The sequence below is a fragment of the Aphelocoma coerulescens genome, chromosome 3 (assembly GCF_041296385.1).
Source record: "Aphelocoma coerulescens isolate FSJ_1873_10779 chromosome 3, UR_Acoe_1.0, whole genome shotgun sequence".
NCBI classification, from domain to species: domain Eukaryota; kingdom Metazoa; phylum Chordata; class Aves; order Passeriformes; family Corvidae; genus Aphelocoma; species Aphelocoma coerulescens.
Window position 1 is genome coordinate 23,490,355 of NC_091016.1, and position 72,089 is coordinate 23,562,443.

Consider the following 72,089-nt stretch of genomic DNA (forward strand, 5'->3'; position numbering starts at 1 on the left):
TGGAGGTGCTCTGTTTGTGGAGTTAATTCATTCCTGCCTGTGGTATTGCCTGGGATGCATCCACACACACGAATTTGGCTCTAACGTGGCCTCTGATGAACCTTTTCTCTATCATTGCCATTCATCTGTTACACGCTATTATGTGTGTCTTGATGCTGCCTACATTTATCAGATAGTAAGTACTGTGAATCATCCTCCGCCTCCTGAAAGGAAAACTGCAGTATTAATGGAGGGCACCATCCCATGTGAAATCATGAGTGAGCTGGAAGGAATGACCATCCCATGGGTATCAGTCAAACAGCAGAATTAAAATTTACACAGGCTAAGTACACATCTCCAGGCTCTGCTGGGATTAACCTGCCAGCTCTTGTGCATTTTAAATTTAGTCTTTATTCTGGATACTACAAGATTTCTTCTTGGCTTGAATTCTGGAGAACAGTGTAACCAGAAAGATGAGCCAAGGTTTTGATACAAAACGGAGATGCTGTCTCCCTCTACTTATTTTATTTTCAGAAGTAGGACTTGATTTTTAATATCAATCCACCCTGTGGGTCTTGCTACAAGGGTTTAAAAAAAAGCAGTTATGCTCTGAATACATAATCAAAATTGGGAACAGTGTGAGTTTCATGCTGGGTAGGTTACCACCTTTCCTGGCTTGGGGTTTCCTTGTGCTGCCTTTCATTGTTTGTTACAAAACATGTCAACTCATTGCCTGGCACACACCAAGACATGAGCTATGTCACAGCACTAGCCTACACTGTCGGGAAGACTTCAATTAAAGGAGTTTATTTGCAGTGTACAAACATGCAAGAACCAATTTCTGAGTTGTGATAAATTAAAGGGACAATCAGTCACACCCAGAAATGGGTCTCAGGCCTGGGGAGTGCAGTAGCAGATAGGTTGGGTGTGGTGGTGGAGGTGTATCTGCAGGAGAGCTGTGTGTCACACCACCTGGGTCAGCGAGACCCAGACAGGACAGTCGTGACACCTGGTGGTCCTGCACATGCAGACAGTCACAGCTCAGAGCCAGCTCCTCTGCCTGTCATTTCCGTGGGGCAGATGTGTCCCACGGCATCCTTGCAGTATGTACAGCCTGCCTGCACCAGGCTGTAGGGTCAGTGAGCTCCACAGTGTGTCCTACTGTTGGGACAAGCTTCAACAACCCCAGCAGGGAACCTCTGGGAGCATCTCTCACCTCCCTCCCTGCCTGTGCATCTTCCAAAGGAACTGGGAAAATCCAAAACGTCACTCAGGCTGCAGCCAGCTCCTCAAGGCCCTTGTCACCAGTCCCACAGGTACCACCTGTGAGTGTCTCAGGGCGTCTCCTGTGTTTTCCACAGTGTTTCCTTGCTCACTGCACTTCTGCAGGGAATCCTTTGTGTCTGGCTGAAAAGCATGTGGAGGACGAGTCCTCTGGAGGTACAAAATAGGAGTTATCAGTTGATGCTGATAATCTCCTGGTTAGTGTCCCAGGGAGTAAAGGTCTGGGACGGGTACGCACTTGAAATCTCCTGCGCTCAGTTAAATTGCTCTGAGCTTTGGGGGCTGAGAAACTGGGTTGGCTGTCCCCTGGGAAGTGTTTCACATTAGTGTCCTGTAATCGCTCTGGAAGTAAAACTGGGTGTTTGCACAAGGTTAAGGCCGGGGGGGCACGAATGGGTTAACCCACAGCAGCTCAAGTTGTTCCAGTTTCCAAAAAGCTGTGAATACACAATTCAATTTCAGGGAGCCATTAAGCCCACCCAGCAACAACAGATTTACTCCTGGCTTCCTTGTGGGCCGCTCTCTCACAGGATGAAACACCTACCCTTTTGATACACAGCCTGCTCCTTTCTCACACCTCTCAGTGAAGGCTCTACTTATTGGGCTGCTCCTGCTGCCATGCACTTTGCTCCAAGGTTTTACCTCAAGCTCAGTGTCTCCCTGTGGGTGGCAAAAGCCTTTGCTGTGTATGGTGCATGTAAAGGTAAAAGCCACCCACCTGGCTGAAAGGCAAACGTCATCTGGTGTTACATGTTCACTGCACAAAATAAGACAGAGTCCTGATGCCTGGCGTTTCCCTCCGAAATAAATGAGTCTTTCATCTCTCTCCCTAAATTCAAGGAAGTTGTATGGTTTGCTCCTTGCCTGTGTATAGGGAGAGACAATAGAGGAAAGAGGGCTCTCATATCAGTGCTGGGTCACTCTTGGGCAAGGTTTTCCTTCTCCTTATGAACTGGGAGAACAGAGAAATGGAGCAACCGGATAGTCATTCACTTACTCTTGGCCCCCCTTCATGTTCTGTGGGCCAAATTTGTCCCTTCTTGTCCCATTTTCCCTACTCCTCATGGGCATTACAGCCAGCATAGGAAGAGAGGGCTAAGCCACCATGTGCTGCATGCTGGTGGCAATGTCTCCCACATCACCTGGCACATGCTCATACTGCTGTGTCTCCCAGCCCTGATTCTTTCTTGGAAGTATTTGCTAACAGCAGTGACAAAATTCCTGGTCCAACCCCAAGCACTATTTCCCAAACAATTATTCACCACCATATCAGCTCTTCACAGCCCTGATTTTCCTGACTGAGAAACAACTAATTAAAGCAACAGGCACAGCACAGATTTGTTGCCAAACAGGTAGAACTCAATAAACAGCAATGACATTGGTTCGTTAGTATTTCCCTCTGTTGTATTTCTCTTTTCTTCCCTGAAACTAGGTGGAATGGGCAAGAAAGCCTGAAGAGGAGGGAATTAGAGACAAGAAAGCCATTCAAAGCAGGTGGGATACTCGCCCTGTAGAGGTAGCAGCTCTGTTGAACCGAGGAGCTGCAGTATCATCCCATTCATGTGGCTTCTGATGATGCTCAGCTGTGGCCCAGAAGCAGCGGGAGCTGGCAGATGCAGACATTTCCTTCCCCACTTCTTTCTGCGTCCTCTGCCCACCCCTCCAAGGAAAGAGCTGCTGCATTTCCATCCATAGAGCCAGCCCTGAATGTAGATAGATGGAAATTGCCCGGACACACTGGCATGTGGGCTGCGAGCCCTTCCCACAGTGTGGGCTGGCTGGAGCCAGTGACCCGTTTGGCGGGCTCCGAGTGCGAGCTGGCTGTGGCACGCAGGGGAACGACCTTTTCCCACACAGGGTGCTGCCCTGAATTTTTTTCTCCTTCCCTCATCCCAGCTGTCATCACCTTCCTCTGCAAAAAGGAACATCTTGTTGTAAGCAGGATTTTCCCCCTCCCCCACTAGCAGGCAGGATTGCTGGGTCTTTTCCAAAGGCTCTTGTGCCACATCTGCTCCCTTTGGAGGATATTCATCGTTGGATCAGAGTCCTTCTCCTACCACATCATCCATGAAAGTCTAGGATTCCTGATCTCTTCATGAGGCTGAAGGTTCCTTTCTGAAGGGCCATAATCTCCATGTTTGGGTAGCCCAGAGTTGTTCCTGCCTGCCTACCCCCATCTGTCTGAATAATTATTTCTGTGGATGCATGAACAGTGTCAGGAGACTGATCTCCAGAACCAGAGGAGGAGTGTCTGGCTAGGTCAGAGAGCTCAAGATGAGCTCATAGACTCATTTGAATGGCAAATTTTTAGTGTGAGAAGGATAAAAGTTCATCTCTCTCCTTTTAATTGATGAACTCAAGTTAGGAAGAGAACAGGGGTAGTTGTGTTCAAGGGGGCATCTCAGAGACCTTTGACCAACCTTCACCCCAAGTGGTTCCCTAGCTCCACATGCCATGGGTACATGATTATCCTTGCCATGTCCTTCAGATCTAAGAGGTATTTAAGTGGTCTATTCAAGGCAGAGCTGCTCCTATGGGAGAAAACTCTTTTGAGCTGTTTCCTTGTTTCTGGCGATCACACCTTCCTTTTTGGGCAGAATACTGCTTTCAGGCTTTGTTGCCCATCCCATCATAAGGAAAATAACTCTTGTTTCAGGGAGGAAAAGAGAAACATATGGAGTCCTAACACCCCAGAGAAGAAAAGACTGCCAATACTGAGCAGAGGCATGGTGTAGTTTGTAAGGACAGGCAGTCTGTGTACAGAGAGAGACCACCCGACTCCTTTCACACAGGTGTTACAGCTTAACTGTTACATACACACAGTAGTGTGGGGAAAATGTGCTTTTTTCAAATACCTTTAGTGGGAGGGGAGTTAAGAGGTCATTTTGTTCCTAAGAAAGTCATCCAACACCTGCAGTGCTATCAGAGGGATGCCACGAGGACATGCTTCTCATGGAGAGGGAAGAGGACCCATTCCATAGGTACCATCAGGGAACAGCCCAAGGTAGAGGAGTACAGCTGTTTGGAGAGGGAAGCCAGCTGGATGTTATCATAGGGGTCCCAAGAGAGAGGTAGGTGTGTCCTAAACAAAACACCTGGGAGAAGATCAATGCTATAAGAGGATGGCTGGTGATTTCTGTTTCACTGCTATTCAGGAGATTTTTCAGGCTCCTGAAATTCAAAGAGTTGGTTTCTTGTGTCTTTCATTGGAGAAGGAGTACTGTTTATCAGGTTTGGCTTTTAATGGAGAAGTTGTACTTTAGGGTGGAGTACAATGTAATAATCTGCCTTATTTTATAGACTGTGATTAGGATATCATCTTGTTTTTTCTACTATTATAAAAGGAAATTATCCAAAAAAGTGTTAACTTGACCTTTATGCCAAAAAAGGTATTAGGTGGTGGCAGGAAGGAATGGTTACTACAAAATCAACCTGTTCAGGGTAACTTTGGGATCTGTGTGTATGGGCTAGAAGAGTATCCTTGTGGCCCTCTCTGGCTGGCTGACAGTAACCAGAGCTCAGTCAAAGTTTAAGGAAGGTTAAGAGCGGACACTTTTTAACTTGTATTATGCAGGAGATCAGGGAAGGCTGTGACAGTTCATACTAATGCTCCTTTCTAATCTTGAAATATGGTCTTGAAGTTGTTAATGACAAGAAGATCTTGTTAAAAATTAAAAAAGGCTGTGTTGTTTTCAATCTCCCCAAGAATGTGAGTAAAGGAACATAGAACTTATGAAAAATTAAACAAAACTCTTGAGATGACACCTCTAACATGCTTGTACTTTGCATTTATTGACGTGGACAAACATAAGAAAGTCTGAAAACATAGCAATGTGTACTAGCATTAGTCTTTGCTTGGATTTTTTTTTTCCAAGCATACCAGATTCCTATAAAGGAGGTAGAAAGCCTCCAAAGAAACTATTTTGACTGCCACTAATGATAGTAATAGTAAACAAAATCACTGAAATCCACAGTAATTGCTAAGATAGGTGAAAGATTTAAAACATAATATCAGCACTTGGTGTGCAAACCATGGCCAGTTTGGGGGTTCTGGACCACTAATACTCACCTCTTGGCCCTTTTCACTGGACCATAACCTGCCCATTGAGTTGTTCTCTCCAATGCAGTAATACTTTTCTGAGGTTTGTGACTTCCACCTCTTTAAAAATTGCAGGGAGGACCCATCCAGGAGAGAAGAAAGTGATCTTTCTCCGTGGGGGATCCTCAGCAGGTCGAGGAGTCTGTAACCCCTCTGAGACGAGGTAAGAACTCGTGTTTGGGCTGGTTCCTGGTTGTTTGGTGTTTCAGGTGTTGACTTGTGCTGGATAAAAACCTGCAAACCAGCAAATCCCGACCAGGATGCTGCTGCCACCACACTGAGCAGCACTACATGGCTGCATGAGCAATGTGCCTGCTCTAATTATAGTTTAGGGACCAGAAAGAGATGGTTCCATGTGTATTCACAGTGTGCTTGCTTGCTTGCTTGTCAAACACAACAGCTCTTCAGGGAAGATCGTTTCAGTTGTTGTTTTCTTTCCAGCTCAGAAGTTATTGAGTTATTAATTAGTAGATAATTTCAGTGAATAATGACACAAATAAGAGAAATCTAAAGACAAGAAAAGAAAAAAAGTGATTAATTTGTACCACCTGTCCCTGGAAATGGAGAATGGTAGGGACAGATACAAAACCATCTACAGAAATCCTTATTTACTCCAGGGAAAATTTTATATCTTTTGTGGTCTTAAGCATGTATGAAAAACAAGGCAAAAATGAGTTTTGCTTCAGTGCACAGCATTTTCTGCTTGGTTCAGAGACAGATTCTTCAAAAATAGAGCAGAAAACTAACCAGACAGACAGAATTATTTCTCAATACTTTTTTCTTTTAATAATGTACCTTTCAAATGTTCTTTTCAAATCAGCGCTGGGTCCTGCTCAGGTGCAAATAGCGGCTGCCCAGGGGCCGTAGTGACAAAATTTTAACAAACACTGTCACCTTCTGGGCATGCCGCAGCAGTGCAGCTTCCAACCGGCTGTCCCGGTGAGTAAGGATACTTCTCCCTGCCCGAGAGAGCCACTGGTTCTCCTGATTTGGAAACTTTTCTGATACTCTATCAAACCTAGATCCACTGTCTTGATCAGGCCTGAAAAACAGAGCTTTGTGTCTTCGGGTGAGCTTAGTACTGAGGGGCTTTGGTTTGTGTTTGTTTGCATTTTCATGCTTAAAAATCCTGCCTGTGTGGGATTTGCACAAAATTTTATTTTTTATCACTTCTTGGTACATTTTGCTACTTAAAAATATAAAGAATACTTGGTTCTCAGAGTGTTGAGCTCACAGCTAATCCTACAGCCTGCCTTGATCATGCTCCCTGAGCAGGAAGATGTGTTGTTTCAGCCCTGCTGGACCTACTGGAGCTGCGTGGGGTGCAGCAGGAGTGCAGTGACTTCTGCTATGGGATGACACCTCCCATCAGTTCAGCCATGGCCCCACATGGTTAAGCTTGGCCAGTGGTCAATGTTAGTTAAGAAAACCACTGAAATTCAGTTGTTTTCATTCTCCTTCCTCTCCTAGGCTAGAATTTGGAGGTTTAGCACCTAGGGCTGCAAGACTGGGATGCAGAGCTTGCATATTCATTTATAAGCCTCTTATAAATTTATAAAGCCTTTCAGTCCTCTTGTGGACATCTGGTTTCTCAGTGGCTGTTTGGTGAACAAGCAGGGTATCAGCACTCGGAGCATTCCCTCCATGGAGCAGAGCTCTTTGGTATCTGTTGCTCTGCAGCTATTACCAGTTTATAAATAATTCTTTATACTGTGGTTGACTTCCCCAGCTTCGTGTTGTCTAAAGCCAAGCCAAAAGGGTGGTGGGAGGAACAGCTGTCCTCCTCCTTGGGCTAGAGGGAATTGCTGAATGCTCTTTAGTTTAGTAATATTCACAATAATAGAGTTTGGTGCTCAAAAGATGGACTTTTAAGACCTGGCTGACCAAGAAAGGCTTTGCTGGGGCTACTCGGGTGAGTGAGTGCCAGGACACTCTCTGTGATATCTGTTTTGAGGCAATAGCAGCAGCAGCTAACAGCTAGGAGAGGATAAGGAGGGAAAATGGTGTGGCAATGTGTGTGGGTTTGTCTTGAATTCTTTTGATTCTTCATTTGTCAAACATCAGACCTTCATACTTGGATGCAACAGTGTCTTGCAAAGACACAGCATTTGCAAATCTAATTTTATACTCCTGATTGGAAGAGCCCTCCCAGTGTTTTGAGTTTAGGCTGACTGCTGACTCCAGCAGGGATAGGAGAGAGCAGCAATAAACTGGTCAGGGCTGGTCCAACAGCCTCTTGCCTCTATGCTGCTCCAGGTACTCAGTTTGTGCCTTTCCCCAGTGTGCTTTTCCTTGTGCAGGGATTTTTGGCCTGCGTTCCTGTGGCGGCTGGTGTTTATCACCAGCTATGCTGCAGTGGTACTGAGGGAAAGGTCTGGATCTTCTGCATGAGCACCTATTTTCATGGAACAGTGCCTCTGGAAAGAGTATTGAGCCTATTTCAGCAATATTAACCTTTTCCCTCTCTTCCCAACGTTTTATTTAAATCATGACTACTTTTGAAAGATATGTAGGAGACATTCCTGGTTTTATAAGGATTCTAGCTGAAAGCCAGTTTAGAGTACTTAAGAGCCTCGTTTTCCACAACTGTATGAAGCCTCACAGGACTACTCAAACTCATGGGCTCCTCCTATTTGGAAACACCAGAAACAGTTCCTGGCCCAAAGCAGCACTTCACAGAGCACTTGCATGTATTTTTTTCCTCCTTATCCTCACAAAGATTGTTTTACCTGATCTAAGAGCCCAGATCAAGCAGCCACCCCACCATGTGGGGCTACCTCCCTGTGTGACCACCCACCACCAGGGTGATTGTGTTTGGCAACTTAAATGGCTATAAACCCCCTCCAGGAGTAGAAGAGGAGTGATGGGCAGCAAAGCTGCCAAATTTGGGAGTTGACATCTGGGAGCCTTGAGGAGCTCTTTTATGGATGCAGTTTGGATCTGAGTAAGTGAATTTTGGCCATCCCCATTGTACTGGGGGCATTGTGGTGGAACCAGGTGGTGTGACCCCTGGTTCCTGCCTGTCCCTCCCAGGTCCTGCCCCTGGTGCCTGCCTGTCCCTCCCCTGCCCAGCAGTGGTCCTCCACCCTGTCCTTTGCCAGTCTGGAGCAATCCCTTCTGCTCTTGTGGCACAATCCTGTTCTCCAGTGCTCTCCTGTCCTACTCTGTCACCAAATTATAAGGTATTTTTCTGCCTCTAGAGGACACTGTGTCCTTCCATATGCTCACTTCTCTGCTGTGCTCTGGAGGAATCAGCCCTGCTCGGTGGCTTCCTGCCAGGGGTTGCACAAGTTTGTGGTGGGCTGGGACCATTGCACCCGGGTTGGGAAGGGTGGTAGGGAAGACTTGAGTGGCTCTGTCACCAGCTGCCATGTGTCAGGGTCACTTATCCCTCTTCACCTGCTCTGTCCACAGTTCTACAAACCCAGGAAGCCCTGCAGGCTTCTGGGCTCGGGCAGGGTGAGGCAGCAACTCAGAAGGGCTTTGTGGGAGAACATTTTCTTGATCTTAGCACACATCTGTCAAGAGGTCACCTGGATTTTGCCTTTTCAGTACACTGTGGGGACTTCCTTCCTTATGGGTCTGTGATTTTGATCCCACTGCTGTTCCCCACACCCATGGTAGCTACCAAATGGGGAGCTGTCAGACTGAACACAAGCCTGGGAAGGTCATCTCTCACTGGAAGACTGCACAGGTTTTCATCTGCTTTCTTGTCTGTTTGTAAGCCTTGATGACTTAGACTTGACTTTTTCTTTTTTTCCACTTGTAGTGGTTTGGGGAAATAGACAGTGAAGTGTGTGATAATACAGCTGCAGTGCTGCTGGGGGAGGTGCAATACAGCTCCATGTTTTTGATGCTGTAGGTGTCATGGAGTCACATTGCTCCTTCTTGCAAGTCCCTTCCAGATGGTTTGTTATGTCAACTCCTCTGAAGGGCTCATCAGCTGAGCCAGAGTGTGATGTTCTGGGCTGGGCCCCTGGGAGGTCCCTCTGCCATGACAATAACCCAAAGCAGCAGTTTTGGACATAACAGTGGGCCCCTCTCAGCAGGTGTATAAGCAACATTAAATGACCAGATGCAGGGTTCCTCTTCTTGAGTCTCGTGGTGCCTCTTGCAGCTGAAGACACGTCCTGGCTTTGAATCTGAAGACATGACATAGCTAACAGTAGAGCAAGGTTGTTTCACTTTAATTGAATCAGAAATGAGGCCATTTTGGAGAAGGAGGATTCCTCTTCCAGTCCAAAGTTTGGCCATGGTTTGTGCATCCATGGATAAAAAAGGGTTAGGTTCTTCCCACCAACTGTCCTTCCCATGAAGTGCATTTCCAGCTTTAAGTCAAATCTGAACCCTTTCAGGGCTTTGCCAGAAATCCATTGAAATCTACCTCTGAATACAAAATCAGACAAGATTTGAAGGTTGAATCCTGATAGGCCCCCAGGTTGCTACTGAATTTTGTGTTTGGCATGTTGCTGGTGATAATCTGTGGGTTGCAGAGCAGGAAAGTAGATGTGGGGGTGGGAGGTCATGCAAGGGGAATGATATTTTATATGCAAATGAGGGCGAAAATTTTCCTGGAGAGAAAGTTGGAAGAGGGGAATGTGGAAAGCAATGGATTGCTGTGCAAAACAGCTTTTTATAGTTACCAAAGTTAGGCAAATTTTTGTTTTCCAAGCATTCTATGAGGAGCAGGAGTGTAAAAACTGTGCAAGGGGTAAACCTGTACAAGACAGCAGTGGTACAAGCAGAAGCTGATAGTATTGCTCCAGCTCTGGGACCACAAAAGCCATCTGCAGAAGTCCTTATGGAGCAGGAAGAGATGGGGGTCACTGTTTCCCGCTAAATGCAGACACTCGGAGGTATTAGTGTGCTGTTGCAGGCATATCCCGTTTTCCAGTGCTACTTTGCTCTCCTGTGTCCCTGATCCATCTCCCTTTTGCCTCCCAGGGAGGTGGACGTGGTGTGGAGGCAGCAGCCTCGGTGTGTAATGCAGGCACTGACCTTTCCCACAAACGCTTTTCTCCGCAGCCCTCGGGACATCTGCTGGCCCTGGAGAGCCTTGAAACAATGCAGGTTTCCTGGCCCTCTGTGTGGTTTTTCCTCTTATAGGAAAATATATGCTAGAATATTTGTTTTCCAGTGTTTTTTTTTTTTTTTTTTTTCTCCCATGTTAGCATGTGTGCGTTGTCTGCAAGGGTGCCTGCAAGGCTGGAAAGTCATGGTGAAAACAAGACCATTCAGACAGAGATTTGTAGGGACAAGCTGTCTTGTTTCAAGGGCAATGCCCTGCATGGAGGGAGTCCCTGCACAGCAGGAGCTTGCCCAGCTGTGCTTCTCACATGAGTTGGGCAGGTTTCTCTCACCAGTGGGATTCCTCAGGGTGGTTTTTTTTCTTCTCTTTGTCATTCTCTGCCCTTGCACCACACCCCATCCAACACCACTTGTAGTCTGACTTGCTGCAGACCCGTTGCCTTCCATCCACATCTTTCCCTGAGCTCGATAACTTATTTGGTGAAACTGTATCTCTGAGACAGACATCTGTTTTGAAAATGATACTAGCAGAGCTATTGCTTTGCTTGTTAGCCTATGCCCATCACAGTATACTCTGAGTCAGCCCGACTTGAGTGTCATGGGTAATTTTTTACTGCTGTTCATCACATTTTTTAGACCACTTTCTTCCTGTGAAGACTTGCATATTCTGTGATCTTGTTGCTTCTTACTGAACTAAGCAAATAAAACGCTTTAAATTCCACTATAAGACAGATGCTGAATCACATTTGTGGGTTGTGGGTTTTTTTACACCCTCTCCATTTTTTTCAATAGCTTTTTTTTTACAAGTGTAAACCAGGACTTGACAAAATGTTTCAGTATTTGGACTTGCCAAAACTGTGTACAGAGTTAAACTAATGATAGGATGCTTTTTAATAGTTTTTAACACTCATGGCTTATGAATGGTAACACTTGGCATTCTTTTTCTTTTAGTATGGTTCCTTCTTCTAACTCAAGTATACTGACTAAATCCTTTCCCCTAAAATATTGTTGTCTAAGGTTTGATTAAAGCTGTAAGGAATGTGTGTGAAAGTGTTTCTGGTAAGTCATTGTTCATGGGAGCTGGGAATCATCACTGTTTACATTTTTTTTTTTAAGTTTTCCTGAAAGATCTGAGGTGCAGTATTGAGAGCTTTAGTTTCTACAGGAACCAGCTGAGTCAAGCAGCTGTGGGGAGGAGCAACAGCATGGAGTTTTGGGGAAGTTTTCTCTAAAACTGCAAGAGGGAATATTTTTCAATGCAGACACTTATCCATGCCCTGATGCTCCCCGATACAAGTAATGGAGGCTAAGACTGTTTCTTTGTGGCTGCTGTCTCACGGGGCATCCTCTGGCTGGCATTTGATTGACTGGGAGGAAGCAGGATTTCATGTTCACTACTACAAGCCCATTCATTTGGTAACACTATCTGTGATCCTCTTTGAAATCCCCCAAGCAACTGTTAATAGCTGGGTCCCAGGAAAAGCGATCCGGCAGGACTGGCCCGCGGGGAGGCCAGTTGCCTAGCACTGGGCTCGGTGTTGTGAAACAGTTGGCCGAGCCATCAGACTGGCTCAGCTAAATGAATTAAGTAATTGCACAGCCCTGCAGAGAATATTAGTGAGGAATTTCCATATTGCAGCTCTTGATATTCCTGCCTCACAGCCCTGTTACCACAAATACAAGGCCTTGGCTGAGCAGGCAGTAATTTGATATTAAGTGAGGTTCTTATTAAGCAGATGCAATGAAATAGGGCAGAGTTTTATGTTGCGTTAGTCATCTAAGTGTTTTTTATTAGCATTCATTAGGATGAGGCATAACTGAGTGCAGGGTATTCTTTAGCCAAAGCCTGACCCTTCGGAAGGAGGGTAATTAAGGAGCTAAGAGCTTGGAAATGGGAGTCAGGCCACACACGGCAAGTGTACATCAGCTCACTCTCTCCCTCTTCTGGGAACTGCCTCTGCAAAAGAGGTTGTGAGGAAACTTGGGGGATGGCCCACTCTGCCTGGGGATGAAACTCCTCCTTGTCTCATTCTCCAGGTGTTAATTTGACAAATCACAAAGGCCTCTTGGAAAGCAAACCATCTGCACAGGCACATGTTACTCTTTCCTTTGGACTGACTGTATCAGGCCATGGGAATAATGTTGGGGGTTCTGTTGGTTTATTTTTAGGGGATCATGGAGCTTCATACGAACAGTGGTATAAAAGAAGGTAAAAGCTCTGACTCTTAATTCTGACCAGTGTACAAATGTATGTGATTGTCAAAGCTGGCTCCACCAAGGTGGCAATAGCTATGCTGGTGGCTTCCAAACAGGGATGCCCCTGCTCCATCAGGGAGATGGATTCTAGAACAGCTGGAAAAGCCATCCAGAAGTCAGTGGTGCCTCTCTGCCAGCCCAGGCTCATTTTATAACAGTAAGCTGTGGATGGTGTTATCCAGCTTGCTTTTGCCCTGTTTAGGTTTCTCTATTTTAAGCTTTGTCTCCATAGCTCCTGAGCATGTGCACTGTGATCACTGAATTGTTCTGCCTCCTCCCCACACAATTTTGTCCTCTCTCAGTGTTAAATGCCCTAGGCCCTTTACACATGAGATGCTCCTTCAAGCTGCGTTTTTTCTCTTGGTTTTCTATAATCTGGCAGGATTCAGCAAAAAGTAGAGCGATAATTTTATTAGAATTCCCAATGCTTGGTGTGCATGTGAGTTTGTGGTGGGTGGCTTGTGTCTTGTTTGCAGTGAACTGAGAATTTGTGCCCTCTGTCCTAAACATGCTCTGGTCCTCTTGGGTTTGAAAACATCCCCAAAGCCTAATTGGTTTGGATGGGATTGAATTTGGCCAGTGCTGAGGCCTTGGCAAAGCTCCCCTCCTAAATAAATGTGGTGATAAGTGACCACTGCAAGCTCTTGTGAGTCATGCTGAAGACTCAGGGGTACTCTCTTGTCTAGACCACTCCCTAACTCTGTGAAGCCAGCCCTTTGGGGTCCTTTCTTTCTCCAAAAACTGAAGTGTGGGTTCCACCTGTGAAGTGACACTAGGAATCTGGGTATATTCCCCTTTTAAAAAAGGAGGAAGGATGGTTTCGAGCTGAGCAAACTGCACTAACAAGCTGTCAGGTCTGCCTGTAACATTGATTCTTGCAACAGCATCCACAAGGCAGCTGTCATTTTGGGGGAGGAAAGGAATGAGAGGGAAGGAATCATTCAGTGGGAGGTCCCATTTTGGTTGGAGTAGAAACAGCCTATTCTTTTCCTGAACTATGGGAAAGGAAATGTCTTGATTTTTGAAGATGAAAAAAGGCTGCACCTGCAGTGGAGATGTGACAAGAGTTGTGTGGGGTCCAAACAAAACAATCCCCTCAGCAACCCTGGCATATTAAAGTGTTCCTGGGCTTTATTTTGCACTTCTGCTGCTCATATACCACTTGCAGTTGCTGGGACCTGGCAGTGGTGGCTGTCTGCATCCTGACAGCCAGTGTGTGAGAATCTGGAGGGAGGCCTGGCTCTCTCACAACCCTAGTGCTGCTCAGCCTTCCAGCAGTGTGTGTAGGACTGGCTGTGTCTGTCTGGCACTGAATGTACAGACACTGATCTGGGAACACAGATATTTGAAGACTATTTCCTTGATGGAAAGGGTTTCTTTATTTTTTCTGCTCTAATACACTAATGAAAATCAAACATGACTGTACTTACGGGGGCAGCTTGGAGTATGCACAAATATCTGCAGGTAGGTGTGAATGGGGCAATGAATCAAATCCAAGCATGGAAAACTAAATCTTCAGGGGTAAATTACTAAAACCATACAGTATGGGGGCTGCAAGTGTTTTCTTGGATTATTGTAGTCTTAGTTCTGGCAAATGCATGGAGCAGTTCAAGCATTTCCTTTTGATTCCTCCTCAGCAATTGTTCTTTAAGCCCTGACTTGATAAAATCTCCTAGCACCACAGTTGTCTTTGGATAAAATAAACAAGTTTTATCCAATGCAAGGTGCTTGCTATTAGATACTCTTTCTTGAGCTGTGTTGTTTGACTCCTTGTTGGTGACAGGTGGTCAGTCGTCTTCATTTTGGACCATATAACCCATAATCCATGCAACTCCTGTAGTCAAGAGGTACATGAAGCCACTGGGTCTTTCTAAAGGGAAAGTAGCACAAAAGTAGAAGATGAACCTGGGAGGATAATCTTGGAAAACAAATAGGGAAAAGTATTTCTTAAGCCATGGAGCTTTTGTAGGTGTACTAATTTGAAAACAAACCAGTGGGAGGCACCAAGTCAGAATAACAATTTAATGGGGAAATTAAAGAAAAGGAAAAAAGTAAAAGAAAACACTGGTTCAAACTGACAGAGTCAAGATACAACCTGAGTCCCTGTTAGGCAGGGTGGTGGTAGCAGTCTGGTAGAATGGTGGCTGCAGTCCTCTGAAGCAGTGATCCTGTAGAAAAAAAAGGTCTGCTCTTCCTCAGAAGGTCCAGTGGTGGCTGTGTAGCTCCTGTCCTCTGGAAATCCAGTGGAAGGGGTGTCTGTGGTGTTCGGAATCTCAGATTATATCCACGATGGGATGCTTGGCTCCTCCCTCTGGGTGGAGCATCTCACAATGGGGTAATGAGTCATGAGGCCAAGTGTTGATTAGGCTCATTAACAGAAGATAGTCCGGAGGGAGTTATCTCTGAGTCATGCAGCAGGACAATGATGGGCCATTAACAGAAATATAGTCTGGGGGGAGGAGGCAAGGAAACACTGCCCCACCTGATTTCAACAGCTCCTGAGGATGGTAATAGAATACACTGCAACCCAGGACAGCAGGTGATGAGCATTCCTAGGAAATTGGGGCATATAGTTGCTATCTTATAGTTAAATGAAGAACCTTTCCATTTAATGTTCAGTTGTGTGCAACTCTGTGAAGCTTTAGACAGATTTCTTGATTGTACCTGTCTGAGGCCTCTGATTCCCCATCATTCTCATGTTCACTGCTTGAAAAATGTATTGATCTCAAAGCAGCCATGGATAGTTTCAAGTATTGTCACAGCAAATAGCACAAAGCAGAAACATATTTGGGAAACCCCATGGGTATGGTTCCCACTACAAACTTGTCTGATATGCTTAATTTGGTCCAGAGCTGAAAGACTCCTTATCAAACTATAAAATAAATAAATTTTTAAAATACCATCTTTCTGGCATCAATACTCCAGAGTGGGGGGGTGGGGGGTTTAAAGTTTATTTTCCGCAGTTACGTGTGCCAACGAATATTTAACTTCTGAAAGTTCATGGAGAGTGAAAACCAAAGGGTCAGGAGCACGTCTGAACTGAATTCTGTCTTAAAGGTGGATGGTTATCCATGGAAATAAGTTTGTGGTATTTTCCTAGCTCCTAGAATAATAATAAAAAAATCAAACATCTTAAATTCATCATTGGTTTGCTTTTTAATATTTCTCTTTCTGTGTGTGATTTCTCTACTGCTTTTCTCCTTGGTACCACTCCTAAAGGTTTATCTTCATCTGTGACAGTGGTGCTAAAATACTGAGGTGACAAAACTGGAGAGCCCTTGGTTTTCCACTTCCAAGTGCTCTCTGTGGGTAATGCAGCCTGTGGCATTCACTGTTTGGATAGCTGTTAGATCATGTTACCTGTCTATCCCCTGGCATTGTAGCAGTAACCTGGCACAGCAGCTATTTCAGTGCTATTTCCCTTTGCTACCTGGCACCAGCCATACAACGTTTTTATATACTGAATTATTTATGGACTCATAATTATTTAGCATCAATATGTCAATGTTACAATGCCCCTGTCGGCCATAAAGGAGCCAAATCTTTCTTTAATTAAAATTACATGGTCTGTGTCAACTTTCCTTGGACCTAACCTTTTAAAACTGAGTTGGGAGTTTGAATTCCATCCTACCAAATACCTGTGTTTTAAGCAAAGACTAAATACAGAGCTTTCTTTCAGTGAGACTGGTCTTGGGAGCCAATAATTTTATGTGTTTTAGGGAGGTTTATGTTATACTGGGGAGTTTACAATGGACTTCATTGAACTGTAGACCACAGTGGCAGTATTTTTTTTATAAGTAACTTCTAATAAGGAGGAAGCAGAGTATAATTCAGACTGTCAGTGGTCCTGTCTAAAGACAAAAGCTTAAGATGCCTCAGTGACGGTTTGAAAATCTGCTGAATATTGAGGGCAAACTGGTAATGAAGGTAGTCAATTAGTTTGTTTTAAATAATGCACAGCTGTCCTTTTTGAAAAAATATTGCATCATTTGGCATTGTAGAAATACACAGAACCACCATGTAATTTAATTACACGACCACCCTGCAAGTTCCACGAGCCATACTCAGTCCTGGCATAAGCGGGTGCAAATCCCTCTGGGAATTGCACCCGCTTATGCCAAAGCTAAATTTGATCCAGTGTTGTTTTCCCTTCTCCCTGAGACCTGGAAGGTATGGAGATCTGCCTCATACTGTACTGTTCTTGAAGGTATTAGCTTTTCTCCACATGCAGAGCAACTCTACGCTTGATGTTGAACTGACTTTTGCTTTAAATTTCAGGAGAAAAACAAAAAAAGGCTCTTGAATGCAGTATACAAAGGCAGTTGTTAAGTATTTAAAGTTATCATAACCTGAAAGCAAACTCCATCCTTTTCTAAGTCATATCTGCCATGGAAACAGCATTGGCCCTTTGTAGGGAGGGACCAAATAGAGCAACCATGTTTATCAAAGCTGCTCCCTTGATGACACGCCTGTGATACACAGCTTTCTTCTGCTGCCTAAAGAAGTAATTAATTCTGCATTTGTTTAGGTTCTTTGCTTTATTCAAGGTGTGAGGCTGCCACTCCCACTTCAAACTGGCTTTCATTTTTTGAGTGGTCTTCTCTGATGGGGGGGGAAATTTTCTAAGAAACTTTCCATGTGCTCCATGCTTGGGCCATACAGCTCCCCCAGTGACTTTTTTTCTTCCTACCTTATAATATCTGCAGGTTAATTAACACTTTTAGATTTATCTTGAAATCCAGAGGCCTTCTTTCCAGAGGGGGAAAAAGACATCTCAGAATGGATAATAATCTTTGGGAGATGGTTCTTCTGAAGGTGAATGCTTTTATGGGCTTTATTTTAAAATAAAACCCTCTACCTGCTCCAGGTGAACTGCTTGCTGTACACACGTGATGTGTGCAGCCCCATGGAGCCCAGAGATGGCACAGAACAGTGTAGAAGGTGCAGGGAAGATGATTCAAAGTTTTCAGTCTTGCAGGACATCTTGAATAGTTTTGGCTCACTCCAGTGAGACAACATGTGCGTCATGTGCGTGCCAGCTCATTTCTAGAACTTGCTTTTAAACATTTGACTGAGATGGAAATCAAGCAAGACTTACATATGATGTATTCTGTGAGGAACAGCTAGTGTCAGGAGAAGCCTTGTTCTTTCCAAACATTGAGAAACAAGAATCTCTATTGAGTACAGAGACAATGAAAGACAAAAAACACATCAAACAAGTACCCAAAGTTTATAAAATAGGCACGTAGTCATGACCTTCCTCCAGTTACACAGACTTGTGCACGCACACATCAGCCTTTAACTTCAACAGGAGTTGCTCACATGTGTCTTTGGACAGATCTTGTCCCTAAACTGATTTATGTCCAAAGGAAACTTGGGCTCTGATTCAGGTTCAAATCAGGTTCAGCATGGAAAATCTTGAACTCAGAGTCAGACCCTAAAGCAGCCCTTTAAAGAGGCAAACAAATAGACCAGACCAGCATTTCTCCCTAGCTGGAGCTCTCTAGCCTCGTGCTCAGCTTTAGCACACCCTCTGCCTCTCTCCTCACTGAAACAATTATTTTTAAAGGGATCTTTATTCCACCCAGGAGAATACAGCACAGGCAATTGGCTAGCAATGGTGCCTTGGAGCTCAGCCACTTGGGGCAAGTGTGAGACTGCGCATGGAGGGAAAAGGAGAGAGCAGCAAGTGTCAGAGAGACCCTTTTGCTGCAAGAGCCTGGGAGATTCATCCCAGAAACTCCCAGAGGCTCAAATCTCATCTGCTTAAAGGGGTCGATACCATGATGTTTAAACTAAACAGGCTGCTGTTGCTGTTTAATTTGGGGTTTTTTTTGTTTATTTTGTTTTGCTATTTTTAACACAAGTAGATGTCATCATGCACTTATTTCTGTATTGTCTCCTGCTGACAGTGAGGAATGGATTTCTGTGATGATTGTGCATGACTGGGCAAAGATTGGACTTTGACCTTTTATTCCCAAACAATTGTGACCTGTCCTTTTCCTGAAAAAACAGGGAAGGTGCTTAAATTAGATTTATCTGCTTCTCTTCCTACAGCATGTTGCTTGCTCTTAGTGAAAGCTGCTAAGTAACCAAATTAAAATGCAGTACACTGTTGCAACTAAGGACATCCAGTTAAAATTCACTCTACAGTAAATCTCAGACCAATCAGTTTAGGGGTGAACCAACCAAATAACTGTAAGCACTTCATCCCACTGCCTGTCACCAAGAAGTAGTGGGCATCTCAAACATGGGTTCACTGAGTTTCACTTTTGTTTCAGAGCACACCCTGCTCCAGCACAGCCACCAGGCTGACGTCCACACCAGGGTATTGGCAAACACAATCTCACTTTGGATAATATGTTTTCATATTTCTTGAGCAAAATCTTGTAAAGCTTCCATTTAATTGTTTGTTTGGGCTTGGGTTTGGTTTGGGTGTTTTTTTTACTTCTCCTTATAAGCACTGTTCAGGCTGAAAAGTACTTTTGGGAACTCAACCAAAAGAGATTCTCAACAGATTTGGATTCCCACCAAATATAGGTGTTATGTAATTTGGGAGCATATCCCTCCTGTGCTTCTCAATGCAGGTAGAATCATTCTATCTCTTGATTTCCAAATGCTTGCACCCCTCAAAACTGATCTGTTTTTAAAGAGAACAATCACCTGTAATACCTATTTGACAATTTCTTGAAGGATTTCTTATGGCCAAGCTGCTTTTCCCAGCAGCTACCAATGCCATGGAGCCAAGTATTTGTTAAAGATCGCTCTTGTCTAACATAGTCATGTTTTTTAAAAGGTTCTCAGTCCATCTGTGAAAAGTTTATGAGCAGCTCAACTAAATATTACTTCCAAATTTTCCATGTTCTTGTCATGTCACAGAGGCATTTGACATCAACCGCTTTGTTGGGTTTCCATGTCTCTACACTCTTACTTTAGCTACAATCTGATCTTATTATGCAGGAATGTATTCAGGTATCTCCTAAATAGGAAGAATTTTATTCTTGCACATCTTACTCTATACTTTCTCAATTTCAAGGGGTATGTGACCATTAAAAATTATTTTGAAGAGAGTTTACTTTTGCTTCCTGTCCTTTCAGGAAGTTGCTCTTTCTTTGTTTTCGTTTTTCTTCGATTTCCTCTCTGCTCACCCTGCAAATAAAGCCCAGAAGTTTAATGAGGAAAATCAAGCCTATTAAGTGTGTATTCTGTGCAATAGAGATCACCATTGTAATCTGTCCCAAGAAAGAGTTATGTGTTGCTATGTTTCTGCAGGCCCTGCTCTGCTCATTTTCCTCTGCCAGGGACTAACATAGCTGTTCTTCTTGCTCTCTCCTGGCTTGGACTAGAGTTGTAGTCTTTCCATTCACCTTTTTGCAACTTCTACTCTTGAGTAAATTACTTTCATAGTTTTACAAATGACTCTGTATATCCCTGAATACTTAGTGTCATGAAGACAGTTGAGGATATGAGATTAGGGAAGAAAGATGAATCCAAGTTAATATGAGAAACGTCCCATGAATAGGTGATGGTTTGAAAATATTATTGTTTCTTGTTGGTTTGCTGCCTGGCCTCATTTTCCCCACCATATTCCCTTTCTCTGTTTCCTGTTTTGAGCCTTGCTTGTTGCATCCTTTTGAATCAACCGCACAGGTTTTTGAAGAATAAGGTGGTGAGTTACTGCAGCACTTTTTGTAGCATTCAGAGAAATGTCAGGCATCATAATTTCCAAATAATTTTTTAGACTCGCAGGCCAACTGACTTTACTGCAGTGTCTGTGAGCTTCAGTGCCTAGAGGTGATAGTCAGGGGAAAGCTTGTTCTCTCCCTCACTTAGGCACTGACCTTTCTTCACGGAGATAATGCCAGAAAGGTGCTAATGAGAGCTAATTGAATGGGATTGAGTTGTGATGCTGGCATCCACCCATCAAGAATGAGCTCCCTCAGCTTGTTTTATTTTGGCCGTTAATAGGAAGAGCACCTTCTTTAAATAGCTCTGTAGTAGCAATTAAAACTATTGCCTAAATCCAAAGCAATTGCCCAAGTGTTTATTTATACAGCTGGAATGCTTAGTGACAGTGCTTCGTAGCTGTGCAACTAGCAAACCTTATCTTTAATTGATGGGTTAGCAGGAAGGACTTGGTGAAAATAGTAAGGAAAACTCAAGCTGTATAGTTGCACAAGAACTTCATTAATTTCATTGGGTCTAGAAGTCATTGTCTTCAACTGAAACTGCTTTTTTTAACTTCACTGGGTTTAGTTCTTGGTGTCTTCAGCTGAAAACCTTTGTCTATTGTAAGGATCATGTTCACTATCCTGGGACCTTGTCTATGGGCTGCCTTTTACTGCTATGGTTGGATTCACCTAAAAGCAGAGTTCTGCCAAGACTGATGCTGTCCAAAAATGTAAGGAGGTGTTATCCTTAAGCCAAAGTGCTTGCAGTCCAGAAATTTGGCATGGAAATGAGAGGCAAAGTGTCCTTCTGCAGGTCCTTCTGTCCTTTCACCCCAGCTAAAAGCAGGGCTGGGGTGAAAGCTGTAACCTCTGACTCCCAGTCCTGTGTCATATCTGCTTGCACAATCAGCTTTCAAGGCAGTGTGCTGAATTTTTCTTGAGAACTACTGCAAGGAAGGCCAAGTGTTCAAATAAAAATGGCTCATTCCCATTTAAGATCTGGGGGAAGAGAAGAAAGGATGCACTAGACATCTGCAGCTGACCCCTGGGAACTTCTGAGCAACATGGAGATGAGGGATCTTGGAGCTGGTTCTAGACCTTATTGCAAGATATCCTCTAAGAGAGGATGTGCTGCAGTGTTCTGGTAGCTGCCCACACATGGTGCAAAGCTGTCTCTGTCTGACAGCATGCCCAGAAAAGTGTGTGGATGCAGACACAGGAGCTCCTGGCACTGCTTTGAGTCTTAAATATTTAACCAGGGCGCCACTCTGCCTGAGCAGTGCAAAAGGGGCTGGACCTGTGAACTGGTTCATAAAGGAGAAGAGGTTTTCAAACACACTAAGGGGCATTTAAACTGTTACCTCTCAGCAACACCTTTGAAAGATCTCTCTTAACTAAACCCTAACTTCACAAAAGCACAAGGCAATTTTCAGTTTGGAATCTGCCCCCCATTCAGCAGCAAAGAGTGTTTGCTAAAAAGCCACCCACCATTCTAGGCGTGATGCTGCAACCTCTCAGCTCGATGAATAATGTTTAATAGTGTGAATTTTATTTATTTTGGCTTTGAGGGCCCCACAAGTCTCCAAGTTCATAGACAAAACCTCCCAAAATACCCAGGGAAAGTGCAAAACCAGAATTATCTTTGTATTCAGTACACCCATGAAACATACTGGCTGTTTACATTGCTAGCTGCTACTTCTGGGAGAAGTCCTATAAATAATCTTGACAATGTGTGGGGTTTAGGAAGAAAAGCATTGTGTAGATAATGATCCATTTGTAGCCTAGAGGCTATGTGAGATCTCTGCTTGCTGTTTCTTCTTGTGTTTATCTAGGAGAAACTACTTCTGAGAGCTGGGTAAAAGAAGGTGGGGTATGTTCTTGTTAATGTCGAGGTGAGCGACGCTCAAAATTGTCTCATATAGGCAAGGGCTGAACGTAAATAAATCTTCCAAGCCAGCAAAATTCAATCCCAAACCTGGAAGATTATTGGTGCCATTTTGGAGGAATACAGAAGAGAGACACCGATTTCTCCATATACAGTAGATCCTTCACCCCAGCAGCTCGCACACTTTCCTGAAATAGTCCCTTATGGTTTTGATTATACTTGTGAGACTTCTGGTTAAAGACTTGCTTGTCAACACGACCAGGCCACCTCAAACAGATCTTAGTGTATTTTTTTTCTGGTAAGAGAGACAGCCAAGGGAGAAAAAAGATGGTACAGAGGAATATGATGGGGTTTTTGAGGTTTGTTTGCCTCACCTTTGAGAGGAGACACCACAGACAGAAGTTGAAGGAAGACAACTTGAAGTTAAAATAGGACACTGATGGATTCAAGGATTCCCTACTGAATTCACCTATTTTTAACTGCTTTAAAAAAAAAAAAAAAAAGGAAGTCCATGTTCTTGTTTGCTCCCTTGGTTCAATATTCAGTCTTTTTTTAGTAGAACTTGATTCATCTCCGTTTCTCAAATCACTCTTTTTTTTTCTTCTTTTTATCAGGCACAAAATATCTTTTTTTTTACCTTCTTAGCAGAACTATTAGTGATGTGGTATAGCAAGCTTCTGTACTTCTGATGTCTCAGGATCTACAAGCAGGATCTCAGTGAACACTGAACTGAGATGAGTGACCTGAAGGTGGAGTCATGCAATGAGCAAGTGCCCATATTGCCACAGTATCTCTTCTGGGGTTTTATTTGTTCACTTTGCATCGATATTTAGTTGCAGACATTTCCAGCTGTTTCCCAGGGTTATTCTCCATTAATGAGTTATTTTTATGTAGAAAAGTTGCTTGGAAACATTTTTTCCAATAAAACTGCTCCCTCTAACCACAAGCATGTAATATGATGGTTTACAGGAGCTGAGCCAAACAGTGTGTTTATCCCTGTTCTTTCACGTGCTTCCAGTGCTCTCCTGCCTCATTACAGATTCTTGCTTGTTTATGGAAAAGGGCTCAAGGAATCCAATTTGCCCCAAAGACTATGGTGACTACAGTCATAGGCCACCTTTTGATTTTTTCGTTCCAATATCAGCCAGCTTTTCACCCCTTGAAATACTGCAGACAGAGATAACTTGTTCATCAAATCCTGCCAAGTGCTAGTAGGAGAAGTGACTGCCCAAAAGGGCAGGGGCACCTTTTACATCCCTACAGCCATGCAGTCCATTTTGACTGATGGAGAAAGGTGGGGCATACAAATGGGAACAAAACACTATTGACCCTAATTCACCTTCTGGCTCTATCATAGTCTACGGAGCACCTGCAAAGCTGCCTGCTCAGTTCCAGCTGTGTATTCTCCCTTTTTGTGCAGTTGACAAAGAGTTGGGCAGTGCTCAGCAGGAGATCATTGTTGGAAACTGCCCTGCTGCTGTGGGTAGTCACTGAACAGCACAAAATGAGCAGTTGACTGGCCGTGGGTGTTCTGGCCTCTGTATCACATGCACATGATGGAACTGGAGGGCCCTAAAATGTAGGGGCTGGCTCTGCCTTTGAACGTTGAGCAACCACTAACAAGCTGTCACACACTGGCCTGTCTTGTTTCTTCCTGCTGCTGAAATAGGAGGGATTATTACAGTCCAGGCTCTGGATCCACACAGAGCCTGGGAAGCTGGATATTGAATGTCTTTGCAGCCCAACTCCTATTTTAAGTTACTTCCTTTTCATGGCATTATTTCCAGGTGGGGGGATGTATTTCTGTGCATTGAGTCTCCTGTTTTTCTTGATAGGAGTTTTAAATAGCACGCAAGAATTGTCAGGGGGTAGGTCTTTTAACTATTTAGAAGTTATTTTTTACATAACTTGCAGAATTTGTGACCTTGGTGCACATGGTGGGGCCATAGGCTGAGCTGGGTCATGACACCTGGTCACAGCCCCATGGTGGCCCACCAGTCCCTTGCTGTCACCTTGTTCTTATGCCATGTCCCCGTGCTTTCCCAAGCTGGAGGGAGTTGCCTTCAGGGGTGGTCTCACGGGTGCAATCAAGCAAACCTGAGCTGGAGGCTGGGCCCCTGCTCCTCCCCATGAGGATAGCAGTGATTTCTTCCCTATCCCTTGTTTTCAAAACATTGAAAGGGACTGGGAGTTTACGAGAGCTGTGCTAAGGCAAAAGAGAATCTGGATGGTTGGCTTAAATCCTCTCTTTCCTCCCCTTTGAAAAGGAAAATTTGCAGTGTGTTATTTCAGCCTAGATTTCAATACTTACAGGTCTTTATAAAGAAGTAAAACTGCAATGGAAAAAATGCTGGGCTCTGATTTTGGCCTGATGCAGACCATATCATCTCCCTCAGGCTTTGAGTTGATGGTGTGATTTGACTTGGATTTATGTCGTGTCTCACTGTTACCTCCATCAGTTCATCCCTCTCTTAATCGTCCCCACCTTTTTTGTCTTGGAATGATTTTTATCTAATGACACTATCAGCCAAAGCTCATGCCTTTTTCTGCCATGTCCACACAGAGGCCTTGCACGAACAGTCAAGTAATGTCTTTTTTCTTTCTATTTTTACTCTTACCCAAATCTGCCTTTTCTTTTTTCCCTTTCTCTGCTGATGTGTGGATGAGCAGCAGAGTTCTTTCAGAATGTCTCTGTTCTGCTCTAGTTATTGGCTACTTTGAACAGTGTCTTTATTATTTAGTCTCTTTTTCAAGGTGTTTTCCACACTGCATCTCAGTCTAAGGGTTGATTTAATTGTTGAGCTCTTTAAAAATTTTTTTTGACTGTTTTTTTTCTTTGGACAAACATTTCCTTTTTCAGCTTTCAATAAAGATGTCATAGGTATTTCATAATATCATGGAACCATCTAATGGTTTGGGTTGGAAATGACCTTAAAAATCATCTAGTTTCAACCTCTGCCACAGGCAGAGATTTCTGTGTATCTCTATGTTTTCAGCTGTGCATTGGTTACCCACTTGACTGGCTATACTTCAACCCAAAGGTTGTAACTTTTACAAAAACCTAATTTCTGAAGTCAGCATGGAAAGCAGCCCCAAACTTGGTCTTTGTTGAGGAGCAGATTCTCATGGTTGCCTTCTCTACTTTGCCAAAGACAGCCACAAGATCTGTGCCTGCAGTTGTTTTCTCCCCTGCCTCCTCTCCTTGCAGCTCCACAGTGAGACTTTTGTGAGCCAAAAACTTTTGGTAAGGGTATCTCTGCTGAATATTTTAATGAGAAATGTCATTTCCTCTGACAAGTACTAATGAAGCAGATTAAGCATGCTCAGTTTACAGAAAAGCACTGGAGATAGCAGTGGTTCTTTGCACAGGTGGCACAACAGAAGACTTCCTCTGCCAAGCAAAGTAGGTTACAGCTGCAGACCTACAGAGCTGGAGGTTGGCTTTTTGTGGGGCATTACAGAGCTCAAGTTGTATGTCATTTATTTGGGTTGTGGTATTGAGTAATTCTATACTGGTAGAGCAGAGAAGCTGATGATATGCTTTGCATTTGGTATGGGGGCTGTGAATTTATTGTGCACACATGAACTTTGGCAAATAGGGACACTGGGTATCTTTGCATTAGTCATAGCTACTTGTCTTTGAACTACAGCTTCATAAACAGTGCAGAAAAACTCCTAGTATGTGTGGGTGCCTGGGAGTCATAAAGCAGCTCTTCTATTCTTGAATGCACTCTTTCTTAGCATCTTTTTGCAATGTGCTGAGGAAATATGCCACATTATCCTCTAAAGTGCTTGTCAGTACTACCAGTTGGAATGGGGGAAGAGAAAGTAGCTGCAAGCCCAAGAGCCGAGTGTTTGAAGCTCTTTCATTTTGCATCTTCTGAACCACCAGCTGACCCTATGTGCCCTGGCAAGTTGGTCTTCCATGAGACCCAAGTGACAGCCATGATCAGCTGAAAAGGACAGAGAAAGGTCCTACTACAAAGCATAGAATTGCCCTAAGTGGAACAAGGACACAGAAGTGTCCCTTCTGGAGAGCTGAGCTAGGCTCATCATGCACCTGTGAGGTGGGCAGCCACCCTCTTCCGTCCCTAGACTGTGAAGAAGAGGGTGATGACAGCTTTGGGATTTTTCATTCCCCAACATTTGGCCACCCATAGCAAGTCAGACTTGCTTGTGAGCAAGGCCGTGAGGAAGACCCTTCCCCTGCCTTTTGTGAGATGTAGAGGTGGGAGCTCTCGGTGCCTGCTTTGCATCTACAGGGATTCTCCATCCCGTTGGACACATAATGGCCCCAGTCCCCGGGGTTTTGCATGGGAAGGAAAATTGTTCCTTGCAGTTGCTGCCTTGTCCAGGTGAAGGGTGTGGACAGCCCATCGCTGGGCAGAGGCTTCAGATAAGGTGCTTTTTCCCTCTGGCCAGCTTTACCTGGTTCTATAGGATGAGGGTGCTGGGATACCATACCCAGCACTCTGTGAGTGCTTTGATCAGACCCCAGGCAGTGGGGTGATGGTGGGAAGGTCTCCTGGCAGGATCCATGCAGGTGTTGCTGGCTTTGATTTAATCTCAGTGAGGATGGGTCATCACTGTGATCTGGGGTGTTGGTATGGGTTGCCTCTTGCAGCAGAGACATTTAGTGTGTTTTTATTCAGACTCTACACTCAGGGTCTCAGTCTTCTCAGTGCTGCATGTAGAAACTCTCTCTTTTCCTTTGCAGCTAAGAAAACAGCTGCAGGAATCAAACACTACCAACCAAATTTCTCAGTCCAAAGTATCTTTAATACAGGACACTATATAAAAAAATACATATTTCTATTTTAGGCTATTTCTCTTGGGAAGGCAAAGATGAAGGTTTTTATTGTGGTTTTTCCATTTTTATGTATGAGGAATTAAAACAATATTATAGAAACTTTCTATAAAGAATAGGAAAAAAGATTGAGACTGGAAAATACCAACTGCTGAACCAGGACAGGGGATATGGGAGGAGAAATTGCAAATATAGTAGTCTGACTATTTCTTTGAAGTCTGACACATATCTATGACATAGAATGATCGCAGGAAAATATTTCAGTTGTATTAAAGTAGCCATGCAAGAAAAGAAATGCAGCAGACATCTCTTATTGCTTGGAATATGTTAGAAACTGCCAAAGTTATAAAGCCAAGAAAGGTACATGAATTCTGCAGGGGCTGAACAATTCTTTTATAGAAGCACCAATAATCTCTGGGTAGGGTCATATTTCCTGAGTGGGCCTGTGCAGGTCCTGTAGGTGATGTGGTTTTTCCTTTGAGCTGGGCAAAGAGGAGTTTTCTTGTCCTGTAAAACTTTGAGATTTCAGAGCATGTTCCTTTTTCACCCAGGGAAGAAAGCTGTAACCTTTCAATATGCTTTGTTGAGAATAAAAATAAAAAAGAGATGGAGATAGAGAGAAAAGAGAAAAATGCTCTCAGATATCATGTATTCTCCACCAACCCTTTCTATGGACTGCCAAGAGTACTCATCGGGAAGGACTATGGGAAGTACTTCTTTGGATCAAGAGCCAGCAGTCTAGTGTTGCATTGGAACTGGTGACACCTTATTGTCCTCTGGTTTCTTCCAAGATTTTACTATGACCCTGCTGCTGTGTCCTTATTTCTCAGAGCTGTGAGCTTTTTACAGTCGTAGAGGTATCTTCTGTGCAGGTGGATGAGTGTGTGATCACAGGCTGGCCAGCAGAGCCTCACCCAGGGAACACCTCTGGGACTTTTTGCTCATGATCCCAAAGGTTTTTCTTCTCATGTCACTGTCTTCTCATCTCCTTGAGTTCCCTTTCTTTATATACTGTTTTGGGGGTTTTTTTGCCATAGGAAATACTGGAGGTGGTAAAGATCTACAACTTTGTTACCAGCTACTTGGAATTTCACTACAGGCTAGTGTGCAGCTATGTTTTAAAGAGGCACTGCTTTCCGTTGCCTTGCAACCTGCTTATCCTACTTTATATCCTACTACATGATCCTGCAATATTCTTCCCCCATCTTCTTTCTTCTCCAAGGACTTTCTGAAACGACTGTAATCACAGATGAGTGTGGAAGAAGGGAAAGGTCATCTGCCTGAAGTGCAGCCCAGGTGGTGGTGCTGGGGTGTGCACAAGAGTAATGGGATCAGTAGGAAACTGCTGTAAATGTGCCAGGGTTTGAAGCGTGTCTTAGAAGTGATTCCTCCTGGTCAGGAGGAGGGAGGACCACGAGAGGAATGATTAGTTAGGGGGGACAGGGTGTTTGAGGGCAGGCTTTGAAGACTGGTCTTAATGGATGGTTTAAGTGGTTTTAATGGACGTTGAGGATTTGCTTCAGAGGAGAAGGATTACAAGTGACATTAACAGTGAGTCCAGCCGTGTGTTTGGTATGGCTCACTTCGGGGAGTCATTGAGGAGTTTTATTTAAGTATGTAAATACAGGGAAGTGTCAAGAATGGAGACATTTACCATAGGTTCCTCATATAAATATTTGCACTGAGAGGATGAACTTCACTAGCTGCTGTGTAAATGATGACATCCACTGCTGCAAGAGCACCCTGATAACTGATTTTGGCACAGGGCTGGGGCAGTGCTTTGCACTGACTTGGTAGTAAAGACCTGGGATATAGGCTCAGGGTCTGGGAATGTTGGACAGGATGCCAAAGCTGGCTGGGCTGTTCAAGCACATGAAACCAAGGGGAGTTTTCACTGGTGATGGTTGGGCCATGTGCTGCTTGTTTCTGGTGACTGCATGTGGCTTGAGCATCCTCTTCTGGCATGTTGTGGGGCATTTCACAGCACCATGCCTGGATTTGGTGCTGCCCTGGGTACAGGCTGGTGAGAGGCATGGTCAGAGAGGTGTCTGTGCAGATGAAGTGGACACCTCTGTACCATCTCTGCCTATGAATACTCTGATGTGCATCAGCAGCTGGCTCACAGCACCAGGAAATCCCAAAAGGCAGCACAGAGGACGACAGAGGAGTTTCTAGAGGGAGACAGGACTCTGCCTTATGCAGAGACCAAGTCACTCATGGCCATCTCAGGCAAAGATGGCACAAGGGTGACACCTGGACCACCATCAGGCACATGAGTGAGCCAAGCTGATTGAGTGCCCAGCACCAGCCTCATGCCCCTGCAGCAAGCGGGGCTGCCAGGGGACACCAGTCACAGCAGTGGGGAGGATATCCCAGTGCTGTCAGCCCACAGCCAAACCCAAGTGTCACTGCAGGCACCCAGGGAAGCCAGGCAGTGAGGGCACAGCACGTGGGGGAAGTTGCAAACAAACCCACTGGGGCTGCTGGGAAGCAGTGGCTGCTGCTCTCATTCCTCTGTCAAATGTGAAAGTTGAACTGTGGTCCTTGTGGGACAAATGACCAGGAAGTCACAACATGGCTGTCACAACACTTGTGGTGCAGATGGGGGGAGTTGTCACATAGTAAAACCTCCTTGAATTTGCTTGTACTCCTTTTTTAGAAACTATTTAATAAACAGATTTAGGTTAAGGCTGTTGTTTTAGTTAGCCTAGCAATTTTAGGGTTTTTTAAATACTCAGTTTCACATTATCATTTGAATAAATTAAGGGTTATTTTTGGAAACACCTGAACTTCTACTATGCAGAGTCATAACCCCCAGGAGAACACCCTGACTTTTTCTGAATGGTGACCAGACACATGGTGGCTTACCTGATTTTGTCAGCAGATGGCCACAAAACGAGATGATTTGTGTGCACAGGAAATTTTAGCCTCCTCTGACTGAGGAACTACTGACCAAAAGTCAACGTGTCCTTTTGTTGATAAATTAATTCTTTGGAAGTTGGACTGACAGTCAGTCTGAATGCTGCCACAAGCCTCCTTCTGGCTTCCCCAGGAAGCTCCCTTGTAGGCTGAAGAAGTCAAATAATGTGAATTAACACTGTAGTTGCCGTAGATTTTCAAGCAGAGCTGGGAAAGAATGTTTTTTCACCACATTTAATCCCTCAAAAATGTGCTGGTCTCTCAAAAGCAACAGCATCCATGACGTTGAATTATTCTTCCACTAATTTGTACCTTTACTTACTCCGAGAGAGACAGATTTAAGTCAGGACTTGCATTTTTCCTTTTCTATTTCTGCAAATACAACATGAGTAATTAATTTCTCAGAGGAATGAAAATATCACTAATCATCTGACAATGAAGTTTTTTTTCCTAAAGGCTTGGCTAATCTGTGCTTAAAAATATCCTATGGATCATTTCTGACTCCATCCATGCATGTTTTCCGTTGTGGTGCTGTAAACGCGAGCAGAACTCTGATGAGCAAATCAGCAGGAAAAAGCCAGACTGTCTGAAAGGAAGCAGAATTGAGGAGTGCAAGCATTAAGCTTCATAAAAGACTGTCAGGCACGTGCAGTGTGACTTGTTCCAAATGTATTTCATAACAATTTTATTACTCACTTAATTCAGGAGACATGTGAGTGACTCTTGCTAAGCTATAAAACCACCACCCTTTTTTTTTTTTTTACCTGCAAGAGAAAACCTGTGTATTATTAATGTGATAAATCAAGGTACTTCCATCAGACTTCTAAGTATTTATCCTTTTTTCATGTATTTCTTTAGGAACCTATGTTGATCTGATAACAAATTACTATTTTGTGGGCAAGCGAGTAATGGGTATAAGCCTGAAAAGAGGACACAGTAGAGAATATAAAGTGAGGGGATGTTAACTCTTCACCATATTTAGTGCTGAACTTAGGTGTCTGTGTGTAAGGTTCCTGCATAGCCATAGAGAAAGGCAGGTAGTTGTACAAGTGCAAAAAAGAAGCCATTATGGATGAACTTAGGTATCCAGAAAACCATGTTTCTCCCTTTCTGCTCTGTGAATGGAAGATCTTTCCTCTGCTTTTGTCTCATGCAGGTAATTAGAGCAGGCTTTTGCTGAGCTGGGTCGTCCTTTGACAAGGTGTCTGGATCTGTTCATCCTGTTTCTATACCTCACAGTGCTGCTTAGAGTCCACCCAAACGTCCTGTATTGCTTCAGTGGATGATGTAGGATTTCTGGAATACCTAAAGCTGAACAGAACAGCCAGTCCCATCCTGAGCACGTGCAGAGCAGCCATAGGGCCAGCAATTACCTTGTTTTCCTGCTCCAGCAACCTCTGCCTGTAATGCTTTTACAAAGGGCCAGCTGTGAAAATGAGATTCTTTGATAAATTATACTATTCATCTTTTTTTTTTTTCCTCATTAACTGGGTGCCTTTTTTTCCCTAAACTTTTCCACTGATCAAGGCTTTGCCAGGGCACAGGAAGGTGCTCTTGGCTTAGAGTCAGAAGTGTGAGCAAACTTCCCTGCAGATTTTTTCTTCTTGCTGAGTTTCTTAGTATTTAGATGCATCACTCTTTCATTCATCCTCTGCTTCGTGGCAAAGTCTGGAAATGCATTAAAGCAAGTGAATAATTTCTGGGAAATTATTAATTCTGGAATGAATGTGATAGATTTCATCATGTGTTTGGCTGAACTCTGCCTGAGTGACTAACTGCTCTGGGAGAATTTTCCAATTGTCCCTCGTGAAAGTCAACCTCTTTGAATTAATTCAGCATCCTCTATTTTGATTAGGTATGTGTCAGCTTATTGTTAGTGTGACAGGGAGATATGGGCCTGTTTGTTTTCCTTTTATTATTATACAAACAAACTAATTATGACTCACGAACAATACGTGCCCTCAGGGCATGATAGGGGACGTGAATGATAAAGCATTAACTGCTCTATGTGCAGGTTTCTCTTGTGAGTTAAACAACCAGGGGCTGAGTAAACAAAAGACAATATTTTCTTCCTCTAATATCTTAGCAATTCCTCCTTTCTGAGGAAAACTCTGGTCCTTCATACCTTATGTTATACTGAAATAGGACGAGGTGAAAGAGAAAGATGAATCCTCTGTGTAGTAGGCATCACAAGCCCAGTCTGTTATCTCATCCTGACTCTGATGTCTTCTTACAGATTCCCTGTTTTCAATTTATTTGCAGTGTGATCCCTTCCTGTCCTCAGTACTAAGATTTATGTGACAGCATTTGGAACAAATGTGTATTCATGCTATCCTACCACCATGAAACATGCTGCCATGGCTCTTTCTAATAGGCCAGAAGTTGAGCCTTTCCTGCTGTACCCTTGTAAAAGAGAAAACATCAAGACACACAATGCTTAGAATACCTCGGGAGCCACAAAAGCATATGTTTTCTGTTCTGGAAAAAGTGTTGTTACTTGGTGCTAATTTCTCTGCTTTTTCTTGCATCTGTTGGACAAACACTTTGACCATGGCAATCTGTGTAAGATAACAAACTCACTGCGGGGTGTCTGAGTATATGGAAGAAAAATAACACAGGAACTTGCAGAAAGAGCAACCAGGTGCAGATGGAGCTGAAGCAGAAATATTGGTGACAGATGTTCTTCCTGGCCTGCTGGAGGAGTACGCACCAGACAGCACCTTCATCATGCTGCGTGACATCTCCTGCCTTGGAGAAGTGAGATGTTACATGATGACTTTTACAACTGCCTAGCACTGCCAGAAGAGGTGAACTGCTGCAGCACCTCTGCCTGTAAACACCTTCTCCTGAGCCACTCACTGGCAGAGGGACCATAAAGAGAGGGAAGGCCCTTTGGAGAAAGCGTGCACCAGCAGACTACACTGCTGAATTGTGAAGCCTGGCAACACTGTCCTCACAAACACCTTCTCCACTGGACATAATGGAGGAACCCAAGGTTATTTGCCCTGAATAGAAGATGAGACAGATGTCCACACCTGCAGAAAAAGAGCTCTATTCTTTCACATGAGGTTGTGCAAGGTGGGCTTTACCTTCCTAGAGTCAGGACTTGGTGCATTTGTCTACACCTTCGTTAGTAAATAGTGCAAATGCCTTAAGAAATGGTAAAAGGGGTAGCATGCCCCTTCCTAAACCCACAAACCCTCCTTCCTCGCTTCCAAATCTCTCTGGAGGAGAAGTCAAGAGAAGGAAAGCCCTAGTCTGTAAGAAACTTTTTGCTGCCAACTACTCTAAGTTTTGCATTCCCTGTAAAGTTATTGCAAGATGTGCACAGACATCCTTTGGTGGGTAGCCTAAGCTGCTGCTGAAGCACAGAACAAAGATTTATTTTATCTTCTGGTATAAAAAAGAAGAGTCTGACTTTACAGATTGAAAGTTAGCCTTTTTGAGCATTTGTATGATGTGAAACTATTTTTCTGTGGATTTTAATTCCAGATGAAATCTTTTCAAAGGATGATTGTTAATTCATATTTGCATTAGCAATCAAGAGGTAGAACTCCATCCTACATGCAGTTTCTCTTCTTGCCACAAAATTCCTCTTACTGTTGGAAAATCTCCTTTCATTGATGATCCCTCAGTTATTTTCCAGGGAACTGACTGCAAAATGGGTGGACTCTATCAAAAAAAAAAAAAAAAAAAAAAAGTAAAAAAAAATCACAAGGTTAAATTTACAAAAGCTAGCAAAGGAGAGTGCAACGTGATTCAAGCTGCTTTTGCTTTTGGAGCTGGAGCTGAGAACCAAACAAGAAGCTGATGCTTCCACCTCTTCCTATTGCTATTTCAGAACAGGAAAGCCTTTATCAGTGTGCAGCCCTTTGCAGAGCAGCCTCCATCGCAAAGACTGTGTTTGGAGTTTTTCACTGGGATTTTCCCTTTTTAATGAATTTTCAAATTTCAAAAGTAATGAGAAAACAGGGTTCATACACCTGAAAATATGGCATAGGGTGCTCAGGGCCTTCTTGTGCATCTCAGCTGTGTTATTTAAAAATACAATGGTAGTCTTTAAAAGGAAATATTAACAGGATTGTGAGAAATTGAGAAAACATTTAATAAATGTCAGAGAAAAACATGAAATAGCTTGTCACTGGCTTTGGACCATTTTGCAAAATTGCTACTCAAGACCAAGCAACCTCGGGTAAGGAAAAAAGCTCCTTGGTTGTTAAAGGATGAAAAACAATTTTCCTTGCTCCAAAACAAAAGCATCATGATAATCAAAAATGTTGCCATTTCACCTCATTGTTAAAAAGGTCACAATTTTGGCTGGAGGCAATCTGCAAAGCATTCGTGCTGCAAAGCAATCTGCTTTGTCACTTGAATAGGTTGGCTTGGATCATGAAAAATCCTACACTGGGACAGTAGAGAGAAAAAGGGAAAGAGCATTACTGCCTGAGGAAGGAACAGAGATTTAATAACACTCATTGCTCTTTTGTACAGCATTAAGGCAAGAAAGAGAAAACAAAGCCTCTTCCAGGATGCCCACAATAGTTTGGAAGGCATTTTCAAGAGGCTGATTGTTCTTTTTTGTATCACCAGTTGTGACCAGCGTGAACCGTGTGGCAATGGCGTCATCCTTGCTTGCCAAGAACAATGGAAGAGATGTGCAACACCATACTAAAATTTACACCAGGCTGGCAGGCACATTCATACTCGGCTGTTCCTTGGGGGCTGTCCAAGCAGTTAAGTTCATCTCACTGTTTTACCAAAAAAAACCAAAAAACCGAAACCAGAAAACAAACTCTTTGGTGGGGGAAGGGAGGTGACAGGAGCATGGAGCAAGAAACATGTCTGTGAATATCAGAGTGTAGAGCAGAAGGAGATAGTTGCTGGTGTGCTCAGTGATATGTAGCTGCAGCTGAGGGAGGAGGAAAGTGTTATTTCTGAGTTGGAAACTGCTGGGATTTGCATTGCAGATAAACTTACCTGCCACTGGCAGTGGTGGTGACCTGCCAGATCTGGGTGGTGACAGAGCCACATGGAGCTCCACTCACCTCCACCTTTTAGGGAAAGAGAATGAGAGGCTGCCCATCCTCTGATGAGAAGCATGCCAGAGGAGGGAGAGTGAGCCAGACCTCCTGCAGTGGGGAGGGGCCCAGGGTAGATGAGATGAGTGCACTTTCATATAGATCATTTCTTCATACATGAACACTAAGCTGGGGAACAAAAACAACAACAACAGATTGCAGTTGGCCTGAGAAAAGTGCTGAGAAAAATTTGGACTGCAAGGAAGGAGGAAGATTTGCCCTGTCATGGTTGTGCCAGGCTCTTGGTGCTCTGGTTCAATCAGCACCAGTTTTTCTTGAGCCACCGGCACTCACCGTCCTGAGTAAGGTAACTTATGCTTGAAACGGGGCTCCAAAACACCAGAGCTGAGGGGACTATTCAGAGAATGTACAAGGGCTGGGAACAATGTGGTCCCCTCCAGCTGGGAGTCGTCAGGTGGGGACAAGGGGAAAAGGACAGACCTGCACGTGAGGGGAAGAGAGAAAGAATAGACGCTGGGGGTCGCAGGTGGGAGAAGGAATTCTGATAGTGAGATTCTAAGGGGTAAGTAGTTCTCATGCCTACAGTTTTTCAAGGCCATTGCATTTTCTTGGACACATTCGTTCATATCCCTTGTTTTCATAGGTATCTCCTAGCTCTTCTGTAGTCTAACCAGATCTGGGAAGTTGGTGGGGATTCTTCACCAGGTAAAAAGAGACCTTTCTTGGGTTTTACCTTTATGTCTGTCTTCAGGGAAAATACAAGGGTTTTTCTTTGCATTCCTCCTCTGAAACGTACTAAGCTTCTCCTCCTGCTCTCTAAGCAGCTGCCCCTTGGGATAGGAAAAGGAAATTAAACAGCTAATGGTTATACTTTAATTAGGCTTTATTGGAGTTAAGGCAGCTTATGCTCTGCATATGTGCTGCAGAGAGTTAGACACTTAAAAAATCCTGTCTTTGCTATTATGAGTTTATGAGAAAGGAAGCCCAAGGAAGATCAATACATCCTCTGTGTAGATTACAAATGGTTCATGACGTATGTCCACAGGAGCTGTTTTTAGTGAGGGTAGTCTAGTTATTATGGATTTGACATGAACTTGGCCTGCTGCCCTGAGGGAATGCAATGTAGGCATAATTTGGTCTTCCTGTAATTGTCTATTTAACTTGGCAATCCAGAGTAATTTTTTCCTGTGAAATGAGACCGAGACGTCACTAAAGCGGCACTCAGATTAATTAATGAGACATAATAATGCTCCTAATAAAAGCTCATGAGCTGAGTCCTCTTCCCTCCCCTTTCCTGTCCTTCCCTGCTGTCCTCCCCCTGCTGAGAATGCAGCTTCCCAGGAATCCATGAGTCACACTTCGTAAAGGAGTTTCTTCTTTAGTTGACGCAAACAATACGGCGGAGAAAATAATAAGTGCAGAACCATCTGTTTGATGAAGTCCTTGACATTTTATTTCATTTCCCCCTATTGCATATTAAAGGAAGTAAATAGAAAAACATTTGCTAATTATACCACTGTTTACTGATTGCTGGGGCGGCTTTTATCATATTTATCAGAAGTGCTAGCCCATTGTGCAGTCCCAGCTTCAGCATTCTCCTTTCTGCTCTGGGCAAGAGAAGCAGCAGTCACAGGTGCTCAGTCAGGATTTTGAGCCCTTCACCTCTGAGCAGCTCACACAGGGGTGGAAATGAGCTGCTTCTGTGCAGGTTGGAAACCTGGGAAAGACAGTGGGACCTCCTGGTTTGAGGTAATTTGCTGAGCTAATGAGAGAGCCTGAAGCCAAAACTCTGCCTCTGAGGTTGGATGTAGGGAGGGAATGGTTGCCATTTCCTTTTGTGGGCCCAGGATTTTGTGTTTGGTGTCTTGGCTTTGTGTTAGTGCTCAGTAAATCTTGCCAGGGAGGCCAAATGGCAGCCCTTCACCTTGACTTTGGTAGGGTGAGCAGCAGCTGCCATCTGCCATTATGAAGGAAATCTCCTGAGTAGGTTGCTCCCCCTATCTCCTTCCCAATGTGTTGGAGTATGCTCTTGCTGCCCCATCTGGGTCCCTTTGCAAGGTAGTTTTATGGCTTAAGAGTGGTCTGTGGACAATATGAGGTTTGAACAGTAAAATACAGAGCCTCATCCCTCCCTCTGACTGGGATTTGGATTTGGCTAATGGTCAATGCAAGCCAACACTGTTTGAAAACAAATCGGTGGCCAAAGGCCAGTTATACTCGGCAGCTATTTCCTCTGGAAAATCTAAGATATTAGCACTCATTAAAAGTGACAACAGTGAATCAAATGTCTGTGAACTAAAGTACTTTTTCTCCCACCATGCTATGTAAGGCCAGCACGAGAGCAACTTGGCCTAGCCCATTGCTAGGAAGGGAAAATTGCAGAGCCAAGGAGGACATGGTGACCTTATCTAGGGATGAGGACACCAGGAAATTCAAAACCACCACTTTGCCTTTGGATGAGAATTCAGTGCTGATGAAAGGATCTATTTCTGGATTTGTCCTTGGGTACAACAGACTTGATGAATTTTCCAGTCCACCATTTGGACAGATTTAAAGGATTTTATAACTTATAATTCCATGAAGATTCTATCAGTAGTGCTGGTCACCCTGATGGGGCTGGATGTTTTGACTCTTCTCTCTAACATCAGCTCATTCAGACAGGTTTATATTCCCAGTGCTGTAAAACTCAGTTCAGAGCACAAACAGAGGAAGATATATTTCTCCATGGCTCCAACCCATGGTAACACATATGCTAACTTGGCTCCTAGGGGTGCATGTTGCATGTTGGCATAGCCTCTCAAAGGTCATCGAGCAAGGAGTTATTTTAAAGCTAGAGGAAGATGGCTGTCTGATTGTGGAGGAGATATCAGGGTTTGCACCACTGCTTGAAGCAACCAGCACATGAAAATCATTTGCTACAGGAGGCCCCAAGTAAAAGTCATCTTCCAATCTCCAGGGTAACAAATCTGAGAAAGTTCAAAACTGGCCCACTGGCTGGAATTTATTTATCGTATTGATGATTGATTACACAAAATAATGTGTCTTATATGGATAACTTCACAATGCACTTATATCTTCAGACAAGTAGAATTCTGCAGTACTGGGGGGCCTTTGGTTCCCTGTTTTTCTTATTTGTAGAAATCTGCGTGTTTGCAGCAATGGCCTTAGCTGTTAGATAAAAGTGCTTGTGTTTTTCTTCATTTGTGGTATCACTCACCTTGTCTGGTGATCTTTGTACTCTTCTCTCTGCAAATCTGCTGCAATAACCCTGTGCAGTGCTACAGGCTGGGGGCAGAACGGCTGGAAAGCTGCCTAGTGGAAAAGGGTGTGGGTGTGCTGGTTGAACAGTGGCTGAACATGTGCCCAGGTGGCCAAGGAGGCTGCTAGCAGCAACAGCATGGCCAGAAGGACCAGGGCAGAGATTTGTGCCAGCAAGGGTGAATGAGACAGATGATCCCTTCTTTTTGTCATCTGTCCCTTACAGTTCTAGTTATGAGAGGGCTGTGTGTCTGTGGCTGACCATCAGCTTAGTCGGAGGAAAGATTTTGTAGAGAGATACACAAGGCTGAGTTGCAACCCTGGGTCAGGGGACAGGCAGAACCGAAGGGGCTGCAGGGGAGGCGAGGAAGACACACTGACAGCTTCCCTGCCAACTGATTAGTGGTGCTGGCGTGCCTTCAGAGGAGGTCAGCTCCCGTGCCCAGTGGAGGAGATCCACGGTTACTCCCAGCAGAAGGAAGGGGGCTTTATTCAACCACAGTAACTCCTCAGGCGCTCTGCACACCAGCTGGATCCCACTTGCTGATGGAGAAAGGGGCTATATCATTCCTGCAAAAAATGCTTCGCTTGCACAGGCTTGACTTGGATGCATTGGTGTAATTCCTGGGTTTGACATTCCTCTGTTTGGGAGCTAACATAAGCAAATACATTCTTTTGATCCTCCATGCAGCTTTGTGATACTATACATGCAGTTCCATGCTTTCTTTCACAGATGTCAGATTCAGCTGCCACATGGGATCTCCGGGAGAAACTGTATTGTGTGTTTTTAAAGGAAAATTACCCAATTATTTTGATGGAGTTAATGTGGAGATGGTGACCTTTACATTCAAAGTTGTTATGCTGCAAATGTTCCAAATACATTATGTGCTCTGCTAACGCTGCTGACAGGTTCTGCATGATTAATAGTGTTTATAAAGCGTGTATGAGAGTTTGGGAAGCATAGGATGGAAGACCTGGTATGGGATTTATTTTGCACTGAACATGATAAATATACAGTCGGCCTTAGAGTATTTTTTTTTTCTTTCTAGAAATTACTTAATGATGGAAGAGAAAATCACTAATTCACTACATGAACTGCTTAATTTTTCTTGTAAGAAAAATAAAAGCAAAACATTGGTAATGGCTGGTCCAACATGTACATTTAGATTGATCACTTTTAAAGGAAGACTGATGTTTTTAATACATGTTTTTTGCTTCAAGACTGGCCTGGTTCCTGCTTCTCTGGAAGGAACGCTTCTGTCAACTGCACCATGCTGTGGTGTTGCCAGGGGCCACACACAGCTTGGAGGAAATTTCAGGGTGAGCCTGACATGTAGGTAACAGAGGCAGGTGTTTAAATAAGGGGAAAAGGTATAAGAGTTCCCATTTGTGCTACTGTGGGGTTGTTATTGAACAAATACACAAACAAGTTACTCTGCCTCAAGAGACATCTAGGAAAGACTCACCCCCAGCTTGATTTTCTAACAAAACATCATGGCTTGTTCTTGAACTATTTTCTATTCTCTCAGTACGTCCACATACGGGATTCTCCTCTTCCCCACCTGGTGCTCTGGCAGGGCTCCTCGCCCTCCCACACGTGCTGTGCTGTTCTGCACAAAGCCATGGCCCTGTGTCATGGCTCCAGTTAAAAAAGCTCTGTAGCTCAGAAGACTGCTGAGAAGCCTTCACTCATTTCCAGCAGCATGAGCTGAGCAAAGCAGCCCCTCTACAGGCAAACCTATAGGTCAGTGCAGAGGGAGAGAGGGGGTCTGAGTTCTCATGCAGGCACCCACTGAGCTCCACATGGAGGGCTTCTGCATGGATGGATGGACTGACTCACTAAGCAGACTCTAAATTGTGATAATGTAAGGTTTACATCTGCAAATTTTCAGGTCAGGAAGCCAGATCATTTCTACATCACTTAGTGGCTAATAGTGCACCAACATAGATACATTTAACTGAATCTGATGATTTCTTATTTACAGGATAAGAAAGTGACTAACACGAACCATCCTTTATGCCATTCTAGCGAGGCAAAAGTTGGTCAGGAGAAAGTGCAAATTCAGAGGACTCTGGATGTGAGTTACGTGTTAGGGGGATATGTGTGGATATGTGTTAGGGGTGATTGTGGTGGCTCTGGGTTAACAGTTGGACTAGAAGATCTGGGAGCTCTTTTCCAACTTTGGTGATTCTTGAGTTTCCCTGTTCCAGGGGCAGGCCCTTGAATTTGTTGAATGTCTCTGGGTTCTTGCAGTCCCACTTCTCAAGCTTGTCCAGGTCCCTTTGGATGGTCCCCTCCTTCACCCGTGTCACCTGTCCAGCTCAGCTTCTTGTCAGCTGTAAAGGTGCTGAGGGTGAGCTTGATCCCACTCTGTGTCATTGAGAAAGACACTGAAAATCCTGATCCCATAGCAGAGTCCAGAAGGACACCCCTCATCTCTCAACTGCACCTGGACATGGAGCCACTGACCACAGCCCTCTGGGAGCATCCATCTGGACAATGCCTCATGCACCAAATAGCCCGGCCTTCAAAGCCAGGGCTCTCCAATCTGGAGATCAGGATTTTGTGTGGGACTGTGTTGAGAGCTTCACGGGAGCCTGGGCTCGTCTAGAAGTCCAGGGGCTGTGCCCTGTGGGCGCAACTGGATCCAGCCAGTTCCAGGTGGTTCCGCTGTTTCAAGAGCGCTGCGTGTTGCCCTTTGTGAAAGAGGCGCATTCCAAGGACCATTGGTGATGCAGGACCGCATCAGCACAGAGGCCATTGTGACACTGCAGGGTGTCACTGCCCTGACCCACATGGATCTCCTCCCAGAAGAGCCACTCTGTTCCCTCGCAAGGAAGCAGCTCCCTGGAGAGCTCTGCTGCAGAGGACAACAGAGACGGCAATGGAGGAGAAGGCAAACCCCTCTCGGGGCAACCGCCTTGAGCAGGGCACAGCCACACGCTCTCAGAGCTTGAGGTCTGCCCTGGGCCACACCTCATCCCACGAAACATACACAGTGTACAGGAGCCGTATTCCTGTGCACGTCTCCCGCCTGGCCTCCACTGGGATCCAAAGGCCCAGCCAGCAGCCAACTGCCCAGCAGGACCAGGCACACAGCACTCCCGTGTCAGCCTTCCTGGAAGAGCAGGACGCAGCGCTGCTGTTGCTTCATGAGACAGAGCCATCTCAGGACATGGCAACCCCAGCAGGCCACGCTGCATCCCAGGTGACCCATGTGAAGTACAGGAGCCTTATTCCTGTACGAGTGCCCCACAGGGTCTATGCTGGGATTCAGAGGCCCAGCCAGCAGCCCACAGCACAACTGGACCAGGCACACAACATGCCCGTGTCAGCTTGCCCAGGCAAGCAGTGCCCAGCACCGACATTGCTCCACAAGACAGAACCTTCTGAAGTGGTGAAGACCAGGACCCCTGTAGGCTGCACCATATTGCATGAGACATACATCAAGTACAGGAGCCGTATTCCCGTACACATCTTCCGCATGGCCTCTGCTGGCAGCCAGAGGCTGGCAGCACAGCAGGAGCAGGCATACAGCACCTCTGTGTCAGCTCCCCTAGGCAGGCTTCCAGGGACATGGTGCCAGAGGCAAGTGTCAGAGCAGGACCCAGCAGTGTTCTGTGTCCAAAGGAGGCAAAAACCTCACTGGCATTTCTCTGCCAGTGTGTGTGCAAAGACTGGTGAGAATCTGAGCACCATGTCCCAGAGGAAGCACCTGAAGGAGCTGAGCACAAGGCAGCTGGCTGGCACAGAGCACAGACTGCCCCCGCTCAGGGAAGCCAGCCCAGTTCTTCAGAAGTTGGAGAAAATCCCTTGTCAGAAGAGGGTGCTGGACTTGCTGGAAGGAAACTTCCAAAACCACTGTGATGCCTGGGCGTGGGAGGAGAAACAGCAGCAAGATAACAGACCCCAAGAGTTCTGCCAAGGGAATGAAAGCAATGACAAAGAGCAGTCCCCAGAGGATAAAGATATCAGCTCCAACCTCTGGGACAACCCCTTGATCCTGGTGGACAAGTGGGACCCTGGCACTGCTGCCCAGGAGGTGCCCAGCTGTCTCAGCACTTTGGGCCCCAAGGCAGCAGCAGAGGCAGTCACTGACCTGCCTAGCATGTCTCCTGCCACAGCCAGAGCCATGGGCTCAGAGCCCACAGGTGCTGCCCTGGCCAGAGCTCCTGAGGCAAAAGAGGAGGCTGCAGTAGCTTCTCCTGCCTTTGGCGAGCAGGTGAGACCTGCAGGGGCAGAGAGCCAGGCAGCTGCCCTGCACAGCCCCTGCAGCCCAGCCAGCCCTTTGCCCAGCTGGCCAGAAGCCCATGGCCTCAGTGGGCAGCAGATGGGGACAGCAGTGTGGTCAGTCCTGTCAGTGCCAGAGACTGAGATGGGAGCCTTGGCCGTGGAAGAGTGGAAAGACTCGCTTGACCAAGAGCTGTCGCAAGAGCAAGTTTACAGAGCCCAAAACTCGTCTCAAGGGGAAGATGATAGTGGCCTAGGACTGTCCCAAGAGGAAGATGAGAGAGACCAAGACCAGTGCCAAGTGAAAGAGAACAGAGACCAAACCCTGAGTAGTCCTGCAGAGGAGGGGCTCCCTGTGCCCACCCCACAGGAGGCACAGGCCTTTGGCCAGGTGCCAGTGCAGGCCTCGCTCAGCCAGACGGAAGCCCATGGCCTCAGCAGGCCACAGGCTGTGCGCAGGCAGCATCCTTCCCGCTTCAGGCGGGCACTCCAGGCTCTGAGCAGACTGTGCCTGTGTGCCTGCATGGGGGGACGGCCTGAGGATTAGTGCCCCAGCCCCAGGCTGGGCCTCAGGCCGGGTTCCAGACATGCTGGCTGGCCCTGAGCCTACCTGGCATCCCAAAGGAGCAACACAGATAGAGAATCCTAGAAGACAGGAGGCCAGTGTGTGTCCCAAACACCCATAGCCAGGTGGCTGTGGAGTCAGCAAAGGACTCTTGGTAAAAACCACACAAGAGCTGTTGGGAGTAACCCAGGACTGTTTATAATAACTGGACATGAGGAAGAAGTTGTGACTGGAAAAGGGGGCCATGTGGATGGAGGACAGCACTTTTCTAGGACAAACATCCTTATTCTACTCCCCATAAATAAGCACAACGTAGGACAGCAAAAAGGCAGCAATGAAGCCAAGAAATGAGTGTGGATTGTAGGGCAGAATCAAGAGCACCTAAGAGCCCTGACACTTCCAACTCATATCCAGGAATATCTGAAAGAATGGACTGTGCACAACAACAGATTTACATAGAAATCACGAAACCCATCTTGAGTGCAGGAAAACCTCTCCATACAAAGGACTTCCCTCAAGCCTGGGCAGAGTTCCCAGGACCCTGGACACCCCATTATATGGATTGACACTGGAACCAGGAATGATATCCCATCACATGGATTGACACTGGAACAAGGACAGACATCCCCATCAGCAGGATTGAAGCTGGAACCAGGGATGAGATCCCCATTGGCTGGATCAACACTGGAACCACAACTGCTGATCTCTTTTTCTCTCTCTTTTTTCTCTATCTCTCTTTCTTTCTCTCTCTCTCTCTCTCTTTAACTCATGTCTTCTTTTCTCCCTTCCCTTTCACCCTATCCCTTTCTCCCAAACCCCTGCCAGGTGTAGATAGGGTTAAGTTAGGGACTACCCTAGCTATTTTCATGCCAAGTACGTTATTTACTAATAAAACTTGTGAGTTTTTGCAGACCCTGTGACTTTTGTCATTCCTTTTGATCATGAGCATTTATGAATCTTGAGTGCTTCCTTCCCCTTGAGTGTGGTTTCCCAAGGGGGTGGCTTTGCTGTGGACACACTAATCAAAGTTTTGTTTCAAGCAGTTTTCCCCCACGTGTATTTGGGATTCTCCTGGGCCAGTTTGTATCAGCTGTCTGGTATTGCCAGCTAACATCCAGCAAGTTGCATTCTCCCCTAAGGACAAGGGCACTGTCTTTGGAGGTGTCCCTTGGTCCCTTCCAGAACCATTTATTGGGGTTGTCATCCTGGCTGGATGGCCTGGAATAGGACCCCCATGATGACTCCAGAGCATACAGTGCTTTTTTCATGTTTCTTGGGAATGTTGCCTCCTGTGATCACTCTGTATCCAGTTCACCTCCTTTTCTGTGTCCTCTAAGGGAGTTTGCCCTTTGAAGTTGAGGCTTTACCAAGCGCAGGAATGGTCAGGATGTGGTGTTATATTTAACCTCATTTCTTTTCTGTTTGAAACAAGAATTTCCCATTAAGTACTCTCTTCATTGCTTTACTGGAATGGGACCCATAGCTGGAACATCCAGATGTTATTGGTGATCTGGGCTCTCCTCCCTCAGGCAGCAGCTACACTGGTGCAGGGATCCAGTGACTGCTTAGGAAATCAGGGAATAGAAAATGTTATCTTTCTTTGTCAGTAGAACTGGATGCTCAGTTGGGTCTTGCGGGTTCTATTAGAAGAAATGTTCCAAAATGCTGTTTCTCAAAACAAGGATAGGGTGGTTTTGTTTCTCATGTCTATATTCTTCAGGGACCCTGGGAGACAAGGCAAAAGAGGCAAGGGATTTGAAAGCCTTTCTGTCTGCTGGAACTCCATTTCACTGCACCTCTTTAGAACATGGCACGGTGATTTGACTGGAGTTCCTGTGTTTCCTCTATACTGGAATGACCTTCCATGCTCATGGAAGTCACTGTTCTCAAAACTCAATGCCATGTACCCAAAACCCCAACATTGTTTGCATTCCCACAGAGCAGAGAGAGTGTCCTAGTGCTTGTGAAGCCCATTCCACATCTTTGGCAGATGCCAAAGCAGAAATAGGAGCAAAGCAGAAAAAGGAGCTCTGTTTTCTGTTGGTGGTGGCTGTCAGATTTCATGAGGAAAACAAGAGTTGTAGACAACAAATAAAGGAGCAGAGATTGAAAAATGGGAAGGATCAGAGGAAAAAAATACTTGCAAAAGAATAGGAATTGCATATCTGGCAGTTAGCTATAGTCCTGCAAGATAAGGCCCTGATAATATCTGTAAGGTCTCTCATATCATAAGATATGACTTTGTGCTTTTAACTTGATTGTTTAGCTTTAGAATAGGTACTGCCAGCCCAAGAATGGACCTAAACCTTCTTCTTTGAATTTAGCCTTACTTCTTTCTACTTCACTTTCAAGGGAGCCAAAAAGGGAGCTGCATTGGAAAAAGTGCAAATTTTCTTTACGCTCACTGTGTAGTTTCTTAGAGCTGCTGGAATAGGATGAGGATACTTTTATGTAAATGAGTAGGGTATGAGCATTAATCTTGTTCCTTTCATTTTACCACACACATTAAAAATAATAATAATAACCCACAAATGTTTTCTGCTTCAGATTTTCACTGAGCCAGAACTTGCCAGAAGTACTCAATACTTTGACTGTTAGCTCTGCATTAGCTGCCATACTGATTTTAGAAGGCTCAGGGGAAAAACAAAAGCATCTATAAAGGCATTCTAATTTTTAACATAAGCTTGGGCTTTGATTGTAAAATGTATCTCATTTGGTCATCTTGTTTTTTAAACTTCATACCATTCCCTAAATTCATCACTTGCTGCAGCTGCTCAGCACTTAGCACCTGTACATTTACCCCTGAGAGACTCCAGACTGAACCAGAAGATTTTATTGGTGTTGAGGCTAATGGCTAAACTTTCAAGATTTGTTTTTCAAATAAATGCACTTTTTTCCACATTATACTTTCAGCAAGCTGAAATGGTTAAGAGGTTGCTTATGAGAAACCCACCATAAAGCCCTTTAACGTAGGGATCTAAAGAGAACCAGATTGAATTCCCTTTACAGAGTGAGAGTTTTTAAAGAACAAACATTTAATGAGTATCTCATTTCTACATTAAATAGTGAGGGTCTTTTAAGCACAGGTTTTGACTGAGCTTAATGAAGAAAGCAAGGGAGGGGTTTCTCTTTATTTCATGCTGTAGTGCAAAAAAGTGGAAATTGAATTTACCTATGTGGTTCTTTTTTATTTTTGAGGGCATTTGGAATTCATGTTTTTCCTGTCTTTATGCACTGTTTTTATAAACCTTCTCATCCTTAGAGTCTAGCAGTGTTTAGATCCTACTCCATCACTCACACAGATATCCTGCTTATGCTTGAGTGTATGATTATTGGTATTAATAAAACAAAAGCCAATAGGAAAAGAGTGTCAGTCTGGAACACTGCCCATCTCAAATGTTAGGAGCAGTTTGAGCATAGATCTGGAGCAGAAGCTCTGTGGAGCTGATGCAGGTGAAGAGCTGGATCCCAAATGCCTGTATAGGATGAAACATGGCTGGATACCTGGCCTCCAAGGCTGCTTTCATGCCTCTTGACTCTCTGCCTTGGCAGCTCACTGAAGGACGAGAGAAGCATGGTGGAGGTTTCCCTGGCTCTCTAAACATGAACAAGGGTGGTCTAAATGTCACAGCCAAATGACTGAAGTCTGGGAATATGGGACCTGCCACTATTTCAGTCTTCCTAGTGTTCAACACCTGCCAAAATCAAGGCAATTTGACATTTATTTAGGGTGGGACTCTAAACTAGAACTATAGATCCCAAACATTTTACAGATGGACTTCTGCAAGGACAAGTTTACAGCGTAGATATTTTCTAGCTAACCAAAGTCCTGCTCACAGGAAAAAGCACATGTCAGGAACAAGAAAAATCAGAGCTAATAACTATTCAGGCTCTTGGGTAATATGCAGGTATGGCTTTAGAATCCATCCAATTTTAAACAGCTGCACTTTATCCATAATGTAAGCAGTGGTAATAATTTTTCACCAATTATGTGACATTTGTATTTGATTTGCCCAGATCTGATCAAGCCTGTCATTACCTGCTCAAACGGTAACAGCATTCAGTGAGTTTCCTGGTCTTGTTTGACTAAAATCTGATATAAGATAAAGACTATATGCCTAAAGCTATATATATTACCTTTCAAATGTTACTACATGCAGCTGCAATAAAAAGTAATTTCTCCACAATACAAATTTTTTATCTATGATGTATTATTATTTACAGCCTTTTTCCCCTCTGGTTTCAATATTTTTCACTTATATATATTTTTCTGCAGAGAAAAGTACTTATGAAATATTGACATATTTATTATTTATGTTATTAAGTCCTTCTTGCATTTGAGCCAGAACAATAAACAGTACTAACATCTTTGACTGTTATTTAGAGATTGTTGCATGACTTCATCATGTAGCATGAATTCATCATGAATCACTGCAACTGAAGGGAGCACGAGGGAAGAGGAAACTATTATTAGGCAATATATTATCAAATGAACTATAATGATCTCCAAGATCTCTTCAGAGAATATTCTGCCTGAACAGTGCTTTCCACTTTCCTCTCAAAGAATTATGATAAGCATTTAATTTTTTAAAATTTTTTTTGGTGATCACACTGTAAACCATAAACTATTGTTGGAATATTTTATGGACAGTGCTACTAGTCATTATTCCTGATATAGCTGAAAATCTGCTCTCTCAGCTTTCCCTCCAGAAGGAAAGCTTCTCTCCCTGTCTTGACGTGACTTGAGATGACCTATTCCAAATTCACCCCATTTCAGATTTCTGGGCATGTTTGTTCAGTATAACTATATTTGAATTTCCTTCTCACCTCTCAGAATGCCTGCCATCCTCTGAGGGAAATACCTTAGCTCTCTTTCTCACAGAAAACCATACATGTTTTGGCTTCCTCTATACATAGAAAGTGCTTAGCATACTTGTGGAAAATAAGTGCAGGTTAGGGATGTGTGTGCAAGATTAGATAACAAGATTCACTGCCTCCCAAGCGAATTAATTGAAGAATGCTCCATAACAAGTGCATTAGTCATCACTAATCCCACCTCAATCCCAGCAGCAATTATTGCTTCTTTTCTCAAGTCTTTGTGTTCACCCAATTGATGTGAACATTGAAAGGCCTTGCAATAACATCAAATTCTGTGTGGGATGGTTTATTTACTGATGTTGTCTATCCTGTATTCAGGATCCTGTAATAGATTTTTCTCTACTGCTATCCACAAGAGAGCTCATCTGGAAATATTTTTAACCCTTCCTTACTGGTGGACTATTCATTCGTGACTACTGTAGGGAGATTTCTGTGAAACAAGGAAAAAGCCACACAGATTGTGTAGTTGCTCAGAGACAGGCAGTTTTTATGGGATATAAGGACTTACTTGGAAGATGCCTTGGGTCCTTACTCAAGTGATTGCCTTTTCTTGCATACTGAGAAGCAAAAATCCCTAATCGTTAGAATTTGCAAAAGGCTGGTTTTTTGTTGTGTTGTTTTGTTCTGGTTTTTTTTAGGTCAGTACAGATGAGGTCTGATGCCAGTTAAGTCAACTGAATGTACCTCAGTGCAGAACTGGTGCAAATGGGAGTTCAAGAGAAATGTTTTACTGCCGAGGCATCCTTGTTCCCCATGGAATTAGCCAATACTTTTAGAAAGAAATCTGCTCACACTGTGCATGGAGAAAGAAGGCAGAAGACAGCTGCCAAAAGCTGTGAAATCCTATCCCACACTTCCCACTACCCTGCTTCTAAAAGATCTCTTAAATACTGTTTTAGAAGAATCAGCAAACATTCACTTTTTTTCTCTTTCTTTCTGTCTGTAACAACAAATGTTTCCAGGGCAAGACCTGAATCCTCTTTGACCTCTCCCATCTCCAGATTCCACATTTCAGCGGCGTTTTGAATTTTGGCTCTGAATGTTTTTATTTTCCCTCCCTGGAATCCATTTTTAAATGATGACCTAGGGCTGTTGTTTTCTTTTTTCACCCTTAGTCAATAGAAAGGAGAGTGTAAATCTTTATTTGGTGATTTTGGCTATTTTCTCTCCTCTCCCCTCTTTATTTTTTGGAGATTGTGTCTGCAAGTGGGTTCTTTGCATGTACCTCTCTCTCTCTCTCTCTGTTGGTACTGACTTTTAAAATTACATGCTAGGTACAAAAGTACTCAAGGACCTTATAGAAGGTAGTAGATCAAGTTGGGTCTCCTTCAGACCCCAACACTAACTTAAGCAGAGGATTCATGTGCAGCACATGAATAATATTCTGTGAATGGAGCAAGAGATATTTCTCTTATGGGAAGATTTTAGTTACCTGTGAATTAATGTCACTGTGCAAACTCTGAGTTTGCACCTGCAGAGCTGGCAGGTTATCAGGATCCTCTGTGCTACAGCCCACTACTAAATTATGGCTCTGCTATTGTCAGACTAGCACCTTAATTCATCCACTTACTGCCTTGACGCTGGAAGTGTCACCCTGCCAATGCTCTTCTGCTGGCATCCTCTAGGAATCAGCAGTAAATCTCCTTTGTCCTATTTGCTCTGTCACTTTTCTGTTCCAAAGTATTGCCCCACTGTCCCTTGACTTTCTGGGTGTCCTTTGGCAAAGGTGTTTTCCTTGCTTGTTTCTCCTCACGCCTTTTGCTGCCTTGGACTGGGAGCTTGCAGAGCTCCACTTGCTCCTTCCCAAATCAAAACCAGAGCCACTTTGGACCAACCCAGGAATTGAAACAACCACTCTAGATTCTGGGGCACTACTTTGACCACAGGCAATTATCTGAAGGAGATGATTATCTTTCAGAAGTCTTGGCATTGCATTCTTCTTTGTCAATAAATTAGGTTTGTGCCTTAAAAAATTTGAACCGCTCCACAAACAGAAAAAAACATAAGCTGTGTGTTGCAGGGATTTTAGTTTAATCAAACTTGCTGATGGAATGAATGTTGTTTGTTTGCTATGTGTGGTTTTTGGGATGGGATTTTTCAGTGGTTTTACCACTGTAGGGCAGGCTGTATCATCTTCCCTTGGTGTCAGACTTCATCAGGATGAAATATCATCCTTCTTCATTTGACTTCCATGGTAAATTCATTATTGGGCTACTCACAGTAAGAAAAGCTACTGTCTGTCATAATCTCTGTAAAATGAGTGCTACCTCTATTTTGCAGTCTTTGGCAATCTGACAAAGGGAGGTTAATTATTGTCTTTTTTTTTTTTCTTTAGTTTTTTTATATTCAGGTGATGAGCCCAAAGCTGAGGAAGCTCAAATATTGCTGTGGTACACAAACTCACATACACCTCTTGCATGCAACAGGACTTGGTCGCCACAATATATTTTCAATGCTGTTTTCTGGAACAGATATATTAATATATTTTTAGGTTGCAGTAAGCCCTTGTGATTACCTGGTCTGACCCATTTTATTACAAAAGCCATAGATTTCAGGCAGTGATTCTGGCCTTTAGTCCAAAAAGATTGTTTTCAATTGGAAATTTCAAACTGGAAATGCATTTGCTCTTCAGTTAGAGACTCTATCAAATGGAGAATTAGCCATAAAAATGTGTTCCAAGTAACTTATTCACATCATTAAAAGCTTACAGTTTACCTCCCACTGAAATGTTTGCCAACTCCCAAATTCCAGCCAGTGGATCTTCGCTTTCAACTGTTGAAGGAGGAGCTTGTATTAGCTCTTTTTTCTTCACAGAGGTCTTGGGGGCAAGGCAGGCAGCAAAATATCTCTTAGTGTCTTCTTTCCCATGCCCCACATATTGACTTCTTTGTGGTTCTCTTGGGAAAGGTAAGTTTAAATTGCTGTGACCACATTGCAGATGGGTATGGCCGTATCAGACTTCCAGCCTGGTGGTGTGGGCAGGGCACAGCCCATGATATGCTGTGTATGGGCCTTCAAAGCTGGGAAATACCTGGCCTGGGCTGAGTTCCATGGTTTCATGGCTGCAGCAGTGGCCCAAGTTAAGGACAGCAGGTTTTCAAGAAATGCATTTATTGAAAGTGGAGATACAAGCTCATTCTGATGACTTTTTCTACTTTGTATTGTCAAGACTTTGTAAAACATGAGTACCTCTCTTATGCAGGCAGTCAGGACTGAAGCTGGACTACAGCAATCCTCATCCTTCCCAGTTTAGATGTGTACTTCTGTGCCTCTGGCAAATCAGAGGGAGCAACACCACTGGGAAGGTGACATCCTTTGCTAAATGAAGGGGCTGAAGGGGATGGTGTCCCCCCAGCATCCCATGGGGAGCAGGGAAAAAAGTATGACCTTTATGCCTAGGAGTCGACTTATGGGCTGGCTGCTCTTTGAAGCAGAGCAGCAATGAGGCATAGCACAGGTCAGGAGAGAATCCGACTGGTGTGATGAAAAGGGATGCAGGAAATCAAGTGGTTTGTGTATTCCAAAAAGTGGGTGCAGAGGGTGGAGCCAGAGGATAGGGTGGGAAACTGGGAAGACAAGGGTTATAAGTCTTGGGAAAAGGAAGTACTACTGGGGAAAAAGAAAAAGCAGGGGGAAAGAAGGGAAGGGAAAGCCTGCACAATTACTGAGACCACCACGAGGTTCACCAGATGGTGCTGCTGGTGGGTCTCTGCCATGTCTTAGCAGAATGCGGGTTTTGTCCTCCCTGCTGTGTTTTCTTTTAATTGAAAGGCTACCTACCACCATGTCCTACATAAACAATGGCATGTTACCAGGAAAATATCCTTTCATTTGGCTTTTACCTCTCCCATCTAAGCTGCCATGTGTGTTTGATGCACAAGTTAACAGGTCGCTCCCCAGAAGCAGCTCCATTTTGGGGATGGGCAAAAAGTGATTCTGCTATAGGGCCTCGCTGTCTCTCTGCAGTGCTTTGGCAACCCTTGAGATAAAAGGCAGTGTGTCTGAGTAAAATGAGTATGAAAGCTTGCTTTCTGCATGAGCTATTGGCTGGCTACAGCATGTGCAGAGGCACGCTCACCATTTCTCTTGCTGTCTCACTTACTTTGACATAAAGCACAGATAGACTCTGCTTTAAGGACTTACAGAGAGCTGTTAGGTGATCTGGCATTTTCAATTCCTCCTGAGTGCCAAGAAGCCTGTTCCAAGTTGCTTAAGATAACCAGATGTTTAAGTGACCCAAACGCTTTTATAAGTGGTACTGTAGTTTGTTCAGAGCTGTGTGACGTTTTGGGTGTCCTTTATTCTGCTTTGGCTCATTTCCCTGGAGATTTCCCATGAACTTCAAAAAAAGGTCTGCCCAATTTCTGTTTGAAAAATCAGGTTTTATTCCTTAACCTAATAAATGGAAGGCTGATTGACCAATGTGATTGATGGTAATTTATTTTCCAGTCAGCATTTCCCTGCTTTTTTGTATGTGACTCAATGGCGTGCTCTTCTTGATAAAATGTTTTAGGCAAAGATAAATAAGAAGGAGGAAGGAGGGAGAAAGGGAAGGCGCTTGCAAAGTGCTAGAAGATTTGGAGGAATTCCTCTGTGGGGAAAAACAACAAAGGAAGGTACCAGGAAACCAAGTATTAATTTCCCGCACCACCATTAGCCTGACACCTGTTAGCCCTGACCATTACCCAGAGCTGAGGGGGAAAAGGCTAATCTCTACCACATTTATATCAACAAACTCAAACAAAAAAGCTGCCTAATTATCCCATTGAACCTGTGTCAGCTCGGTTTCCCAGGCTGGCTGCCTGCCAGGACCAGCAAGCTGGGGTTCATAAGCTGCATGCTAATGACAATGTCCTTTCATTCCAGCAGCAGCATAATTGCCAAAAGCAGTTTACAGGCTCATTATTTTTATGGTCATATTTCAGATGATGAAGTCAAAGGTCAGCCCAGGGTTTACTTGGCAATGCGTTGGAAATAGTTGGTTTAGCAGGGATTGCATCTGAGTGATAACAGTGGGACACCTAAAATAGCTGCCAGTTTTTTCCGAGCTGTTAAGGGATGACTGAGGAAGGAAGCAAAAATGACAAAGATGGACAGAATATGGCTAAATATTTAGTGGTTCTGCTATGCCTATTTTGCTTTTGCTGCTGGTGCTGTTATGTTTCTCAGTAACCAGCCTGACTTGATGCTATGACATCCAAAGGCACAGGATTCATTTGCTTATAGCGGGGAAGATGTGAAGACCAAGTATCACAGTTGACATGCAAGATGCAAAGTTAAATTCACAGATTTTGGTCCAAAGATTCATTTCCTCTGAAAGGAGTGAGGAGAATGGTTGTTGCAGTGTTTTATCTTCCTTTTTTGCCGGAGCTTGATATTTGGTTTTGAATTTGCCTGCACCCAAAACTTTTCTGAGTTTTGAGTTTTTTGCTCCCATTTGATCAATGATAGAGCTGGTTTCAGGGGCAGACATTGGGTTTGGAGCAGAGCTTTCCTACAATGGCATTGACTGCTCAGGTCAACTGCCTTTGTTCAGAACAAAGTCAGCTCAGTTTCCTCTGGCCATGCGTTGCACTAGCAATAAATGACATCAAGTACAACTTAAAAAATACCCAAACAACACCCACTTGTCTTTGTTAATTTAAAAAAAAAAAAAAGGCAGTCCAAAAAAGGGATGTATTTAAAATCTTTTTTTTTTTTTTTTTTTGGCCAGTGGTAAAATTCAGCAGTAACAGCTTTAGGCAGAAATAGTGAGGAAAACAGGTAAGTCAACCCTCAGCTTTTATCCAAATGCCTTTGGAGCAGTGCACAAGGAATTAAGGACACGCTTGTATTTCTGGCTGTTTGTGCCCAGATTTCCTTGCCAAGTTGTGATTGTGTCAGTAAGAAATCCAAGCAGACTATCTCCTATGCCACAGAAGGCATGTCCTGTGGCAGGATGAGAGGTGTGTGGTGTCTGTGGTGCTCCTGGACCACAGGCAGCTGCTGTGAATTGCTTCTGAAGAATAGGGAGACCCAACACAGGATACTAAAGTTTAGTGAATCCTTTAAATGCTCCTGTTAATGCACCAGCCTGAATGAGTGTCACGGGCCTGGGTTTTATTGTAATATTCCTCGGCTGCAGGGGCTAACTACTGAGACCTATATTCACATGTAAAGCAGTAAGAACACAATTAACAATGACACATGGAGAAAATCACTGTCAGTTGGCATTAGTTTGATGATTAATGTGAATTTTTTTTTTTTTATTAACATGCTTTCTCCCCATCCATGCTGGAGCTGTGTCATCCTAGCCTCTGGGAGTAGGAAAGTAAGATCTACATATTTTTCTGTTTCTGCGGTTTCTTTGACTGTCAGTCTGGCACCAGCACATAATTCCCAGAGAACATCACACTGCTGCTCTCTGGGTGGGTGTATAAAGGGAAAGAAAGCAAGCACAGAGGGAAAGAGCTAAGCTATTTGAGTGTACAAATATAACACCATAAGGAAAACCAGGCACCCCTTACAGCTCACTCTTCTGTCTCTAAGTATGGTGATTTCCAGATGGACCAAATGACAACTATCCAGAAACATATAGCTCTCATATAGAAATTTCAGAATGAGAATTGGGCAAAATACCTTGTATTTCAAATGCAGAAACCTTCATATCTGTCTGAAAGTGGAATCCAAATGTTGTCACTCTTCTCTGTCTCAAATATCAAACCCTTGTACTTGCAAAAATCACCGAGGATGACTTCCTGTTTCAAGGAAAGCACAAACAAAATGCAAAATAGTTGAAAACAGAAACCACATATTCAAACACAAAGTTAAGGGAAAAGTAAAAGAAGGGCACAGAGAAAGTGTTACCAAAGTACTTCTCCCAGCTTTACTGTGTGTATTAAAAAAAGCAAATGAAAACAGCATCTCTCTTTAAACTACGGTTGAATTGTAGTTACTATAGTAAAACTACAGCAACTTGGTGCATTATATAATAAAAAAAGCCAGTTTATTAAGTCAAATAGTAAAACCATAGTCAGTCTTTGCTCTAACACAGTAATGTAGCAAATCATGCTGACTGCAGCTTTATAGTTTCTTTAGCATCTGCAGTTAGTTACAGCAGTTTTACTATCTACATTTCAATATACTCTTCTGATTAAAACTCCTCATAGTTTTTTTATTAGGTTTTTGGCCTACATATGTTTGATTTACCACAACATTGTGAAATAGAGAATGTTGCTTTGAAAGTTCCCTTGATGTTTTGAATTGTGGGTAAAACACAGGAATAGGAATAGGACAACGTGAGGAAGTGAAAATCCTCTTGAACCTCCACTTCAGCGTATCAAATCATGGGGGTAGCTTATGGTAGATACCACGGCTATGGTAGAAGCCAGTTTTCCTCCCAGGCAGCTGGGTCTGGTCACTGTGAGACAAAGAAGCCAGACGAGGCTTGGCGGGGCCAGCTGGCTAATTCTTGTACCTTGGTGTTGCAACTTGCGTAGTCCTGTGAGTGTTGTAAGAAGATATGGAGCAATTCCTTTGGGATTAATGGCTAGAAAATTCTACTGATTTCTCTGTCAAGACAGTTGACTTATGTTTGAGCTGAACATGGAATTCTGGCTCAAAAAGTGGAGGCATGGGTTAGTCCGGGAGATAAGGGACCAAAGATATCTAGACATTTTACATCCCTTGGCTACAGAATCGGAGATTCCAGTGAGGATCACTCATCTCTTCCAAAGTCAATACAGGGACCTCAGTGCTGCACTGTCTATACTTCAGGTAAGGCCTTGAGAAGGGGGAGCCAGTGGACATTAGGGACCTATTGCTGTGCTTCTTATTAAATTCCAATTTCCTGCCTTTCATCAAGTTTTCCCTCCTCTTGGTTGCTGGCTAGCTGTCCTCATCCATAACATATTTAATGGTCCTGTTAAAGTGTCCCCCACTTAAAAAAAAAAAAGCCTTGGCTTCAGAGAAGTAAGTCAAAATATCCTGTAGATGTGGAGTGGGGAAAGAAATGGGCCAAATATCATCTTGTAAAGATGTTGCCTGTGAAGTGGCCCTGACAGTGAAGCTGCCTGGGGTTCATGGAGATTGCCATGGCTGGAGGACACAGAAGGGACTGCATAGCAGCAGTGCCACATTCATATTTTGGGAGCAGAGGTCATCATGCCATCCTAGCTTTCATGTGATTTCACCTCCCATGGGATAGCACAAGAGCCCAGAAGCAGAAGCCAGCCATCTTTCTCCTTTGATTCCAGAGACTCTTCATGACTTTGTGTAGCATGCCAGGTTTACAGCCTTCTGCTTGATCCACATGAACTGCACCCATGCCTCACTGCCCAGCAGGGAACAGCAATTATGGGGCCCTCCTCTGTTTTATATTTCCATCTCTGTCACCAATGCCCCCCCAGGGTAGCTGAAAGGCGATGAGACACCTTCAGTGTCTGTCAGCCCTCTACTAATGGATACCACAAAGGATACAGGAAGCTCTTTTGAGGAGCAGGATATGGACAATACATTTCAGCAGGCACAAATACCTGAAAGACATCCACCTGGAGGAGAGGATAACAGCCAAACAAAACTTTCAGGATGCCCTGTCTCTAAGAGGCTATCAATCCAGAATTAGCAGAAACACCAGTTGTACAGTTTAGATACTCACTTGTTTCAAATCAGAGAGCCATTCCAGGGACTCTGCGCCTTTCTTTGTTACCCTTTCTCTGGAGACCTTTATTATTTTAACAAAAATAATAAATAAGAGTTTTTATGGGTCATGCCACATCTTTAGAAAAGTCAAGATGTGTTTCTAGCAGCGATGTCATGTGACAATTGTGAGCAATCAAAGAATTTGTCCCTTGTCCTGCGTCAGAAGAACTCAGACAAAGGAGAAGATCTCATTTATATTCTTCCTTTCTGCCTCACTGCAAAGCTTCCGACCCTCAGTGAGTCCTCCCCTCTGCATTGCTGCATCAGGCTTGAAGAAAACAGTGTGTGGTGCTTTTGGTCTCCTTCTAACAAAAACAGAGACAAAAGTGCCAGTGGAGCACCTGTCACAAGTTTTCTGCACATAAACAGAAAACAACATTAGGACAATGTACGATCCTTTCCTTTACCTGAAGTACAATCTCTGATAAAATAGTTTTTAGGTGATCTTTCCTATACTTTAACTAAAGCATTAATTCTTTTTAGAAATTGACTGATTTTTATTTTTTTTACGCATCTGGTTTTTTCATTCTCATCTGAAAGATCATTAATCATGCAGCTGTACTCAGATCAAACTTTTTCTAGTTTTGGACCCATTTTTGTGTTATTGCAGTACAGCTTTTGGCTGTGCTGTATGTCAGGCTTTAAGGCAAACAATGAAGAATTATTATAAGGGAATTCTAAGTTAAAGATACTGTCCCCATCCTAAACCAGCTTAGAATGAAGGCTAAGCCTACCCACATAAACACAAAAACCAGCCTAGTTGCTCTTAGACAACAAGTGGATTTTTTTGATGCATTTTAGTTTTTTCTTTTTTTTAAGAAGTAGGGTGCTTTTCCTGATCCTTGAGTCATTTCACAGATACGGGAGATCTTCTCTGGATCTTCTACTAAAATTTCACTAAACTAGGCTCTTACAAAATGTCTTATAGGCTGGCAATGTCCCAAGAGTTACTTTTCAGGTTAGGGTGGTGGTTTTTTTAAAATTGCAATAAAGACCTTAAATTAAACATTCCAGGGGCAAAGGATCCAATTTAATAAATAGAGAGTTTAAACAGGCTAAGGTGGGACTAAAGCTAATTTTGATGCTTTAGAGAATGATGATGATATAAGGAAACCTGGCTGCCAGGTTTTATTTTAAATCAATGTGCTACATGTCCCTCTTCATCTCTGAGGAATGTTTACAAGTGTCTTATGTAAAAGTCAAGTCCCAAAGCTTATCTGCAACTGAATCTTTTGTTTGCAATTGCATTAAAATGGAGGGGGAGTCCTGTGCATTGACACCAGTAAAACCATTAGGTAAACAAACCTTTATTTCCTACATTTCCTTAAGACTTCAGATCCTGCCTTATTTTTTTCTTCCTCCTAATGCTGCACTCATTAACAGGTTCATTTGATTCTTTCCTTGGGAATTCACCAGAGTTTGCCCTCAATCTCAGGGCAAATAGTCTATAAGTGACCTGCCGGATGGTGTTCGTTAACTGCCTCAGTCCCAATGGGGCACTGATATACCCTTAATTAGGATGTGAAGGGAAAAACCTCCAAGTGCTCCAAGATGATTTGGGAAAGAAACTGAGAAAGCCTAGCTGTTCATCTTCCAAGGTTCAAGGCAAAAGTGGAAAAGGAACAGGAAAAAATCCCACATCAGGAGTGAAAAGGAAAAACAGAAACATTAGGATGACAGCTATCCATTCTGTCATGTTTTTTTCTGTTGGTCACGGGGTTTTTGGTGTGTGCTGTAATATAAATGAAGAGTTGAACTCTCCTAAGAATTATATTGGGGTACAGAATGAAATCACTTTCACATCTTTTCCTTTCCCCCTCTGGTGCAGAAACCCGACAGAGGCACTCAGCAGCAACGCTCCTTGCCCTGTAGAAAACACTTGTTTATTCTTATATCATCCTCTTGAAAAAAAGCTCCCCTCTTGAGGGGCTGTACATGGTCATTAGGGCACCAGTCTGCTGAACCCACTGCAGTTTGGTGATGCACGGGAGATCAAGCCCTAATACCCTTTCCCTTTGGAAGGCTAGAGAATTGGGCTGGGAGAATGTGACTTTGGAGCCACAGCTTAAGAAAACGGGTCCATTCCTCACAGCCACTGGGAATGTGCTTACCTTTAAGCACTTTTAGCAAGCTCTGCATCCCCACAGCAGCACTTTCCTAAACTGTGTTTGTTGTTCCAGCCATGGGTGATATTACATGTGTCTCTTGTTCTTGGTACATTTGGTTGAGATTTAACACACTGCTGTATATTAATAATCCTGTTATGTAATAACATCAAGGTTATTCCCCATAACACAGAACAGATGGTGGCACCCTGGAAAATAGTGTTTTATCAGGCAGTTCTGTGAAGGATTGATTTTTGTTCTTATCCCTTCTTGTTGAGAAAATTTCTTCACCTTCCAGTACTTTTTGAAGAGTGTGAGGTGATTGATTAATGTCCTGTTTATGCGTTTCCCATTTTTCAGCCTTCCCTGAAAGGAGAAGTGTGTGGGGATCCTCTCTCTCTCCCACTCTGTAGTACCAGGCTGCAGAGCCATGGTTGCTCCTGGCCCAGCCAGGAAAATTGCAAAACACCCCATTCAGAGCTTCCAGCCAACAGCAGTACAATGCAAGGGAACCACTCTTAGCCTGGTGAGATGGAGTTTATACAGCAGCTGAGCTGAACTGACAAATATCTGTGCCTGGGACTATGGATCGCCAAAGGTGCCCATGAAATGGGGTGGATTACAGTTTCAAGGATATCTCTTCAAGGTTTCTTAAGCTCCTCCTTGTTCATTGTGGAGTGGGCCCCCAGCCAGCAGTGCATGAGCAGCTCAGGAAGCAGGGTGGTGTTGTGAGCATGGGGCTCTGCAGGGTGTGTTTCTTGCTGGCTTTGTTTTTTATTCTGCATAAAACTTTGCTTGATTCTTGACAAGTAAAGTACCTCTGGATCTCTAGCCCACACTGAAGGGCTTTAGCCCACCCTTAAGCAACTGCATTCTGCCCAAGTCCCACTGAAATGGCCCTGAAGCCCTGCAGACCTGAGCCAAATCGATCTCAACCCCAGGGGTCTGCTAAGCAGGGAGATTGGGCGTACTTTAGCTTCACCTGCTCAGTTGTCACCAGCACTAAGCTTTGCAGACGTAGTCCTTAAATATTAGCACTGGGCAGTTGAAAATAATCTATTATTTAAGGCTCTTCATGTGTTTCTTAAACGTTAATTTAACTTCCTAGCTACCTGCACCCAGCACATTTCTAAGGGCTTGTCCTGATTGCTTGTATGCTTTGCAAGCACGTTGCAGACCAGACTGAGTGATGGACATTAGTTTTGAGGACAACTTGACATATTAGATCTGCTTGCTCTCTATTTTCCCTATCACAAGTCTCCCAGAGAGGGAAAAGTAGCCCACCCTATAACCTCTGCACCTTCAACCTCTCCAGCTATTACTAATGGTCCTCCTTCTCCTTCCTCTACTTGAGCCTGGTCTTCCTGGATGGGAATGACCTCCCCTCCACCCCCAACTCTTTTATTATTTCCAAGACACACTATGCATAAAACTGCAAACACCTGGCAGGCATTCCAGGGAGTGATCTGTAGTGCGTCTCCTGTGCTGCACAGGCATCTGAGCTGAACCTCGGTTTAGGGATCCCAGAGGTCCTCTCAATCAATAATCCATGTATTTTTATGAGAGCTAGATTATGGGGATTTGCAAAGGGGTTGATTAAGTAATGCTTCAAAGAGCAGTTACTACTAACACCTGCAGCATTAATAGGGATCTATTAATAGAAAGTGCACGATTTAGTAATAATCCCTTATTCATACAAATGCCCCTTGATTTATGCCTGTCAAAATAGACAATACTTTCCATATATCCAGCTGGATTTAGATAGATGTGACTTCAACATCTGGCTAAGTGATGACATTTCAACTATGCAGACGTCATGCAGGGGGCCCAGAACAGTTAGCTGGAAAAGGGATAATAATCATGCTCCTTACATTGCTCACCACCTGCATGTTCACACTGTGTGGAAATGGTTTCCTGTGCTGATCTGTCTCAGGTGGTTATCTGCAGGTGCCCCAGTGAGACAGTCTGAGCATTGTCAATCATTGCCCAGGCACCAGGGAAACCAGTACTAATTCTTTTGCTGGTTGGATGAGGTTGGACACAGACTCAATGTCTGGGTGCAGCCTCTTGTACCACAGTCCTAGAAATGTAGAGCTGATGGGTTTCACTCACAAAAAAAATAGATTTTTGACTTAGTATAGGATGGGTATAGAGATCTCTTTTAAGAGCAAGAAAAGAGCTTCACACAACTGAGTGCAAACTCTATGAAAGGAAGATCTCTCAAGCTAGTACTAATATCTTGCACTTAGCCAGTACCTCTACCTAAATCTGTGCTGCCATTTGAAGCATGAAGGGCCATCAGGGGGTGGAATTCACCCATTGCACTTGTGCTATACTCAATTTTGTCTCTGTTGCTTGTCTTCCTCATGCTAGCCAATTGGAGATTGTGTAAAGCTCTTCATCACAATGATTTTGCTCTTTGTTAAGGTGACTGTGCTCTGCTGGATTGCTCTCTGTTGCAGAAATGAAACAGGACTAGAAAACAGATTCATATATAGATGCCCTGCAGCTTTTCCAAAGGCACATTATTAGTGCTGCAAGCAAATAAATGGGACAGATACAGTCCAGATGAGTCTGTCACCCTCCATGAACAAGGTTCTCTGGTTTCCAATGGATTTTGACATTGTGACTCTTCTCCTAGTTCTAGAAATAATCTCTCCAACCTCCATTACCACTTGCACTTTTCACTTCTCCAGGCTTGCTCTGGATTTATGCCATCATCCCTAAGAGCAGACTGGATACTCGGCAGCTCCTGGACAGCTTAATTAAGGGCTGGATCTCAGCATAAATCCATGAAAAACGCTTTATTGTTTGCTTTTGTTTTGATTTCAAGGCAGAGATCATCACGACAGGTCACTCCTGAATACTGTAAATTATCTGGGGGGGGAAGTAATTTTTCAATGACATGTAGCTGTTACTCCAAAACAAACTTTGATATACTTCTGGGTAAAGTCTGTGGGGAATATCCAGGCATTTCAAAATCCTGTCGTTTTTCTTGTCTGTTTGAGTGGGAAGCAGTTTTGTTTTGTTTCGTGATGTTCCCCATTCCAGCACACTGCACAAGTCCTGCCTCCACAGGGCACCACACCACTGCTGCCTTTCTCCACCTTCAGCACTTTCAGAAATGCTGAGTGTTACCTGGCTGTGGCTAAGTGCAGCCAGTGGTGGGTGAACGCTCACACTGATTCATGCTGAACTCAGAACAGTTCTTCTGTCACTCTCTGTAAGCTCTGCTTTTTCTGCTTGCATGTGAACAATCACCATGAGTGGTTCTGCTTACCAGAGACCCTGTCCACGTTCAAAGGAAGAGCTTTGCTGGGGGCATATGGACCCAGTGCCCAGGTTTTAACCACCAAAAAAAAGAAAGAGAAATTATGTTAGAGTGCAGATGAAGGCATAATTTAGGAGCTGAAATGAAAATAAGTTAGCCTGGATTTAACTGTCCTCCTCTCCAGGTGAAAGTGACTGTAAGGTGATGCTGTCAAGTTTAGGTAAATAGGTAAAATGGGCTTACTTGTTTCTCATTACCGAATCTGGGCAACAAAGGGAGGAAGCTTATCCATTTCTTCCTCCTCCATGCCTTGCAGCACAACATAGGCATCTAATGTTCTTGGTGGGAAGCCGCTCTACCACACATTCCACCGTGATTATTTGTGTTGAATGGGAGAGACAACAAAAATGTACTGTTTTAGTAAGAACTCATTGACAAATATCATAGTACATGAAACAATGGTGTGAGAGGCTCTTGGAAAAGATCTGGCCTTACTCCTGAGCATAGAAAGCTCAAGCATACACAGACTACTTCTGTCCTTTATTGCATTACATCCTGAGCAGGGGATATCTCAGACTCCATAGAGGGGCTGTAAGGAGACTGAATGGATCAAGTCAGCATGGAATGTATGTAAGCATGAGATCAGGATCTTATAACATGCAAGAAATAGGCAAACAAGTAACACAGAAGAAAGATACTCCTGTTCTTTGATACACATCCAGCTTTATTTTCCAAAAAGGAGGGAAGAATTCAAGAGTAAGGAAAAGCTATCCTTACCCTTTGGAATGCATAATGTAGGGTAATAGTTTGCATCCTCATCAAGCAGAATTTGCTGGTGGCTGCTGAGATGGCTTTTTTAATGAGGTTTCTTAAGTATGGGTTGTCTCTCTGTTCCTGCTGGACTGTGCTCTTAGCAAGTGACTTGTTGGTAGTTTAAGAATTTCTGTTATGGGGTAACTGAGACACAAAAATTCTACTTTTACAAATCAGGCTAATTTTATGAATATGGGGGTTTGGGGGTGGGGTTTTTTGGTTTTTTTTTTGGTTTTTTTGTTTGTTTGTTTGTTTGTTTTTGTGTGGTTTTTTGGGTTTTGGCTTTTTTGAAATCCTTTAAAGGCTCTAATTTTTTTTTTTTTTTTTTTTTTTTTTTTTAATGACTTATGTCCAGGCTCTGCATTCCCAGCAGGTCGTGAGACATGCAGCGTGTTCAGCAGTGCTGCCTACTGGAGGAGTCTCTCTCTGCTTCTTGTCACTATAAGTGATGTGCTGCTAAGCAAAGAGCTACAATTAGTTTGGATGGTGTTTGTCACTGCCTTCAAGAGGAAATCTCTTATCTAGAAGCCAGGGGAGAGCTTTCCAAATTCACTGTCTTAGGAAAGCCAGGGAGAGCTTATCACTCCCCATGTATCCTGCTCTGCTTGAGGAACCCATCCATTCAGGCTCTGAGCTCTTCTTTCCTGGAAAGAATTTTTAAAAATCTCTTTTCTACCAAACACACACAAAAAAACCCCAGCCAAAACAAACAAACAAACAAAAAGTCCTGGGGCTTTTGGGTTTTGTTCTTTATTGCATTGCATCCTGAGCAGGATGTATCCCAGACTCTGTAGAAGAACCATAATGTTCAAGTAGAAATATTGGATGAAGTTAGCCTGGAACAAATGTAATTATGAGATCAAGATCCTGTAATATGCAAGGAATATGCAGAAAAGTAACACAGAAGAAAGATGCTCCTGAAAACCTGAGGGATTTTTTAGTGTGGGAAAGAGAGACCTATCTTTTGCACTCTGCTTTTTAGCCGTCCAGTCTGATTCCAAAAGACTGAACATTTCCTATTAGGAAAACCTTAACATAAATACGATGGTAACTTCCCCTGCAATCTCCTACCCTTCCTTCAGGCAGAGCAGAAGAAAAAAATGCCCAGAAGCGATGACTTTGGGGTGTAGAGATTTTAACAAGTCTGTTTTTAAACACTTTCCGCTCTGGAAGGTGGCAGCAGGTTTCCCATGGGTACAGCTGGCATCACACAGGCAGGAGGAAGATCTGCAGCCAGGCAAACACCCCTTGCACTTCATGCCCTGAAGGTGGTACATGGGAGAAGAGCAAAGGCAGAAATCTTGGCCCTGCATGAGGAAAAGCTTCTCTGTCCTGCGCTTGAGTAATCGATTCTCCTTACCTGAGCCCAACCCTCCCATCCAAAAAACATACATAAATAGAAAGGAAACTGGATCTAGCCCTCCCAAGGGGCAGCAAGTATCCTTGTAAAACAGGGCCTTTATGGGATGAAGGAAAGCGAGTTGTAGGGGCTCCATCTGTGCAATAAAATATTTAAGTATGCTCTGGGACCAAATCAATAACTCTTCATTTAAGCCAGGCTTGCTGCTGTTTTCATTTTTATTAATATTGCCCAGTATTGGGAAGACCAAAAGTTAGCAATCCAGCCAGCTTCTCTGACTTTCTACCCACTGACCATCAATGCAATCAATTCTAAACCTCCTACCCACATCAGTTTGTACTTCAATTTGCCTGTCCACAGCCAGGACAGAACCCTTCTCTGACTAAACAGTGACTGTGCAAAAGAGCTCCGAATAGCTGGATAATGACATGGGAAAGACACTGGAAAAGAACTGTGACATTGAGTCCATAGAGGCATGGTGATCAAGGCAAACTGAAAACCTGCTTTTCAGCATTGTTACATCAATTACAACACATCCATTTAGACTGGATTTTAAACTTTGCTGTCATCAATAGATCAGAGGTCTCCCTGCTGTAAAGAAGCGCAGCTATGTTGGCTTTTATTCTATCAATTGAAATGCTTCCAGAGTAAATGAGAACAAGGTTTAAGTGTCTTGTGTTGTAGGATGAAGGCCAAAGGTGTATTACAAGTTATAGGATTGCTCCAAGGGAAATGTGTCCGTTTCAGAAAGCCTTCTGTTGGCTTAGAAGCCACCATTGCTTTTCACCACATGTTTTCAGGAAAATATCTTGTTATATCAGTTTATGTCTTGAAGACTCCTGAGCTGATTTTGTTCAATTTCTCAAAGTGCAAGTGCAGCCTTTCATCTTACAGAAGTCTCTTTTTTTCCTCTTATACTGGCTTTGTTTTAAAACCTGGCTTTTCTGGGAAACAATATAGAAGGTCAAATAATGTGGCAATTTCTATGATTCAAAGTTTGAAACATTCTGTAGCAGTTATTGCAGGAGAGCCAGCCTTAATGGCTCAAGTCACATGCATTTCAGGATGACCTCACCAAAGAAGTGTTGTGCTCACTGCTCAGCTCCTTTTTGGATGATTGTGACCTCTCAAAAATTTAGTTTTAATCTCTGATTAATGCTACAGGGACAGCATCCAAAAGGAGGCTCCTTTTTATGATCTTTGCACAGCAAGAAGCTGCTGAAGAGCTCAAAACAAGAGAAAGGTCCAAACTGCAATATTCCACTTTGAATTTCAGATATCCTGAAGCTTGATGGGGATTGAGTTCCTGAGTTTTATTCATCTCTCTCTCTCTCTCTCTTTAGTGCTACTAACAAAATTTAGGGTCTTCTTTTTCTGTTCCTGTAGGCTTTTACTGAAGCATCAAGAACTCCAGGGACTGATGTTACTCTGTACACAGGGTTTCCAATAACGTGAGGAGGTCTTTCTGTTAAAGGAACACTGGTTGCCTGATCTAAAGATACTCTGACAGCTGTTACAGGTGTGCAGTCTGCACAAAAAGGGGATTCTCAGCAGTGAGCTGTGATAAACACTGCTGCCAGGACCTCCCCTTTCTCCTCACCCTGTTCCTTTGATTAAGCCAAGGCTTCCAAGCCCTAGGCTTTTTAATGTGTACTTACATATCCCTCTATTTGCAATCCTGTCTGGAATATGTTAGTCTTAGAGCTGTTACTCCAGACACGGGTGAGATGAACGCAGTCATTGGAAAGTTGTACCAGATTTCTGCCAGCTCTCAGCACAGGTGAGCACGTGAATGGCTCAGTCAGGCCCTGGAGTATGAAAAGTTTACTGGTTTAATTCTCCCCTTTCATCTGAAGGAACATTTTCTAAATTGAAATATTTGTATTACTAAGCTCTTTAGAGCATAAAATAGACTTGGAAAACAGAACCTAGTAATACTGCATGTTTATAAATTTACTCAGCCGTGTATTGTGCCATGTCCCTTCTAAATTAAAAAAAAAATGTTAGGCAGTTGCTTACTAACCCCTAACGCATTTTAATATTAAGGAACCCAACCTATTCCTTTGGCTGCTGCTGTATAAAATGAGATCACTGCTGGCTGCAGATGCACAGTAGAGCAGGACTGTTGAAGAGTGTCTGCTGATAATAAGCATATCTATTCACAACTGATAATACCAGTTAGCGCTTCTGTAGCACTCTCAAAGCACTCCACATTTCACGAATAATCTACAATCCCCTCACCGTACCAGGAGAGCTGAAAGAAACCTTATTTGAGTCACACATATAATAGGCCACATAATGAAGAAGACAAGGAGAAAATTCCCTGACATTGATTGGATCACACTATTAATTTTAAGCTTTTATTGTAGTACTTCCAAACCATCTCCGACTTTTTCATAGTACCTTATTTTACAACATTTTGCACAGATCTGCCTGCTAGAATAGAAAACACTTTAAGAGATTCAGTCCAATGGAAAGTTATGTTCCACCTCCAGCACATTAATCAGCATGTTTATTTAAGCCTAAATGCTTGAGATGTGCTTGCCTTATCAAAAAGTGTGCTGACTACACTAACAAATGCCTTCTTCTGGAAATACAGCTCTGTATGCGCTGCCAGCACTGTCCATTCTTTGTACTAATTATGGGCTCCTCCCTAGGGGTTGGAAGTTGCTTTTGGTCTGCTTCAGGATCCAGCGTTTCAGATGTTAAATCAAACCACCTGTGCCTGCAAAATGGATAGAGATCTCAGGCAAACTGGTCATCTTTCATGATCTTTCCATTCCTTCCGCTTTGGACAGAAATACAAAGCCATTATCCTCTCTTGTGCTATCGTGATGCCTCTAGCCCTGGAAGGACAGAGACATTTAAACCTTGAAGGATGAACTGAGAGGAAATGCAATTGAAAACCTATTTTCTTTTTAACTAGTTTAAATAATCATTTGGGCTCTGATAAAATTGAGCAGAATTATTTTATTTTGTTTAACCCACATATGGATAAGGACTGTTCCCTTTGCAGCAGAGAGAAGAAACCCACTGCTGTGCCAGTGACAGCATTTCTGTGATTATGCTGTCAGAAAGGTACAGCTAATTGGGATTTTTTGGGGTTTGCCTATTTTTTTTTTTTTTCTTTTTTAGAAAATGGCAAATTGCCTAAAGAAGAATTTTGCAGGAATATGCTGATCTTGGCAGAGGAAAGGCTTCTTAGGAACATGATGGAATTTTTATCCAGAGCCACTCAGAGAGCAATGAACATCCTTATGCTTCCCATATACTCTGAGGGTGCTCTGACAAATCAGCCTTTTACATCCCTGTGCAAGTGCCCTATAACTGACCTGCCATTCCTTGTCTTCTGCTTCTTATGCAGCTATTTGAATGCTTTTGCTTCCTATTCCACAGTAGGATTAAATCTTCCTAGGGAGGGAAAAGCACTTGCAACCTGATTCTACTTCAGTAGGTTCTACAAGACCTTCCAGCCAGCTAGAGACCTCAAATCCCAACTCTTTTAGGGCATACCAAGTGTGCCCATGGGGTGCAGTAGTCTTGGCTTACAGCTTCACCATGCTTGCTTCACCACCACATCAGTGTCTTTGCCCCCCACGCATCCTGGAGCCTTCTCTTCATGCTCCCAGTATGCTGTTGCAGTGAACAATGGGAATTCTGGCCCTCAACCAATGTTTTTCTCGTGCAAAGTGTTAAGGGATCATTAGGGTCCATCCAGACCAGACAAAACTCTCATTTTTAAAGCTTCATCTGAAAACACCCACCCACTGTGAAGTGAATGGGGCTGAATTTATCTTGAGGAAGATAAAGGCTGAGTCAGCCCAGCTGGGACTTGGACCTGTGGTTAGAGGAAAGTTAGGCACACCACATTTGAAGGTTAAACCACTAAGACATCCCCATGAGCTAAGGTAAACATACCATCATTCACCCTTCCTATCTTTTGCTGGCCAAGCTATGCATTATGTGCACAGCAAAATATGCATATAACTCAACTGCTGGGACAAACAAGGGAGACTCGAACAAAGCTGAGGTGCACTCTAGCTGGTTACATGTACAGAAGTGCACCCGTGTTCTCATTAAAGGCACAAAAATTCTCTCCTAGAGGGGTCTTCCACCTCCACCACAGATTGAGTCTGAGGCTCTGCCCCAAACCTGCTCCTTGGGCAGAGCAGATTCCTTTCACCTTGGCAATGCCACAGCATAGTGCAAGCTGCTTCTTTGTCTGAACCTGCTGATGGAGTAGACAAATCAGGGCTGGGAAGATTGTTCTGAAGGGAATACAAGTCAGCTACACTTAAGTCTGCAGAAGAGAAGCTGTTCAGGCTTAATGCCTAACATAACAGGAGGAGAAACCGGGTCAGGAGCCATTGCCCTCCAGAAGCTCAATCCTCCTACTGAAGTCAAGAGGGAAATTATCATTGACTGCAGTGGGACAGGAACTAAGCCTTGGAGAGTGAAAAGGGGAAGTGCCATTAGTGGGGCTGGCTTATAAAAGCCTTCACCTCCTGCTTTCTCCATGTCGTTTCTCCAAGCAGCGCTCCCCGCCAGCAGCTGTGTTTGCTCTGCCGAGACTCACCCATCCAGAGTAATTCACCTTGATCTCCTCACGGAGGAACTGATGGGAAAAAGAGGTCAGGCAGTGAGAACCATGAAAAGAAACAGTATCTGCAGATGGGACTTCATTCCCCTTTTTTCCATCTGCCTTCTGGTACCTGGGTCTTTCAGCTTTCATTCGGGAGCCAGCGCTGGTGATGTTCCGGCACAGAACACTTTGCGTGTTCACCTTTACCCCCTGTCTCCTCGCCCCCTCCACCCACTGCACCATGCTGCCTTCTGTAATTTATTGTCTGTGCATCAGATTCAAAGCATTTCAGCTCATGAGTATCAAACATCTGCTGGATAATTTAATTCTTGTTTAACACTAAAAACAAAATGGTCTTTATTTTTAGGCAAATTATTAAGTTCTAGGCTTTGTTTTGTTTTTGCAAGGCATTAATATCCATTAAAACTCAGTATGTTTTCCAGGTGCATAGTTTCCTCCCCAAAAATGATTTCTTCTTTGAGTGTGTGTTTAAGAAAAGTCTGTAGCTCCAGCTCTCCTCACAGGATCCTTTCTCTTTAAATGTACATGAACATGTTTGCCTTGGCTGTAGAGACCAGGCAGTACACAAAACGTATTCTATACCCTGTGCTTTGCCAGGTGAACTTCAGCAAGTTCATCCCTTACCCTAGGCTTCATTTTTCTGAACGGGAAATGGGGATAATGCAGAAAAAACCATCCAAGCTCATGTGAAAGCTCTGCATGAGGGTATTAGAGCGCACATTATTCCCAGTACTGCACTGTGTCAGTAGCTGCGATGTAACACACAGGAGAGGTTGCCTGTTTTTTCAAGGCATGCATGTTTTCTTCAGGAGTGATGTAGCCTCTCCCTACAAGCCCCATATTTTGTCTATTTTCACATGCTGGCATAAAGTAGGAGATCATAGAGGGACAAAATTCATTTCTAATTAAAGAGAAAGCCCATCTCAAAAGGCCATAACCCCATCTTCCCTTCCCTGAGCATGCAGACTGTGTTGCACAGGAATGCCAGCTCATCGCAACAGGTGGACAGGGATGATCCCTTGGGACAAGGTAGGCACTCCACTCATGGATGCAAAGATAAACCAGTCACCCAATTCCTTATCACTCTGTCCTATCCTGCAGGCTTGTTTTGAGGAGGCCTGTGGGTCAGCAGCACAGAGGTTGCTCCATCACAGCCCCGATCCCCCATTTCCCTGCAGTGATGTCTCTGTGGTTGGGTCCTGCCGTTTGCCACCCTCTGGGTATGAAAGCCGAGAGCTTCACTCTCCCACTCGGTGCTAAGTTGATGATGTGCAGCAGAGAGCTCTTAGCAGAGCAAAGGCCATCCCGGGCAGCCCCTGTGGAGCAAATGTGCTGCCCAGCCAGCAGCTGCTGGAGGTCAGGTTTCAAAATCACCTGTTCTGGCTGAAAATACAGGAACTTGCCTGTCAGCCACTGTCTGGTAATTACTCCAGACTCATCTGCACTTTCCTTGGCTGCATCCTAATTGAGGCTTAACAGGTTTTGTCCTGGGTGTCTGCAAAACAGTCTCCCCTCAGCCAAGAATCAAGCCAATTAACATAACACCCGGGTTGATTAATAATAGCAAATGCTTTACACTCAGCTGTAAGGTCACATGTACAGTACAAGCTGCTGCAGGAGCTTGATGCTGCCTTGCTCCACTGGCAGAAAGCTGCAAAGGGCAGTTCTCACCCAGGTCACTAAAAGCAGCTGTGAGATCAAGCAGCATTCCTTGTGCAGTTCTCAGGTGCAGCCCCCAACACCTCCAGTCCATGGCAAACCCAAACCAAGCAAATGCAGCATTGAAAATTGTCTCTGACAGATTGCAGGTCAGGCTTTAGCCCTTCTTTAACTATATTTCTCTTCAAAAAGCCCATGATATACATTCAGAACAAAATGGGAAAGGGACACTCTCCTCATTGCTTGCTACTAATAAGAAAAAGATTTCCTAAGTATGAAAAGCATTAGTCTCAGCATAATGTTTCTTTTATGCAAGCATCTGTGATTGCAATGGAACTATAGAGTAATCCTAACACAGAAGCAATGACCAGAACAAGCCTCCAGAATAATGGCTCCAAAGACTTTTCATGGCTTGCTGTAAAGTATTTATTAATTTGGTTAAGAGATGGCCTTGTGCCATATCCTGAATCTGACTGTGTCTAAGAATTTCTCTGGATACTCCCTGGAAAGATTTACCATTCCCATTAAATGATAATGGGAAAATTCAAAAAGCAGATCAAAAGATGGGCATTGTCAGAGAAGAAAATGCTGTCTGAGGCTGCTGTCTTCCTTCCTTAGTTATGGTCACATACAGCAGACTTAACTCTGGCCTTCATATTGCAGTTGGGTCTTTGTTTTTTCTGGAGTCATTTACAATCTGAAAAGACATCCAATTTGCTAAGCAGAGGCTGTTTGCAACTGTGGGAAGCAAAACTCATTTCTCCACTGAGGCCAATTTTTCTGTGCCTTCACTCTAACCACTTCTTGGTTTGCTGCTATTTTTAATTGCAATGTAGCTAAAATAAATAAAATGCTTGCCTACAACAGAAAAAAGAACAGCTTCAACTTCCAAAACGGAGGTGGGTAATGTCATTGTAATTCGCCCATCTGTGGGAGGCGGAGATGACTGTTCCTAATCCTCCTGGCTTCTTTTGACCAGCAGTTTCTTCTCTTTATGCCCACCTATGCCTGCTCATAACCAGACACCTTGAATACAAGCACACCAGAAAGGGCTGCCTTAAATGCAGCACTTCTTTGAACAAATTTACAGCATCAGACCTCTTGGACAACTTGGACCAGGCCCATTCAATCTCTGAACTATCATCCTCCCTAAAGAGACCGCACAGAAAACATTAAGTATTCAGCAATACATCAGCAAGGTTAGAACGGCTTCAGTGTAATAACATGAATCACTCTTTGGCCATCTGCTCCAGTGTCTGATACTTTCCTTAGGAGCCCGTTGGAATATCCTGGTATTTACAGCAGTAAAGGATATAGCTAGGTTTGTGCCGTGGCTATTAGATGATAAACAGTTAATTAAAAACTTGCCAAGCTGTGCACCACAGCAACACTACACATTGACTTCTGTGTTTGCAGTTTTTCCAGACAGCTGCCAATGGCCCCGTGGAACCCTGTAATAGCCACGTACCAGCAGAGCCTGAATGTCAGTAAGGCATCAGTGCTTCTGCAAAGAAACTTTTTCCTCTCCTAAATCTATTTTCTACATGTTACTTCATTCTAAATTAAACCTGTGACCAACAAGGTCTGGCAAGCTGTACTGGTTGTTTTCCATACTCCTGCTATCCACTGAATATTTATTTGTTATCTGTTTTGTTTCTGGTTTGTTGCAATAATAGCTATCTTCAAATACTTGTCTTGGGA

The 72,089-nt window shown here is 43.8% G+C and overlaps 1 long non-coding RNA gene across 1 annotated transcript; it reads left to right on the forward strand.

Annotated features, from left to right (window-relative positions):
- The first annotated feature begins 4,407 nt into the window (after positions 1 to 4,407).
- LOC138107794 (uncharacterized) lies at positions 4,408 to 40,973 on the forward strand. The gene is made up of 3 exons (XR_011149703.1): positions 4,408 to 4,494; positions 5,438 to 5,525; positions 34,518 to 40,973. It is a non-coding gene; the product is annotated as an uncharacterized lncRNA (long non-coding RNA).
- The last annotated feature ends 31,116 nt before the right edge of the window (positions 40,974 to 72,089 follow it).